The sequence below is a fragment of the Ceratotherium simum genome, chromosome 12 (assembly GCF_057802395.1).
Source record: "Ceratotherium simum simum isolate JZ-2026a chromosome 12, ASM5780239v1, whole genome shotgun sequence".
In the NCBI taxonomy this organism is placed as follows: domain Eukaryota; kingdom Metazoa; phylum Chordata; class Mammalia; order Perissodactyla; family Rhinocerotidae; genus Ceratotherium; species Ceratotherium simum.
Window position 1 is genome coordinate 31,389,550 of NC_141911.1, and position 72,089 is coordinate 31,461,638.

The following is a 72,089-nucleotide window of genomic DNA, read 5'->3' on the forward strand; positions in this document are numbered from 1 at the left end:
TTTTCTATATTTCTGGTTGAAGGGAGCAGAAGGGATGAAAAACCGGTACAATTAAATGAATACTATATTCTTTATATAATTATACCTAAATAATATCAGCTACCATCTGAGTGCCTTCTATTTGGCAGGTGTTTTACCTTTAACATTTTAAGGTACACATCACCATTTTACAGATGTGAAACCATGGCTCAGAGGAATTAAAAACTGTGTCCAAATTCAAAGAGGTGTTCCGTGGCAGAAGCATTAATCAAATCTGATAGCAAAGCCTATACATTTCCCATAACATTGCTATGATGTCCAAATACACTGTGTGGTTGGTAAGCTCTCTCAATTGTTTGCAACATTTTTTTCCAAAGTGAAAAACCTATATGGGAACTTCTAATTACTATGATTTAGGCCATTCCAAACATTTCTATGAAAAACTAAAATTAATGTGTCTGTTTTTCTTTTGGTTTGGAATCTGAGACACCCTTGTATCCCAAGGGTATTAGCACAATAGCTGACAAAATAAACACTCATTATAGTAGTCCCCCCTCATCCTTATTTCCCTTTCTGAAGTTTCAGTTAGTGTGGTCAACCACGGCCAGAAGCAGACGATCCTCCTTACTGACATATCATCAGAAGGTCAATAGTACCTTAACGCTACATCACAATGCCTACATCATTCAATTCACTTCATCTCATCACACAGGCATTTTATCATCTCACATTATCACAAGAAGAAGGGTGAGTACAGTACAATAAGATATTTTAAGGCCACAATCAAGTAACTTTTATTAAAGTATATTGTGATAATTGTTCTATTTTATTAGTAATTGTTGTTAATCTCTTACTGTGCCTAATTTATATATTAAACTTTATTATAGGTGTGTAGGTATAGGAAAAAACATAGTACATATAGGGGTCTGTACTAACTGCAGTTTCAGGCATCCACTGGGGTCTTGGAATGTATCCCCCCCCCGGATAAGTGGGGACTACTGCATATGTTTGCTGAAGGAGTGATATGAACCTGTGAGTCATGGTAATTAAACTGCAAGATCTGTGTAATTTACACAGAATGTCAGGAAAAAAAATAATGCTGGTTAAGTATAGTGTTTATGCTCATTTAAATTAGAAAATCCTAAGGCAGTAACCTGGAAAGTTAACTATTGCATATGGTCATATGGAATGAATCTTCTTTAGAGGATGAAAAAAAAATCAAATTTACTCCCCATACAACTTCTGCTAGAAACTTAAGTCAGTAGGAGAAATATCTGTAACCATTTCATATTCTATATATGCAAATCCTATGTTCCATACAGCTAAACAATAAGTTGATCAACAAAGTTAACATCTGGTATCTAAGAGCAGAAAGATTTTTGTCTCTGTCAATTATGTAAACCATCATTAGAAATTCACTATAAATGTACACTACTAAACCATTTTTTAAACAGTCAAAATGACCTGGATTCATTAATTATTCATAAGTAAAAGGGGGAAACTTCACTGGGTTCATGAACAAAATATTTCTACTGGTCCCTGAAAAGGATTTTTGTTACTATGTTTCACAAAACTAACAATTTTCTGTCTGCAATATCCTTTGCTTTGGTCCCATGAAGACACTGAGCCCAGGACTGTACGCCGAGTAAGAGAAATCGTTCTCAAAAAAACGTCAAGGTGCTTGTGAGAGCTAATTTTTTGTATATACTAATAAACAAAAATAAAACACATACATATTAGAAGCATCACATATTTAATGTCAAAGAATTTCAAGTACAAAAATTAAACAACACATGATTTCAACACTAAAAAACAGTAACACTTATTACCCAACTGTACAGTGAATATCAAAAACACAAATGAAGCATAACTGTAAAAACCTTAAATATGTTAACAGCAAAATTATAATTTATTTCTATAACAAATAATTATTAACTAAAATATTTATAGTTATTTTCAAGGACCACAATGGTAGATTGCTTTTTCTTTAGTATTGCATAAAATTTGCATCTTAATCTTTTTGCCCTTCATTTCTTTCTACATAATACTTAGACGCTTCTAGTTATATAATTGCTCTAATCTCTAATACAGATAGTGATCCTTGGTAACCAAATCTAGCGTAACCATTAGACAATGGTTAATTAAAGCAAGTGCTTTAATATTTGTGAAATGCCATTTAGCAAAGTTATTATGCAAAAATTTAACATAAACTACTGGGTTCTACTGCCCACTCAGGAATTAGAAATATTTAAAATCTCAAAAGTTTAAAAAGAATAGTAGTTTGTTATACCTCTATCAAGAGAAACCACTGAGTAACTTTTTAAACTTAGCATTTTTACAAGTTCTACAACGGTAGGTTATTCTGAATTATGGCTGTTTACTATGTTGAAATAAATATATATTTATAATTTTAAAACCAGATGTGCAAACCCGATTCTAAAATAAAACAGTATTTTAATTTGCATGCTTTACAAAGAAACGTTCATACTCATGTTTACAATATTTTCTTCAGAAGAATGAGGCCTGATTGGAGATATATAATCGCTGTCCAACATGGCTGCCGTTAGCAAGTGATATTGTTGGTGACAAGGAATAGCTTGGATAAGAATAAGGCCTTGAAGTATAAGGAAGCACGCTGGGAGTCCCAGAAGAGAGGGTAGCACTAAGAGGGGAAAGACTATTTATTGAGCTGCGACGGAAATTGTAGTCTGTAAATAAATACATGAACAATTATGCTGCACATCTTTATGGATACAGATTTAATTCAAAAAGACAAAGCATTAAAACTATAATCACAGTTTAACATAATGTTCTAACATTCAAAATCCTGACAATACTATATTGCTGGTAAAAAGATTGTGTCAGTATTCACTGCATTGGAAATCTTGAAAGTTTTATCAGTCAATATTATGCTTCTTTCATTGACACAATGCTTCAGAGATCTTACTAGAATGCATTCTTGGATATCTATTTCTTGGGTACCTATTAAAATGTTTTGTGTCTTTTTTTGATCATAGAAAAAGCAAACCTCTGATTTCTCTTGCTTCACAATGAAGCTCCTTTTCAATTTGTTTCTGATGCTAAAGGGTAGTCCATGAAGAAAAGATAAAAAACAGTGAATTCATATTTGCTTCTTTTTTTGAAACTATTAGGCATCAAAATCAAGCCAGCAGAAACATTCACCCCTGGACTGCAAAAACTAACTGTCCAATATTTCATTATTTAAATACGAATACAAACATTTATAAAACTCAACACACCAACTTAGCATTAGAGTCCTACTGGTACCATAAAACAGTAAAATGAATCATCTTTACAAAATAAACTTCAAGAAACCATTATAAACTTATAGTACCGAAAAATCCCAAAATTAAACCAAATTATTTTTTAAACCACTTACATTTAAAATATTACTATTCCACAATAAACATTCATATTAGGCACCAATAATTTCCTGCTTTGTTAATTGTAATCTTTATAGATCTGTGTGAATATTAAAGACCAAATTTGTAAATCCTGTACTTTCCAAAAACTCAACTATGTTCTTTAGTGTAGAATAAGCCAAGGGTGTGACAATGACTATAAAATGATTATTTATACAAGTTATGGTGTTTCTAGAAATGGAAGAAAAGGAATTAGGTCATCTAGTGTACAGGTAACACTTTTTCTATATTTTTCTGATACTATAAATGAAGCCTAACATGAGCATTAACTTAATGTTGTCATGGGACTTAATATTTAGCCAACACGAATGAGATCAACTGCAGGAGAATAAGCTCAAGCAACATCAGAAAGGACCTAGTTAAGAAAAAAATGGAAAACATAAAAATCAGTTAAATATAGGTTTAATTTCTAGCATTGTAAAACTGTAATTAGAACAATTTTATAACCTTTTTATTTTTATTATGGCCCCATAAGATCAATAAAAGCAGTTTGTTCCAAGAAGACATTTAAAGCATCCAGTTCAAAATATTTTCAGTATTTTGACATTGGATAAGGAATTACTTTGATACCATTTACTTTTCTAATATCCAGGGTAGGATAACTCCAGGTATCACACAACTTTTTTTTTCTCTTAAAGGATTTACTTTGCCTGAAGGGTTATGGTAGCGAATATAAATAGAAACTTTAGTGCTCCTATAATTCAAATAATTGCTTAAAAGAAAAGTTTTGATTCTCTTCTCCTAAAAATTATTACACAAGTACAGTCAATTCCTTATTAGCCACGTGTATCTATAATACAACTAGTTCTTTCAAATTTTAACAATGTGGTCATAGACAACATGATTTAGAAGAGCAGACCTTTAAATCATTACACTTCTGTAGGTGGGAAAATGCAGTTTTCAGAGAAATCACTCTCACTTTGGGTTCATATCCATTCAAGAGCAAATGCAGCCTAGTCATGAAATGTGGACAGAGCAGATTTCTTCAGGGGAAGATTTCACAAAGAAGATAGCCAGACAATTGGCTATTGGCATAGGGCTTAGGTCAGAAAATTTGCATTTCCACTAGTCCCCTACTGTAAACTTTAAATTTAAAAATAGAATACACTGTTGTATTCTCACATTTTTATTTATTTATTTTTTTGTGAGGAAGACTGGCCCTGAGCTAACATCTATTGCCAATCTTCCTCCTTTTTTTTCCCCCTTTTCTCCCCAAAGCCCCAGAGAATAGTTGTATGTCATGGTTGCACATCCCTCTAGTTGCTGTATGTGGGGAAGCCGCCTCAACATGGCCAGAGAAGCAGTGCGTCGGTGCGTGCCCAGGATCCGAACCCGGGCCTCCAGTAGCGGAGCACGCGCACTTAACTGCTAAGCCATGGGGCCGGCCCCGTATTCTCACATTTTTAAGGAGACTAAATAAATACAAAATTAAAAGCTGAGTTTGATGATTTTATTCATACAAGATAAATCAAGAGAAAAAAAATTTCTCCCAAATACTACAAAGGTTAGAAAATGAAAAGCTTCAGATGTTTATAAGAATTTACAAGCATTTCAAAAATAAATTTTATTACAATCTAAGAATCTAAATATATTCAGAAAAGCATCTGGGTGATTAGTAAATACAGTACATATCAAACTTAAGATAATTACTAGTGGGATAAACCTAGATGAATCTGTTTTCCTTAGATCTAACATACAATTTATATATCATAGACAATAAAAGTCAGAAAGCATCACTGATTTTTATGAAATAACAAATTAATAAATGAGTTAAAATTCCTAGCATATTCTTACTTGCCCACCCCTGGCTTTTCTTCCCAATGAACATCCTTAGCTCTTCAATCCTACTGTTTCTGCCTCAGACTGGGATCTGTATTCCCCTTTCCCCTTCTTAAGGCTATGATACAGAGCCAATTTCAGAATTGAAGTTTTACACTGAGAACTATTTAACTGTATTAACACTTGTTAAATTGAGGTACAATTTACATACAATAAAATGCATACATCCTATGTGTTCATTTCAATGAGTTCTATAATTGTACAAACCCATGTAACCAACAGCCAAAACAAGACATAAAACATAGCCATCAATCCAGAAGTTCCCTGTGTTCCTTTCCAGTCAATAGCCCTTCTGTTGGAGGCAACCACTTTCTGATTTCTATCACTACAGCTCAGTTTTGCCTGTTGTTGGACTTCTTATAAAATGTATTTTTTAAAGTATTTTTATGTGTACCTTCTGTCAATATGATTTCTAAGATTCATTCATGTTGTGTATATCAATAGTTGGTTCCATTTTACTGTTTAGTGTTCCATTATATGAATATACATAACTTCTTTATCCATTCACCTGTTGATAGTTATCTGTAGTGTTTTTAAATTTTGACTATTATGAAAAAGCTGTTATGAACATTCTTATACAAGTCTTTTTGTGGATACATGTTCTCATTTCTTTTGGGTAAATAACTAGGAGTGGAACTGCTGTGTCATAAGGCAGACAGATACTGCTGAACGTGCTCCAATGTGACCATTTTACATATGAGAGCTCCAGAGTCTTCCTCATCCTCACCAACACTTGGTATTGCCAGTGTTTTTAATCATAACTATTCCAGCGATGTGAAATGGTATCTCATTTGGGTTTTTTTGTTTGTTGGGTAAGGAAGACTGTCCCTGAGCTAACATCCATGCCAGTCTTCCTCTACTTTGTATATGGGACGCCACCACAGCAGAGATGGATGAGCCAGCAGTGTGCAGGTCAGCGCCCAGGATCTGAACCCGCAAACCCCTGGCTGCTGAAGCAGAGCTCGTGAACTTAACCACTGTGCTGGCCCTCTCATTTGGGTTTTAATTTGGATTTCCCTTATGACTAATAATGTGTTTAGTGCCCATTTGAACATCTTCATTAGTAAAGTATCCATTCAAGCCTTTTGCTCATTTTTATTGGTTTTATCTTTTTATCATTGATATTAATAACGTTTTTGACTAATCAAATTCTCTAATTCAAAATCATAAACCAGGAATAAGTTAAGTCCTCAGAAGTCTCTAATTCAAACCACTTCTTTTGCTGAAGAATGACACAGACAAAAGATGATTGATTAGTGACTCTTCCATACTCCCACAGTTAAATAGAGAAAGAATAAGTTAAAAATTAGGCCTTCTAATTCCTAGGAAAGTGTTATTTCCACTTTATCAAGCTTTTTCACTCTGGCAATCTTCTCAAAATTGGGCTGAGAGAAAGTGTCTCAAGAGGTTGTTGTGAGCAGGGTGACAGAAATCAAGTAGACGGTGCTCTAAGCTACCTGGCTTCTGCTTGCACCTACCCACCTCACACCTCCCATTTCAACTCACGCAGCTCTGCATTCTCTTGCTTTATATGTTAACCTTTGTAATATTTCATTTGAAGAAAAGGCCCTTTTTTAAAAAAAAAAAAAAGGCATGAGAATAACTTGCTCGAATATAATGAATTATTAGAGAAAGCATTTTGATCAAATCCTCTGCAATTTCACATTTATATCTTGAATGAATACAAACATTTTGTAGAATAACTTTAATCTATATGACTAGCAAATAGGCTTAACCTTAAGTGCCAATTCTAATCAAGCAGACATAGCTAAAAGGACCCTGGATTCCAAAGGATTCTGAAGCTGTGTCTGAATAAGTAGGAAAGTGAGTAATAACTGTTGCATCACATTGGACCCGGGAGCAAGTGCAGAGACTGGCAGCATATTCACCACCTGCTTGTCAGGCCTGCTTCTGTAGTAATTATAATTTGGTTACTACCTTTCTCTGTCCAACACAAGAGATGAACACCACCACTATGTTTCTCCGTGAAAATCTAAGTAATGGGTATATACTGGTTTACTCTATTTGCATAATTTTTTTGTGCCTAATCCACTTACACATCTTGACCAAACACCACAGATTCTCTAGCTGCTTTTCTGCTTCACATAAAGAGGGAGGAAACCCTTAATAGAGACTTTAAAGTGAGTTCATTGAAAGTGTCTTCTCATACTAACTTTGGCTATCTTTTTCTTTTAGTTTCTTTCTGACCAGACACTCCTTGAACTAATTTTCCATTAAATACTACATTCCTCAAAATGGGCTTTTTTCTTCTTTAGCTATGTGAGTTCTATCTTCACATCCATCCACCTTTTTTTTTTTGCTGAGGAAGATTCGCACTGAGCTAACATCTGTGCCAATCTTCCTCTATTTTGTATCTGGGTCACCACCACAGCATGGCCGCCGACACATGGTGTATGTCCGTGCCTGGGAACCGAACTCAGGCTGCCAAAGTGGAGCATACCAAACTTAACCACTAGGCCACAGGCTGAACCCTCCATCCCCTCTTTTCAATGCACCCTTTTTAAGTATACAATTTAGTGTTTTTTAATATAGTCACAAAGCCTGTGAAACCAACACCCCTATCCAGAACATTTTCAGCCAGTGCTCTAAACAGAAACTCTGTACCTATTAGCAGTCACTCTCCATTCCTTCTCCCCCAGCCCCAGCAACCACTAATTTTTTCTGTTTCTGTATATTTGCCTATTCTAGATTTTTCGTATAAATGGAATCATACAACTTATGTAGTCTGTTTTTAACTGGCTTCTTAGCATAATGTTTTCAAGGTTCATCCATGTTGTAGTACATATCAGAATTTCATTCCTTTTTATTATATCCATTGTATGGATCTACCACATTTTGTTTATCCATTCATCAATCAACAGACATTTAGGTTGTTTCCACCTCTTAGATATTATGGATAATGCTGCTAAGGACTAATGTGCACAAGATTTCATGTGGACATATGTTTTCAATTCTCTTGAGTAAATACCTAGGAATGGAATTGCTGGGTCATATGATAACTCTATGTTTAACTTCTTGAGGTACTGCCAACTATTTTCCAAGGCAGCTATACCATTTTACACTCCCAAACAACAATGTATGAGGGTAAAGGACCTGAGATTCTAATCTATGAAATACATTTATCATACCTTTAATACACACTTTAAGCATTATTTCGATTTCTATGGAATCTTTATTAAAATTTTTGAAAATTTATCTTCATTTCACCATTCTATTATTTCAATTTCTAACATTCAAATAGCTGTAACTGAAATAACTCAATAACTTTCTTTCACTGAACCACTGATCTTTATCAGCAAAACAAATTTTTTTGATAGCACTCTATAATCCTAGAACATAAAATATGACTAAGTTCAAAGAGATAAAAAAAAATCATCCATATTAGAATATAAATAACATAATTTATTATTTTATACTTTCCATCCTAGTACAGAAAATCAAGAGCTAATTGCAAAGTAGAGGAAAGAATTTTCAGAATTGCTAATTATTAAGCAACTTATAACCTATGAAACATTTAAAAATCATTAACTAGAAATTTTTAAGTGACACTTTTAGCTGGAACACATTAGTATTATCAAATTTACTGGCATTTTTGCCTCATTTACTTTCTCTATTAAAATTAAATTTTGACCCAAAAAAAAAAAGGTACTTTTATCCTCTACTTAATTTTTCCTATCAGGCAACTGTCAGCAAAGGGCAAGAAGTAGACATGAAGTACCAATTTTTTTTTCTAAGACTAGCTCACATAGTAGTTTAGGTCAGTATTTCTGTTTTAAGATGATTTTTAAAAGGCTTTGAGTATGCTAATGTTAGTAATGTATAGCTGGATAAGAAAGAAAGTTATTGTCTGTAACTGCTTCCTTATAAAGTTCTAGTTGGTTGGGTCTCTTTTTATTAAAGTAATGATATTTTTCAGATTCAATTTTGGGGGAAAAATCATCTGCTTTTGTTTTTAACTAAATTATTTAATTTACCATACATTTTCCCATATAATTTTTGTTTTTTTTCATGAGGAAGATCAGCCCTGAGCTAACATCCATGCCAATCCTCCTCTTTTTGCTGAGGAAGACCGGCGCTGAGCTCACATCTATTGCCAATCCTCCTCCTTTTTTTCCCCTTTTTCTCTCCAAAGCCCCAGTAGATAGTTGTATGTCATAGTTGCACATCCTTCTAGTTGCTGTATGTGGGACGCGGCCTCAGCATGGCTGGAGAAGCAGTGCCTCGGTGCGCACCCAGGATCCAAACCAGGGCCGCCAGTAGCAGAGCACGTGCACTTAACCACTAAGCCATGGGGCAGGCCCCCTCCCATATAATTTTGAATGAGTGATTTGGGTTTTAAATTCTTACTGTGAAACTTTGATAATGTTTAATAATTATGATAAACATATAATCTGTCAGATATATGTAATAAATTACAGCTATTTATTCTAAATTATCTAAAGATTATAATTCAAACCTTCAAAAACAAGAGTGTGAAATTCTAGAAAATGCAAACTCATCTATAGTGACAGCAATCAGATCAGTGGTTGCCTGGGAAAGAGGGTAGGAGGAGGAATGAATTACATTAGGAGTGATGGAAATGTTTGTTTTCTTGATTGTGGTGTCATTTCACAGATGTATACAAAAATCAAAACTGACCAAAGTGTACACTTTAAATATGTACATTTTATTGTATTTCAATTATACCTCAATAAAGTTATAAACAAAACCCAAGTGTTTCTTTGGTTTAGTTTCAGTGTTTCCCAAACTACATCCCATACAATTCAAGCACCTCGAAATAAGAATCCTTTAGCTAAAAACTTTGGAAAGATGGGTTTAACAGTTAAACAGGTTGCTACTACCATTATTCAGTATGCTAACATGCATTATGGTTTTCCAAAAGAGTATATAGTATACTTTTTCCCAAACTTCTTTGACCTTAGAAGCAGTTATTTCACTGAACAACTCTGCAAATCAGTTTGGGAAGAACTTTTAATGGGGATAATATGTAAAATAAGAAAACGTTAAAAACAAAACAGAAGTTTTGAAACACGTTAAACACAGCGATCACAAACTCAAATGCCTACAGAAGCCAAGATGTAACAAAAAAAAAAGAACTCAAAAAGCACCAAATGGAAAACAATAGGTATCTAGCTATTTGTACTGAAAGTAAGCCTAGTTGCTTTCCTTTCAAAAAACTAAAGAGACCCAACAACCCATATTTACAGCTTCCAGTTTGCTACCTTTGTATTGAGATTAATTATTTCAAATTCCTTTTAATGCTAGTTTCTAAACCATTCAAAAAGAGAGTAACAGAACAGCAGCCTATAAGAGGTTAAATTATTATCTGAGCTGCAGCAACCTAGGCTTCAGGATAGCTCAAAACTTGTAGCTCACTAGAAAAACTATCTGGGCAAAAGAGAAGATAAAAGCCTTAGAAAAGATAGAAAAGATAGAAAAGATAGCCTTAGAAAAGTTGCTATCTTTTGAATGAAACTTTTCAAGTTTCATTTCTATCAGTAAAATCAGTCCTCAGAATTCAAAATTTGACCTTTAAAAACTTGTGGGAAAAGGTAGTTCTGAGACTAGCATCACAAATCTGAATATTTATGCCAAGATTAAGATCTATGAAATAAGATCTATGAAAATAAAGTTATAAATCTCAAGCATAATATATGTATTTCTTTGTATCTGAAGTATGAGATATATTAATAACAGCTAATATTTATTGAGCACTTACTAAGTGCCAAAAATAACTATACAAGATCAGCACTATTTAATCTTTATAACAGCCCTACAAGATAAGTACTATTACTTTCTCCTCTTTAACAATGAGGAAATTGAGGCACAGAAAGGTGAAGTAACTTACTCAAGAACACAGAACTAGTACATGGATTGTTATCCAGGGAACTACAACATTCCTTTTGCCTCTACATGTAAAAAAGGAGTTTGCATAGTAATATTCTTTACTCAAACTATAAACTACCTTTAACTTTCCACTAAAATTTGTCCTCACTACCATGTTGGAAAAACTAAACAGTAAATCCTAGTACACATAACTTTTATTCTAAATTGTATCAATAATATTTTTGGTTTAATAAGTTTGAAAAGAAATTACCATTCTATTTTCAGATAAATTTGAGAAATGCTGGATAATCTACATATAACATACTCCAACTACATCTAACTTTAAAATACTGTTTACCATCTTGGTGGTTCACAATGTACACTAGCATATGAAAAGTTCTGAGAAGATCAGAAATAAGGAAACCAGTTTAACTTTTTAAAACATTGGTTAATGAGTCTATAATTAACAAAGCTGTAATAATCAAAATATTTTACAAGGTTTCATTGGACAATTTTAAATATTGCTTCTCATAACCATATGAAAAATAATTTATAACTGGCTTTCTGAAAACTAAATATATTACTTAATATTCCTAAGAGACATTTTCTTACCTGTTTATTTTCTCCAAATTCTTCTACATAGGTCCAGGCTGAAGAGACTGTGTTCCCTGTCTGTAAGCAGTGAAGACAGAAAAGAATTGAGTCTTTAGATTAATGTTATCCCTATCTTGGAAGTGCATGGAATCCTTGACACCTTTAGTTAAAAACCTTTTGATCAATAATAGGAAAATAAATTTAGAGAAAAAGAAAAAAGTGACAAATAGCTATCATTACTGAAGTTCTGAAAGATGAACAAAGAGAAAAGTATTTTGATATTTGAATGAAAATGAGTTAATACATTATCAGAAAAAATCATATCTTTCTATACAAATTAAGTTCTTATTAGTTGGCTTTTCCTAGAAGTACTACTCTACTAAAAAAATAAAGAATTGTAAAAACAAATGCGATGGCCCAATTTCTGATAAGTGTATAGCCAAAGAATCTAAGTGAATTTGAAAAATATCAATATCCTGTCCTTCTGTCTTAAAAAGAAATAGATGGCCAAAATAATACTAAGCTTAAAAAACATTTTGCTTATTTATTAGCAGCTAAACTTTTATCTACTCGAAGCCTAATTTAACCATATGTAGTACAACTTTGGATATCCATCCATTTTAGTGGTTATCTCTATATATGCCTTAAAGCTTGCTGGCAGGGATGTACACTCAACTCTATGCTAAGAAACTGTGCATAAAAGTATGACCAAATGAAAAATGTTTGATGACCCATATGAAACCATACATTTTTAAATAGGCATCTTAAAGATTATACAACTCAGTAGAAAAAAATAGTCACAACAGTTCCTGATTTTTACATGATAAAATAGCTAACTTTAATCAACCCTTCTGGTGAGAAATAGAAAATGTAGATAATTATTAAAAGCAAAAATATTTATCTGAAAGCATTGAGAATGACCAAGATAGTGAAGAATTATGGGACGACGACCTTAGAAAAGAAGGAAACCCAAAGAGGTGTGCATATCTTTTGGAGGTTCGTTTCCCCTATGAAGACTGGCCAATTCTGAAGAGGGATCTGAGAGGCAAGGGAAGATGACAAGAGACAGATCAAGCTCAGAGGATAGGAGGACAAACACTGGAGCTGAGGAGCTACTGATGAGGCATGCCTGAAACCTTGAGTAAAACTGAACTAGAAGTAGGCCAAATATAATGGAGACTAAGTTCAACTTCAAATCTTCTCAATCCCTGCCTGGATTAAGGCATTCTGGGATTTCCAGTCCCTTGGCCACCATTCTGAAGCAAAAAATAAATCCTCTCTGAATAAAGATAACAGCATGTTAGCTTTCAAATTACCTCTACATTTTTTCCTATACAATATCTGGCATTCAATCAAAAATAACCAGTCATACAAAGAGATGAAACAATGTGACCTAAAACCAACAGAACCAACAGTCAACAGTAAGAGATCAACAGGAAATTTAGATAAAAATTTTAGACCTGGATGTTAAAATAACTACGCCTAATATACTCAAGGAAATAAAAGATAAGACTGAAAATTCTGGAGGAAAAATGGAAATCATAAAAAAGAATCAAATAAAATTCTAGAACTGAGAAATAAATCCAAATGAATGGTTTTATTAGCATGTTAGACACAGATGAAAAAAGATAAGTCTGAAGAAAATATGCAGACTGAACATACAAAAGAATGGAAAATACAGAAAGAACATAATAGATATATGGGACACACTAAAGAGGTCTAACGTGTAACTGGAGTACCATTTAAAAAGGAGAGAGAAAATGGGACAAAAGCAATATTTGAGAACAGAATAACTTAGAACTTTCTAAAAGAAGTGAAAAACATTGATCCATAGATTTTAAAGTGGTGAAGTCTCAATTAAGATAAAAACTAAGAAAACTACACATAAGTCCATAATAGTAACACTTCTGAAAATCACAGATAAAGAGAAAATTTTAAAAGTAGACAGAAGGGAAAAAAGGAGCTAAATTATAGCTGACTTCTCAACAGAAATAATGGAATCCAAAAGACAGTGAGTGGAATTATAACTTCAAAAGGCTAAAGGAAAATAAGTGCTGATCTAGTAAAAATACCCTTTCAAAAGGCAGGTGAATTAAAGAATATTCAGGCAAACAAAACTGAGGTAATTTGTCATAAGCATATCCACACCAAAGGAAATACAAATGAATGTTCTTTGGGCAGAATAAAGAAACAACCCTAGTGGAAGATTGGAGATGTAGCAGGAAATGAAGAGCAAAGGAAATGATAAATATATAAATAGTAAATGAATACAAATGGATATTAACCAAAAACTATTATAATTAGGTATGTAGGGGTTAAAATATATAGGTTTAAAACATAGGGAAATAACAAGATACCATATAAATTAGAAGAAAGAAAATAAGTTCAAGTATACCAAGGTCAATGCGTTGTCTGGAATGTGATAAAAGCACTAATATTAGACTTTAATAAATTAAGAATGCATGTTGGACTCCTTAGGGTAATCACTAAAAGGACAGTAAAGACTCTATGACTAATACAGCTAGAATAAAGAGAATAAAAAGGGCAAAAAAAATTATCTAGGGCCGGCCCCATGGCTGAGTGGTTAAGCTCAGCGTGCTCTGCTTTGGCGGCCCAAGTTCAGTTCCCAGGTGCAGACCTACACTACTCATCAGCAGCCATGCTGTGGCGGCGACCCACATACAAAATAGAGGAAGGCTGGCACAGCTGTTAGCTCAGGGCAAATCTTCCTCAAGCAAAAAGAGGAAGATTGGCAACAGATGTTAGCTCAGGGGGACTCTTCCTCAGCAAAAAAAAAAAAAAGTTACCTAAAAGAAGGTGAGAAAAGGAAAATAGAACAAGGAATAGTAAGCAAATGCAAGATGAGTGACTTAATTCCAAGCATATCAATAAATACATTAAATGCAAGCTGACCAAACACTCAATGGATACACTGTCAACAAAAACAAACAGCAACAACAACAACAAAACCTAACGCTATATTGGGCTCATCTTAAGGCTAAGATACAGGAAAAATAAAAGGTAAAAAATGGAAAAAATATATAAAAGGCAAACTCTAACCAAAAGAAAGCTTGTAAGTCTATGTCAATATCAGAGAAAGTCCACTTTAAGGCAGAAAAGCATGATAGAGATAGAATGACACAGTATAATGATAAAAGGTACACTTCACCAGAAAAATATAACAATTCTAGATTTCTATGCATCTAATACATAACCTCAAAGTATATATGAAAGCAAAGAGTGACAGAACCAAAAGGAGGAAAAGATAAATCTAAAATCATGGTGGGTGATTTTCATAACCCTCTTAGTAAGTAACAGAATAAGCAGACCAAAAATCATGAAAGATAAAGAAATTTAAATATGATTAACAAACTTGACCTAATTGAGATATACATATATATATATATATCTGTATATATATTTGTTATGAGTTGAATTGTGTGCCCCAAAAAGATATGTTGAAGTCCTAATCCCTAGTACCTCAGAATGCGACCTTATTTGGAAACAGAGTCATTCCAAATGTAATTAGTTAAAATGAGGTCATACTGGAGTAGGGTGGACCCTTAATCTAATCTGACTGGTATCCTTATAAGAGTAGAGAAATACAGAGAGGAGAATACCATGTTAAGACACGGATACACATAGGGAGAAGATGACCACGTTACAATAGAGGCAGAGATTGGAGTAATGTATCTACAAGCCAATGAACTCAGGGATTGCTGGCAAACACTAGAAGCTACAAGAGGCAAGTAAATTCTCTCCTACCAGTTTCATGAGGAGCATGGCCTTGCCAACACCTTGATTTCTGACTTCTAGCCTCCAGAACCGTGGAAGAATAAATTTCTGTTGCTTAAGTCATCCAGATTGTGGTACTTTGCCACAGCAATAATAGCAAACTAATAAACTACAGTTAACAACTGCAAACACATTCTTTTTAAGCAGGCATGAAATATTTACTTTAATTGGTCATTAAAAAACAAAGGACTGAAATGATACATAACATACTTTCCGGTCATAGTAAAATAAAAAACAAAAATATAACTATATAAATCTCCATATGTTCAGAAATGTACACTCATATTCAAGATATGAAAACACAAAATATTTTGAAATAAATGATAAAAATAAAATACATCAAAATGTATGTGTTAGCTATAACCATACTTAAAAGGAAAATTTGTAGCCTGAAAATCCATATATTGTACTAAAAGAAAAGCTGAAAACTCTAAGATGGCTTTTTAAATGATAGTCCACATATTCAAAAAATATATAACACCAATCTTATACAAACACTTCCATAGTACAGTAAAAGAGAAAAAACTTCCCAACTATTTTTATGAGGAAAAGTATGGGTCAATCTCACTAATGAACACAGATGTAAAAATCCTAAAGAAAATATCAAAAACCAAATTTAGCAATACATAAAAATAATAATATACCACGACCAAATTGGGTTTATTTCAAAAAAACGAGGTTCATGTCACATTCAAACATCAACCAGTGCAATTTACCATATTAAAAAGTAAGACACAAAATGATATAATTATCTAAATAGATGCAGAAAAGCAGTTGATAAAATTCATCACACATTCGTGATAAAAACTCTTAGCAAACTATGAATAGAAGGGAATATCCTTAATATGATAATGAGCTTCTACAATAAAAGCTACAACAAACATCATACCTTAATGGAGAAATATTGAAAGTTTACAAGGATGCCTTCTATCATCATTTGTATTCAATGCTGGACAAGCGGTTCTAGCCAGTGCAATAAGGCAAGAGAAAAAAGAAAAGTATAAGGATAGAAAGGAAGAAAAAAGCTCATTATTTGCAGTTGACATGACTGTGTATGTAGAAAATTTAAATGAGTCAAACCATTAGAATCAAATAAGTAGTTTTATTCAATATATAAAAAAGTAAATCATATTTATATAAACAGGAACAATTAGAAATTGGAATTAAAAGGCACCTTTTACAATGGCATTGAAAAACACTAATTACCTACAAATAAATCTAATGAAAGTTGGAAGAAATATTTACATAGTAAACTACTGAATGTTTAGAGAAATTAAAGAAAGCCTAAATAAATGGAGAGATCTACAATGTTGATGGATCAGAAGGCCCAATACTATCAATATGTTATTTCTTAGCAAATTGATCTACAGATTCAATTCAACTCCAATCAAATTCCCAGTAGGATATTTTTTGGTATAAATGTACAAACTGATTCTAAAATTCATATGGAAATATAAGGGCTAAGAAGAGCCAAGATAATTGTGAAAAAGAAAAAAAAGTGGAAAGATATTCTCTACCAAATATTAAGATTTTTCATAAAGTTATGTAATTAAGACAATGTAGTAAAACAGATCAATAGAATAGAAAGAAAATCCAGAATAAGGCGTGTACATATGCATATGTATGTAGGTGTGCATATGTGTACACACACGCATATACATACATACTTGATTTATACTAAAAGCAGCACTGCAGAGCCACGGGAAAAGGCCAGTCTTTTCAATAAACGGTGCTAGGTAAATGATTATCCATACTTGGGGTAGGAAAAAAAAGCTTTGACACATACTTCACAACTTCACTAAATTTAAAAGATAAAAAAAGTTTCTAAAAGGTAATACAGGAGAATATTTCATGACCTTGAGGTAAGCAAAGATTTCTTAAGCAGGACACAAACAGTACTAACTTCAAAAGATTGATAAATTGAACTATACTACAATTAAGAACTTCTGTTTTTTTCAAAGTGTATCATGAAGATGGTAGAAAGGTAAGCCACACAAAGGAAAAGGTATTTGGAAACTATATATCCAACAGAGGGCTTGTATCTTAAGTAATAAAGAAAAAAACAGACAATACAATAAAGGGACAAGAGACTTAAAATGAGATTTCATCAAGAGGATATCTTAATGCCCTATAACCCTATTCAAAGATGTTCAACATCATTAGTAAACAGTGATATAAAAGTTATAATCTCAATGAGATTGCAACATATACTAACCATAATGTTAAAAATTTAAAAAGACTGATAACACACAAGTGTTGGCAGGAATGTAGAACAACTGAGGCCTATATACTGCTAGTAAAGTGTAAATTGGTATAATTACTTTGGAAAACTGTTTGGCACTATCTACTAAAGTTTTTAAAAATATGACCCACCACTTTTACTACTATGTATTCAACAGAAATGCAGGCAAATGAACACCCAAAAAAACATGTACGAGAACCTTCATAGCATCATTATTTGAAGCGCCCAAACTAAAAGAACCTCAAATTTCTATCAACAGAAACAGCAAATACATTATATCATTTCGATGGGATACTTAACATCAATGAGAGTGAATGAACAGTACTGCTACATGCAACAACATGGGCCAATCCTATAAACATAATGTTGAAAGAAGCCAGACAAAAATCTAGAAAATGTTGTATAAATTTCAAAAAACAGAAGTCAGAAGGGTGGTTTCCTTTGGGAAGGGAAAGGCTAGTACTGAGTGTAAGGAACAAAAAGGCCCTCGGGGGTGTTGATATTTTATGTATTCACCTGGTGGTTACACAGATGTGGTCCCTCTGTGGTAATTTACAAAGCCTACACTCATGATTTATGCACTTTTCTGTTTGTATGTAATGTAATAACTTAAAAAGTTAAAAAAAGGGGGAATTACAACAGCTACCATAGTGATATATATAAATGATAAGCTGATCATTTATGATAAAAAACATCACTGATTATAATAAAGTTATTATCAAAACAGGATAACATATAAAAATGATTTAGAGTAATTTAAAAACTATAATGGTGATTTTTCAGTAGAGATGCTAAATGGGATTACTATTAAATATGGAACCAGTCTTCTCTCCATAATGCCTTTACATACTACCTCCTGGAGTTTTTAGAATTAGCTTTTTGTTCATCTTTAATTTGAATGAAATCAAGTTTAACAGGAAAAAATGCTGGGACTTAAATTATCGATATAGGACAATCTCATTTTCGTGAATATATAGAAAAGATGGTGATGATCCTCAAAACAAAAGTAAAAAATATCAGTGGAATCTCAATTTAATGTCAAATACAAGGTTACTACCGGTGCTTTAGTCCAGTTTAATTTTCCATTTATTAGTGTCATTCCTTTAAAAAAGCACTGACTGGGGCCGGCCCGGTGGCGCAAGCGCTTAAGTGCGTGCGCTCTGCTGCGGCGGCCCGGGGTTCGAAGGTTCGGATCCCAGGCGCGCACCAACACACTGCTTGTCAAGCCACGCTATGGCGGTGTCCTATATAAAGCAGAGGAAGATAGGCACGGATGTTAGCTCAGGGCCAATCTTCCTCAGCAAAAAGAGGAGGATTAGCATGGATGTTAGCTCAGGACTGATCTTCCTCACAAGAAATAAAAAGAAAAAAGCACTGATTATTAATAAATATATTCTGAGAAATTATTTCACAAGGGATTATTCAGTAATCAAGACACAAGAAAGAGACTAGGGAAAAGAACAGGCATCTTGAAAAGTCAAGAATAAGAACAGGATACATTAAACTTCAAAGATGAGAGACAGGATCTTGTTTTCTATAAAACTGGAATCATTAGATGTGTGATTTTTAGTCTTCTGTTATATAGGAATAAGAGTCAAAAGAAAGATAAATTGGTAAAATTCCACTAATTAGGACACTAATTTTCATTTTATTCATTAAGAGATAACATTAGTAGATACATGAATTTTCTATAAAGATGTGATGAAAAGTTTTAAAGGTCACTTAAAACTAATTGTATAAGCACATTCTGTATCTTTCAAGAAGATTTTACTGGTTTTCAGTTCAAAGAAGAATTCCAAATAAATTTTAAAGTAACTGGTATTAAAGATGAAAAACTATTTTTCAGATTTTCAAATATTTCATACTGCTACGCCTTTTTTTGAAAACAGAAAATAAGTGAATACACAGGATTCCAGTATATTCCAAATAAGACTATTATCTTAGCATCCTGAATTTTCCGTGCTTTCCCTGCCTTTAGAAAACTAAACTAAAAGGAAGAACGCCATCTTCTCAGTCTATACCTGTGTAGAAGAATGAAGAAGAAATGCAATGCTAGTGAAAACTAAGTTTAGAAATAACATACAATAAAAATAATATTGCCAATTATTTTCCATTTGAGAAGCCTTAAATGTTATAGATGGCACTAAATATAACTGTAGTTTATGTGATGAACTTAAGAAGCTATCATAATGGTCAATAAAATTATAAAATTGTACATAATATGATCCATTATATTCTATCCTACTACAACCATAATCTCCTGTTTTTCCACTATCCAAATTTCATTTATATACATATACACACACATATATAATATATACATATTCAGTATAAAATAATCCACATGATTCAGTCTGTATGTCAAGGGTTTCTCTGTTGTGAAATACTCGTTTCAGCAGGATTTTAAAAATCGTATACCGATCTTTTCTACTTCAGTGAAATATAAATATATATCATCCTGTTAACCACCATTCATAATTTAATTATTCTATCTGTACCTACCAACTCCATAGCTTAGATATTTCTTTTCCAATCTTTTCTTCTTTCTGCTCAAAGCACGGCCAAAATTTATCTTTCCTCAGAATCTTTATCTTTTAACCTTACAGCATGTAGATTACTTTCACTTATTTGAAATGCACTACATTCTGAGTACCAAAGGAGGAGACAGTACTGACTTACATAATGCAGGACATAACAACAATAAGAGACATCATATATGTACAAAGTCCCTTGGCTTTATAATCCTGATGGATCAAAAATTTCATAATAATAAATAAACAGTAATACAAAACTTACTAAATTATTGAGTAATATTATAACGAACAAGTCATTCTCAGTTACCATGTCCAAGAAAAGCTTAATATAAGAGATTAAGTAGATGAGAGTAGGTAGAAGAATATTCCAAGCAGAGTGAGCAGCATTAGGAGGATGGCAGGTTCATATGATGATCAAAGCAAGAGGTATCTGTCTATGATTAGGTAAGATGGGGCCAAACAAGAGAGCATTCTGAACAGGAGAAGGTACAGTTCGAGGGACTTGATTATTCTACAATAGCAAGCCATTGTAGGTTCCTGAGCAAGGAAACAACGAAAAAGCATAATCAGACATAATTGGAATGATAAATTATATGGTTAAATTATGTGTTGAGATGTTTTAAATGTAATCAGAGAGCAAAATGAGCATACCAAGCAACAAGCGACCATGAAATAGATACACACAAACTTCACCTTTCTGAAATTGTCTAGCATCTGAAGGAAGAAAAAAGCACATATTATCTGCCACCCACCTCGACACATCTGCCATCAGTTGGCAATGCTTATCCTAGAGTAAACTTAAAAGTCCCAAAGCTACCTTGTAAACAAAATATGTCCACAAGATCTTTGTAGCTTAGAATAATTCATTTATGATTCTGTCAGATGTCCTGGGTCCACACTACACTGGCATGGTCTGGTATACAGGCTTGTAGGACTGGTGAAGATAAAACTGTTTCTGAAAAGGAGGTAAAGCAGGAAACAAAAGCCTGTCTCATTATATTTTACTTTTTACAAGAATAACTTGCCAATAATATTCCACAATTTCACAGTCTGTTATCAATGTTTAACATTAGACAAAGGTCAGTTTTTATTGGAATCATGTGAAGTTACAAAGAATAGCAGTTAAGAGCACAGCCTCTTAGCTAACTGGGGTTCCTGGGCAAATTATTATTAATATATATATATATTTTTTTTGGTGAGGAAGATTAGCCCTGAGCTAATATCTGTTGCAAGTCTTCCTCTTTTTGCTGAGGAAGACTGGCCCTGGGCTAACATCCATGCCCCTCTTCCTCTACTTTATATGTGGAACACCTGCCACAGCATGGCTCAATAAGCAGTGCGTAGGTCCGTGCCTGGGATCTGAACCTGTGAACCCCACCGAAGTGGAGCGTGCAAACCTAATCACTACGCCACCAGGCCGGCCCCTCTTAGGCAAATTATTTAATCTACTGAAGCCTCACTCTTTCTTCACTTGTTAAAAAAAAAAGTGCAGATATTAAAATAATATCTACCTCAAAGAACTGTCAGAAAAATGTATGCTGTAAAGGCATTTAGCATAGTACCTAACATACAGTTAAGTGCTCAATCTTAACTGTTATTATTACTAATAATGTTTATTATTACAAATGATTGGAAACTCTCGTGTCTTGGATTTGTTTTCTGAATAAATATTATTCTTCAATACTTATATGGCACATTTTAATATGCAAAAGGCACTGTTGCAGGCCCTTTACCATTTTAACTCATTTAATACATGTAACTACCCTATGAGATAAATACTGTTAACATTCCCACTTTACAGATGAAGAAACTGAAGTACAGAGAGGTTAATGTGACTTTTCCAAGTGAGTAACAAAGCTGGGATGTGAACCAGGAAATCTGGCTCCAAATATCATGCTCTTTTATTCTATGTTGTCTATATGCTACACTAAATTTAAAGTAGTGAATTTCCTTTTGCTGAAATTCTTTCTAAAATGCAATATACTATTTCCTGACCCTCTCATCTCAGATTAGGTCAGGTCATCCAATTATACCTTCTCATAACACCTGAACTTCAGAGTGTTTATCAGAACTATAACTGAGTAACTGTCTCCCTCAGTAGAACGTAAAACTCTATGAAGGCAGCAACTGTGTCTGACTCACTACAGCGATCCTCAGGACTTTTAAACAAAGCAGTGTTCAATAAGTATCTACTGGATGAACATACATATTAACAAGGATTAACAATCAGCCAGCTGCCAGTTAACAAAACGAGAAGGGAAAGCCTAAAGGGATGAATAATAAAAACAAAATCGTTATTCAGATGAGAAGAATACGGATGCCAAAAACAAACTTTCTTAAATCAAAGTTGGCAAAAGGCAAATTTTTTAGAGGGCTTACATTAGCAAAGCTAATATACTCCAAGTGTTGTTAAGGAAGATAATTCTGAGTTACAATAGTCTAGTAAAGAATCCTTCCTTCCCCCTTACATTTATTTAACATAAACAGATTTAAAATAAATGTAAAAAAATTAAAGGTTTTTTTTCTTTTTTAACTGAGGAATTCAGAGCTTTTAGTAGCTTAAAAGCTTACATGGTTCTGGGTTATATTAAATCATAATCTATCTCCCTGAAATTTCCCTCTATCAGACTTAACTCCAACCCCTGGAGCTTCATATTAAACTCAGCCTTCCATGTGCCAGTTCTTCAAATATCTGAAGAGAGCAATCATATTCCCCCAGTAAATATTAGTATATACAGACTACACAGCCCCAAATACTTCAGTTGTTCACTGTCCTTCATATTACAGAGTTTCCAAGTCCTCTCTAGTTTTCAAGGTTTAATTAAACCCTGGTGCCTAAAAGCAAACAAAACATTCCAGCTAGAGTGTAAACAAAATAAAATTATTTGGTCTAGATGTTACATAACTTTTCTATTTTGCCTTGAATTATATTAATTTGAGAAATTTCCAGAGTAGAATGACTCAAAATTCTGGTTTTGACAAAATAATTCAAGCTCTTACTCTTGGCTGGCTGGCTGCCTTTCATTCCTTGCCAGCTTATTTATTTAATTACAAAATTGTTATATAAACAGAGGAATGTAGAAAATATAGATGTACAGCTTACATAATTTAAAAAATAAAAACATGCACCCAGGTTTAGAAATAGAAAATTATCAATACCTTAGAAGTCTTTCTTGCAACCTCTCTAATTTCTCCTTCTAACCCTTAAAGTAATCATGGTCCTAATTTTTAAGTGTTAATCATTCCCTTGCTTTTCTTTATGGTTTTGCCATATATTGACACATCCTTCAATAGTATATTGTTTAGTTTTGTGTGGCTTTATTTACCTACTCGTCATTTCCCATTGCCTCAATTCCTTCAACTTAAAATTTGAATCCTTTTGTATTTTACATATTTTTAATAAGTCACCTCATTATCTTTCATGGAATGAGGCAGGGATGAAAGATGAAAGTGAATAACCCATCCACTACCAGTAATAAAGACAGAGAAAGACAGAGGGAAGATTAATATTCTACTTAGGTCAGCATGCTCCATCAATATGAGACAATGCCATCTCTCCCCAGTAAGCAACTTAGATGAGGGAAAGTTGAACATCTTTCCATCTTTTCCTCAATTGGGTTTTATAATAGGGCTTTAGAATGTATGTAAACTCCCTGAACTGATGAACCACATATCTAAAGATCATCCCAGGATAAATAAATAAATATAATTAAATAAGGCAATTATATTTGGATTAGTTTCAATTTATTCATACCTCATATCTAAATATAAATATTTGGGAGTTAACTAGAAAAATTTTTCTTGTTATAGAAAAACTCTCAAAATAGAATATCAGATTGAAAGAACTGAAAATAAAAATCATTACCTGAAAATTCAGATAAAATCTAAAGACAATGAAATAATACCCCTATTTACCAATTCAAATGAAAGAGTACCTGACATCACCAACCTACTTTCTGAGGCCTGAGAGGATTGATGAAAAAGCCTGTCCATACCCCTCCCCAAGCCATGTTCACTAATGCAGCAACTCCTTGCTTGTAGCATAAACTACAATAAATAAAAATAAATAAACAATAAATAAAAGTGTAAAGATCTTTTAAAATCAAGAAAAGTGAGATTTCAAAAAAAGCTGATGCATAAATGAGCAGATGATTGCAAAAAGAAGAGGCACAGATATCCTATGTGCATTTCAATACAAGAACTTAAAAATCTTAAGTCTACTACTAAGTAAATAATAGGGCAAAAATTTAAGAAATGAAGAAGGGAAAACAACCATGGCTATCTCATCATATTTAAAAATCCCCCTCAGAAGCTAAAAGAGTGCTTTCATAGGGTAAGTAATCCTATCTTGCTTAGTATCTCCTCTTTTCCTCTAGTTCTTAAGGTATTCTTAAGATAATACCAATGCTTTGGTATCATCACTATTTCTATACTACTTGATACACCTAAATTTCATACCAAGAAATCTTTCAAGGGATTCTTTATCACTCAAGGAAACTGGATTTGTGATCTCTCAAGGAAACATATGTAGACACATAATACATACAGGTGAGACATTTAAATTAGTAAACATTTCCCTGCTTGAATTATTTATTTTTTGCCTTTGATAAAAATTATAACTTTACAGTGCAGAATACAATTTTAAACCTGCTTTCCAAAGATTCACAATAGCTTACTTGGAACCTTATAAATTCTGCGCCGAAAATAATCCAATACTTTCATAAACCCACAATTAAAGATCTGGTGACCCTTGGAACAAAAATTAACATAGCAGTGGAAGAAACGAAAAGTCATACACATATATGGCACATATGCTGCAAATTTATTTGTTTACCCCATAATCTGGCCAGTAAACAGGCAGAACGGAACATGTATTGTGGAAGCAAATGTAACAAGAAAAAAATTAAGATCTAATGGGCTTGCAGTCTTACAACAATACACACACAAAAACAGGATTGCAAAAAAAAAAAAAAGTAAAGTATCTCTAGTAATAACTACCTTAGAAAACATAATGAAAGAAAATCAAAATGCGTAAAAAAAAAAAAAAGTGAAGTAAAGGTCACCGTAGATGTCTACCGTATAAAAGAAGCTGGAGTTATCCATCTTAGTTTACATTTTTTTATTTATTCAAGTGTCAATCCCTTGAATTAATTTGTGTATAAAAATCAAGCTATACTGTTTAAACACACAACAAAAGAGGGGTTTCAGAGTACACTTACCAAATTATCAGGCAATACAATTACAACAAATTAATGTTTTCTGATGATTGCATTCCTATATATGTTACTTTCTAACCTAAAGTTATAGATATAATTACAGTAGAAATCATTATCAGTGTGGTATACAGATTATATTTACTGAGTCAAAGCAATGCAGGAAGGCATTTAGTTAGCCAAATAAGTCATTTTCTTAAAATATACTGTTGCATATATATAAAAATCCATATACAGGCCATTTTTATGGCTCAAATATCACTTACTATGAGATAAATAATGGCCCACAAGTAACTAATATATCTTTAACAAATACTACAAATTTAAGGAACAAGAAAATCCAAGCAGTTATTAATATTCTGGTGATTTACAACTTCTAATTAGTTTAGCAGGCTAATGTTTTTTATTTTGTTTTCTTTTGTTTTGAACGCGCAGAGGGAAGTGCACATTCTTGGAGGTAATGCACTATCAGGTCTTGGATAGAGGATCTATTACCCTAGGATAGAGGATGAATTGCTCTAGGATAGATGATACATCTGAAATTAACTAATAAGAGTAGATACTACATTCAATCTTAACCAAAAGGCCTGGAAGCAATTGACAATAATTTTAAAGTGGTTAAAAGTGCAGATGATCACTTGAATAAATTCATTAAAGTAAAACCATTTTCCTATCTCCATTTACTACTAATCCATTCATTAAATTATATTGTTATAGCATAAGCAATTATTGTTCACTAGATATTAAAAAGGAAGCAGAAATAAAGGCATGATAGGCTTAAGACGAAGTACACCTTCTCACACAGTTTTTACTGATTCTAAACCCAAAAAAAATAAGTAAGCCATAGAGAAGAGAAAATCTATATACCATTGAAATTCCTTTTAAAGCCACATTAAAAAATATATTTAGGCGACACCATGTGGCAAAATTATGAATTGCTGCTGACATCTAAGAATGGAACCTATATGCAAAATTTATTGTGGCATTCGATAGAAGTGGGGAAATTTACAAACTATTATTTTTTTAAATATTAAATGACAAAATCAGATGTTAAATTTACAAATTAATAAAGCAGTACTATTGTTAAAACTAATGTATCAGAACAAGTATTTTAGGAAGGTATCAACCAAAGATACCAAGAAATTATAAGATAAAGGATCAAGCATGATAAAATAAATGCATAAAATAAATGAAATCACATGATCACATCAGCCAGTTAATAACTATGAAACAAATACTGGTCACATGATATGTTTTAACACACATCATTATTTTCCTAGAATCTCTGTTACAAAAAGAAAACTAATTTCCAAACTTTTAAGTAATTAACTTGTTTTATAAAATCTTGGTTTTGATTATAATTAATTGACAAATTCAGGTAAGGAAATAATCAAAAAACAATTACTTGTCATCGTGCAAATAAAATACGTGACTGACTGAATCCATTTTTTTATCCAGTTGTTCTGCTGTGAAACAGACAGATATAAGCTTCGAATTGTATAAAAGAAAGGATATTAAACTGGTAATTCTTGCAAAAGCAACTCTTGGTTTTAAACTATTTGAACTCAAATATGTATCTTGGTAGACATAAAAAATATGTCAAGTATTACTTTTGGTCATTCCTAAGATTTCTGACCATATTTTAAACAAAACCATAATTTGGGGGATAAAGGAGTCCTTAGAGCTCACCAAGTAAAACCATGATATTTTAGAGGTGAAGGCATGGAGGTCCACAAAGAGTAAATGATTCACTTGTCATTCCAAGGTCACAATTCACTGGTGGCTGAGACTACAGATTCTTGTACTTTTACTTGATTATAAGCTGTTTCTCTCACAGTACTAACTCCATAAAAATGATGGTCCATTAATACAAATGTTAGTAAGATAAGAATTATGAGTAATACCAGATGATGGTCTTCCAGAAAAAAATAGTAAGTTTCAAAAGGAATAGAAATACATTTTCATGAGCACTGGGCCCTAAGGGTCAAAGACACATAGTTGAGTTAATGGAATTTTCATCTCACCACTTGGTCATATGAAAACAAATGTATAAAATGTTAATGCTGATCCTACTTCTTATTTAACTAGGTGAATTTTAAAGCAAATTCAGCAAATTATTTTTGTTCTTTAAAATATCAGTTTGAAATATCATCAAAGTTAGATCTGCAATTAAAACTGGAAAGGAAAGAATAACTTTCTAAAAGTTATTATTTTTCTTCTAATTATTTATAATAATAAATTTCATTATAATACAACCATTATATTATAGTTACCCAAAGTGTCTCCTAAAATTATTTCTTAAATTTAGAAAAAAAACTGGAGATGGTTTCTCTTTGTTACAAAGCAGTTTATTGGCAATTTTTTTAGACTGAAATTTTATTTTTGCATTTCTGCCCATCAACCTGGAAATGATAGCTCATAAGAAAAAAAGCATCAATTATTTTTCTCATTAAAAAGTTTCAGAATAGTATACCTTCATCCTGCAGTGTCTTCTATTTCATAACTTTCAACCAACTTACAGTGATAACAAAAACCAAAACCTAATAATTTAAATGATATTCAAGCGATAGCAAACACAATGGCCATCATGCTTAGAATATATATATGCTAAATATTTTGCCACTCAAAGACCAGAAAAAATTAGAGTCTAATGATGTATGTCATTACAAAGTCAAATATGAGAAATAATATGCAACTCAGCCACAAAATGAATATTGAAAAAAGAAAGTACAGAAGATAATTAAAAAGATAAACATTCACACATTTTAAAATGATCCACACAAATCAGGATGGATTCATCTAGAAAAAGATTACTTGCTCAGAGGAAAAGCAAGTACAATTAACACAGTTGTACTAAAAAGAGACTTGCAAAGTTTTAAAAAGCAGGACTGATGAAATTTCAAATAACTCAAGTCCACAGCTTTTCAATTTCTAATTCTTAAAATCTGACTGAAATCACCAAAGCCAACACTATATAGAACTGTTTGCCATTAACCAACCACCATGCTATTTTTCTACTAGGTGTTTGCTCATGTTGTGCCCCTCTCTGCCCACACACTCTAGACTTACAACCCAGATCAGGCAGAGGTGTGCCTTCTTTTGTACTCCCAAAATAACCTATGCATAGAGTTTGTCTCTGCCTTCTTCAGTAGACTGTAACTCCTTAAGAGCAAAAACAATGTTCTATTTATCGTTAGCTCCCAATTGCTTAGGAAAGTACACTTAGCACAGGAAAGGCATTCAAAAAAGATTCAAAGTGCTCAAGAAAGAACATTTTAATTAAACTTCATCTGTCATGACCAAAATAACAGTACACAAGTCAGAAGAAATTAAACCGATGGCACAAGCTGGTTTGTGACAGAGGTTCTTCACCCGTTTTAAAGCTTTAGGTGGTCACACAAGTGAAAAACTACCACTTGCATCAGTATTACACAAACATAGAAATGAGAAAAGAAATGCCTTGCCTACAATTATTTGTTAATAAATTATTTAACAAGGTGAATTATCAACACACACTGAGGCTACCTCCCTCCTTCCAGTAAATATTCTCCAGGACTTTCTTCTTCAAAACTATAACTCTTAGGACTTTCCTCTGTCTCCTTGATTTTGCTTATTTCACTGCCAGGTGGTGAAGAATCCTCCAGAGGAAAGCAGTGGCAATATTGGAAGGCACGGATTCAAAACAGAGGCAAAGTTTTAGGAAAAGCAGGATTATTCACACTGATCATCTGATCCATTATTAAACAAGTACAAAATTATGAAATAGAAAAGGCTTACTTAAAAAGATGTGATATTGAATGACCCAAGATGTCTCCACACATCAAATATTTAGTGTAGACTCTATCTCCTAGCCCCCAAGTCTGTATTCTACCCATTAAACCCACTGAGAATCCGTCTTATTACAGGTTTCTAAATACAACCAGGTGATACACTTCTTATCCTACTGGTTGGGTGATAGTTCCCAATGAGGTTAGGGAAGTTATTCTATGACATTATGAAAGTAAACATAGTCTCTAACTTTGAAGTAAAAAAAATGAGGGTTCAATTTTGGCATTAACCCCAGCTTTCAGCTTTTCTTCTGATAGGGGTATTTTGCTTAAAATAGAGCTCACTTTAAATGGGACCAAAACACCCCAAAATATTTTAAAAATTGATTTTAAGGTACTGTATACCAAGAACTTCTGGGATTCTGGTAATAGGACTAAATGGTCACCAGAAGTAAATTCTCTGATTTCTAGTACTCATTTAGATGCCTGTTATCCCTTAAAAAAACTTCTATTTTCCTATTAACACCAATGATAGTCATTTAACTAAATAAGGTCAAATTTTTTCCTCTCTTATTTTCCAAATTTCAAAAATGGGCAAGATAATCCCAAAACAATAGAGCCAAAAGATTATTTAATACTTAATGAACTACACTAGAGGGACTCTGGGAACCAACCTCTCAAGACACCTCAGAAAAATTCAATGCTTGAAACATGTAAATATTTAGCAGGATATCAATAACACACTAGTGCTTCCCCTCTAAGAACACACCACTACCACCAACTGATCTCGACCCTGAACCATCCAATGAAACACCACAACTTTTATCTAAAGGAAATTGCACCTAAAAAGGCAACAACTCTTTAGAGCCCAGAGGCTCCAATGTTAACAGAAGGAAAAAGCAAGCCAGAACATTGCTACAACAATATTCAATTTATTCTTAACCTGCCATGTGGCAACATGCAACTTCCTGGTTGTCTATGGCTCCTGCCCCTACTTAATGATCTCTGAAGGCCTGACACTTGTTTTCTGATCAAAGATTCCTAGACCCCTGATCCCTAACTCATCCACTTCCCTGAATTCTCTCTCTTTCTCCTCAGTTGTCTCTAACTCAACCTTCACTCATATTTCTAGTCAATCACAGTAAGGATTTTTGTGTTACTGTCTATAATAAGGCCTAAGGCTTTGTATACTACATCCAAACAGGCCCTAGTGTTTAACTGAAATTTTTGGCTTATATTTGGATCTTAGCTCCTCTCTCTGATGGTGAATAGAAACTGAGAAAACATATAAAACATGAACTGCTCAATTTTTTATTATAAGCACCTTTGATGTAAGGTTGATAAAATCTGAAATAGAGACTAAAGCAGACTGCCTGTGCCCTCTAAAAATTTCATTTACTGAAATGAATTTTATTCCTAATTAACATAATCAAGTGGAGAACACTGTACCTGAACAGGGGTTTTCTTTGGGAACTACAGGTCAGTATGCATTAACCATGGCCCAAAGACTCAAGTAAAAAACATCTTAATAATTGAATTAAAAGCTGATGAAAAACCTCTGGTTCCACATAACATCTGATCTTCTTTATGGGATAACAAGATAGTCAAACCATGTCTAAACAGAAAAACTGACATAAAATAAACAAAGAAGACTATGCTTTAAGAATCTTGGAAATTTAAGTTAAATTTGTAAAAGAAATAAGTGGGGATAGAAAAAAAAAAATGTTTCAGCATTATCACATTAGATCAGACACAAGTACCCTGGGAAAATCTTGCTCAGCAACTAATTACCTATATATATTTCACTCCAAAAGAATAACTTGACCCATTTTTCTCTCAGAACCCTAATTTGAATAGTTTGCTACACACCTAATTTTATTTTTAACTTATATTATCTTTATTAAAAGAAAAATGGAAGGCTTCTATTTTGTGCATTAATGGAAACCCTATCTAAGAATTTATTAACTTAGATGATTATAAAACTGCCAAATATTTCCAAACTAATAATTGAGGACACTACTGAAAAGTTTCTTTGAGGGGAACCCTACCTTTAGCCCCAAAATTCTGACCAGCTCTCCAAATCAGAATCTCCTAAAAATATTCATAATACCATGATGGATAAGCAAGTCTACACAATGTATAAAAATTCCTCTCCCTTTTGTCAATGTTTTTCCTTTTTGACTGTCTTCTCTTAACAAATTTGAGAATATCAATTTTAAATAGATATAAGCTTCAGTAGTATGGTTATGCAACCATATAACAAATCAATTTTAAGCTAAGAGTTTGACAAATATAATCAAGAAACAATTACAATCCTTAACAAGAGACCTTTCTTCTTTACTGTTGATTTTCAAGAACCTACTATTCTTCTAATAAATATTTTGGGCACAAAGTAATCACCAACTGAAATCTATAACTGCATTAAAAAATAGAAAAATGGGGGGGGCAGGGAGAGGGCTAACATAATAGTAAAAAACAGGCAGCAGGAAAACATCAGAATGATAGTACATCTCTTCCTTCACAATGACAAATATTTAGTTACCATACGGCCCAAAGCCTTTCTTAATTATCCCTCAAATCCTTTAGAGAAACTTACTTTTTTTTAAAGCATGAAATTAAAGAAGAGAATGGTCATAAACATCTCTGAATGATGCTTTTTGTCTTTCATGAGTAATAATAACAAATTTCCAGATTGGTGAGCATAAGGCTGTGTCTACACACGACCCATCTGAAATGCCTCTGATTTTACCAACTCTGTATCCCTGACCCCAAAAAAGATTATCATCTAGACTTCACCAAAGATGCAGGGACATTTTCATAAATTGGTTTAAGTAACAAATCTTGTAACACATATAGAAATTATTATTCCAAATGAGGATTAGTCATTACAAAAACAATAAATTAATGAAACAGGATCATGAACTCTAAAGTAAATCAAAATCAAATTTTCCCCTAAGTAACATTTAAAAAGCTTAATATAGGAAGATTATACAAGAGAAAAATCTCAACCAAATTTACCATGAATTCATAAAATTGAGGTTAAATGTATGTTAAATATTTACACTAATGTTGAGTTCAAAATAATTTATATATAATCTATAATAATATTTCCTAATTTCATATTCTACAGTATTATCTAAAGTATTTTTAAACTTACCCAAATGAAGTAATGTAAACTGGGCTGCCAGTTCCTTTGCATCTTCTAATGTAGTACAGAGTTTGTCTGGCATGAAGTAACTCTGGGATCCATTTGCAATAGCAGGAATAACGATTTTATACACCAAGAGTACTTTCCCATCTTGACTTGTTGTTGAATATAAATAATATTCTGGTGGTGCCCAATTATTTTTGTTGCAGTAATAATCCAAATGCATTACTGCAGAATTGAAATGACTGGATTTTAAAGAGTACATACTAATTGGAGTAAGCTTTGTTCCAGGAAAAAATGGATAAGTGCATCTTTCAATTTCAGGGGGGCTTGGGCTATGCTGACCATTGAGACGAGCTGGAAGAGTTGGGGGCTTGCCTACAGTTTTTGGATGGCTCTCTTCTTTGTTAGCAAACACAATCAGGTTTTCAGAATTGGGGCTAATCTGACCGTTAAGATGCTGTCTCCAAGTGTTTTCTTTATTTACTGGTTTTGCCAGTGTTACCTCAATACTTGCTCCATCAATGCATTTTCCATTCATAACAGACATAGCAGCCACTGCATCTTCTCGGTTGAAAAAGTGAACAAAAGCATAATCTCTAAGTTTCTTTACTCGTTCAACTGCACCAGGTTTGAATTTATTGAATTCTGCTTTAATTGTTTCCTCTGTAGTTGAGATCATTAAATTTCTTACATAGAGAACTTTAACTCTCTGCATGGTTTCCTCATCAACCTCTTTCTCTGGGTCAGCCCAATCTACCTGAATGGTATGGCCCCACAGTTGGAATGTTCCTGTAAAAAAGAATAAATTCATCTGAAGATAATTAAAGCAAATAAAAGTCAAAAACTGTTAAGAACACTGTTTCTGCAAAGAAGCAGAAACTCAAATACATATCAATATATTTGGTTAAGCAATAGCTTCCTACTCATACGAAAGTTTTTACTAAGGTAAACCTAGCCAGAACTTATGGTAGAGTTAATTTTAAGAGTCAACAGAACAAATATACTTCAAAGATAGACTTTTATTAGAAGAATTAGGTACTATCCTTTGGATTTTTCAAACTATGATTAACAGCTCAGAAAAAGTATATACATTCAGTAAATCAGTAAATTAATATAAATAATGACTCATTTTATAGGAACTACTTCTTGTCTTTCAGAATCATTTGATTTATGTTACTTCCTTACTCAAACAATCTTTATTCCTCTTTAAAGGCATTACATATATTCATATCTTGATCTATGAGATACTGTCATTCTTCCATATTTATAACAAGTTTAGTATGAAAAAATAACCTTTAAAAGGATAAGTTTACCTGGAATTAGTTTCCTCCTAGCCATAGCAGCAGCTCTGTGAGATTCATATTCAACAAATGCAAAACCTCGATTTTTGGTCTTATCAGTTGCACTTGGATAAACAATGACATCTACAACTCCTTCTGTAACTTTCTTCATTTCATCCAAAATTTCTTCTTTCTTCTTTTCCTTGGGAATAGCTCCAATAAATAATCTGCAATTATCCAAGCTTACACACACACCAATAAACTTCCCTGGTCGAATCTCATAATTATTAAGAATTCTGATGGCTAACTGGGCTTCTTCTTTTGTAGTGTACATCACAAAAGCATAGCCTCGATTTTCACCACTAAACTCCATCATAAGTCGAAATTCATATATCTTCCCAGCTCTTTCAAATACAGGAACTAACTCATCTTCATACATATCACGAGGTATTTTTCCTACAAAAACTTCACAGCCTCTAGGTGGAGGTGGACCTTCCCAACCTGAAAGACAAAAATAGACAGATAAATTCTAATAAGATATTCATATTCACAATTTAATCACTCATTCATTCCACAAATTTACTGTGAGCCTCCTATGTGCCATGCACTATTCTAGGCGTTGTGGATACAACACTGAACAAAATAGAAGCCTCTTCTCTCATGAAGCTTTTATTCAAAAGAAAACAGAGACAATGGGTGATAAGTGCTATGAAGAAAAATAAAGCCACAGAAGGGTGATATCTTTGGTAGAGTAGTCAGGTCAATCTTCTCTGAGCACATGAAGTTTAAGCAGAGACCTGAATGAAACGAGGGAATGAGCCTTGAGGATGCATCAAGAAGAAAAACAAGTGCTTTATGTGTTAAAACAACACAGAGCACACAGGACGACACGGCTAACGTGCACTTGAGGGAGGAGTAAAGAGGTAGGTGATGTGGCCACCAATGTAGCTAGAGGCCAAGATTTTATTTTAAGCCTGACAGAAAGTTAACTGGAGGGTTTTGAGCAAAGAAATTGCACTGGCTATTGGTAGAAAGACAAAACATTTTCTCTATTTACCTGTGTGCATCTGGCTTGCATCTAGTATAAAAGCTACTCCTCTACTCACTGCTCTTTCCAATTCCTCCCAAAACCACCTTCCCTTTAACAGCTAGAGTACCCTTTTCCCCACTGATCCAATCCTGACTTCTTTCTAAACCCAACCCAACTTCTTTCTCAACTGCTTCTTAAACCAAAGGCAGAGTTTAAAAAAATGTGAGGGTAAGACATGTGTAACATATATAATCTACCTCTTTTCCCTCATGACAGTAAAAATTACTGCTAAGCTCTTAAAGCAGTTACAAGGAAAGAGCTATTGTTTGGGATACCTGTGGAGATGTACACCTAACGGAATTAACCACATTAAAGATTCCGTTTTTCTGAACATAAACAAATCCACACCCAGGGACCAGCCCAGTGGGGTAGTGGTTAAGTTTGCATGCTCCACGTCAGCGGCCTGGGGTTCATAGGTTCAGATCCCTCAAACCTACACACCACTAGTCAAACCATGCTGTGGTGGCGTCCCACATACAAAATAGAGGAAGACTGGCACACATGTTAGCTCAGGGACAATCTTTCTCACCAAAAAAAAAAAAGAAGAACAACAAATCCACACCTGGAGGAGGACCACCAAATTTCCTTTGCCCATTTTCTTGAACCATGTTGTAACCAGTCTTTTCCATCAAAGCAAGTAACGCTGCTTCATTCTGAGTACCAGTTCGGACTTTACCGCATCCATTTGCTCCATCTATATTTTCTTCATTCATGGTTGCACTTCCTAAAACAAAGTTTAAAAACAGTGTTTATCACATGGAGCACCAGGAATCTATGAAGCATTTCTTTGGGTTGCAAGAAACCAAAGATAGTTGTGGGCACTACATTTGGTAATTACTGTTGTCCTGCCCCCAAAATTCGTCTCTACAGTGGAAGCCAGAAACTTCTTTTAATGTCACTGATGAATTAATAAGCAGTACCTTTAGAAGCCCTATGCTACAAGAAATGGAAGTGAAAGTGAAAAAGAGAAAGGAACAACAGAAAAAGAGTGGGAAAACAGAAGCGAAAGGGAGTTGGAGAAGAAAACAGAAAGCAGGAGTAACAAAATAAATATACTACCATCAATGAATATACATGATCACCGCCAATCTATACAGCACAAGGTTTACATTATTTTATCATACAGGCCAACTGGATTTTTCTGTCCCTTATACTTGTCAGATACATGTAACCTGATGCCAATACTGCTCATGCTGTCAGCAATCCTCAAGAGCTCTACCAGTTACCAGAAATTAAATAGATGCCTGGAATAAGTAAACAGAGCTTCAAATTAGCCCCTGTTCCTATCAACTGGAGAAGTTACTAGAGAGAGCAGGAATCAAAACCACTTGTTCTCTGAGCAGAAACAGGAGCTACTGTGATTTCCAACTAGCATCAGCTTAAGAAACTCACATCAATGGTTGGGCAGGAGCTTGGGAAGAGCTGAGATCTATGTTGACTACTGTATATAAAAATGTGTTTTTTTTTTTTAAATGAACTTATTTACTATATCCCCAGGCTGACAGAAAAATCACACTGATCCTAAAGTTCAATACTGTGATTTATTCTGTTTCTTAATTTTATGTCTCATTTGATGTTACCACAAACAAATACAAAAATTAAAATCCACAGTATGGGAAATGTACTGGGAAAGCTATTCTGGGTTTCAATACAACTTTCCTAATTATAAATGGAAACCAAGTCATTGTAGCACAGCATTTTACAAAGTATGAAAATTTCAACCACAGCACCTCAATTTCAGACTTAGCTCTGCCACTTCCTAGCCCTGCAAGCTTGGGCAACTTATTCAGTTTCCTTACACCTAGTCTTTTCATTTGTAAAAGAGGAGTACCAATACAAGTTATCACAAGGTTGCTGTCAGGATTAAACGAGGCAATGCACGCAAAAGGCTTGTTGAAATTACATAAGGCCAAATCAAGGTTAGTTTTGATAAATACTAGAGAATAGCGCATCTTAATTGTTCATGCACCTGTATTGTTGACAAAGGCTGCACATTTTTTGTTTTGGTTGTTCTTTTTTTTCCAGAAACACTTTTCATTTTCTCAAAGGTGGAGGAGTGGGTGTGACGTGGCAGATACATACCTAGGGAAGAGGGGATAGAGGATAGGAGTGGAGAGGACATCACCAAAGAATCACTGCTCTAGAGTAAGCGGAAGTGTTCCTGCACTTATCCTCACTAGTACCTAGTACAGCACAGTGGCTCAGCAGCCAGACTGCCTAGATTCAAATCCCTTCTTTTCACTTACTAGCTACATAATTTTAAGTAAGTTATTTAGCGCCTCTGTACCTGAATTTCCTCATCTGTAAAATGTAAATAACAACACTGCCTATATTGCAGTTTTTATAAATATTAAATCAGTTACCTATTATTAAAAAAAAAAAAAAAAACCCTCCAGGACACATTTTTTGGCCTTGAACACAAATACTAATTTTTATGTATATATTGGAACCTTCAAATCATTAAATATCTGCAAATAACTATAGCTTAGAATCTAGACATTCAATTTATCTTTAGGTAATTGATTTCAGAACAAAACTGTGACACCAGATAGAGGCTGAGAATAACAATTATAAGAGATTCAGTTTATTTTGTAGGCTTATTATAAACGCCAGGGAATTTCTATACATTATCTATTTCTAGTCTCTCAACTACTGGAAGGGAGTCAAAACCTTGCTAAAAGAAAATCATTTCCACAGATGAAAAAACCGAGGCTAAGAAAGATAAATTATCCAAGATCACAGAGCCACGAAGTGGCATAGACAGAATTCAAACCTAGGTCTGCTTGATCTCAAACATCTCCTCCTGCCAACAAAATGATTTTGACATACTTTTTGCCACAATGTCATCTTAAAAAGTCCCTCAAGGAACAAAGAAGCCCCCCAAATTAACTTTTATGCAACTAAAATATTCAGAAATTATAAATTGATATATTAAAATTAGGTGAACTCTAAAGTACTTCCCCAGTTTTAAAATATCTGAATTTCTCTGAGTGATGATGAATATAGCTACAAATCCATATCATATACACCACATACAATCTTTTTATAATCTTTAAAGCTCCTTCCAAGCTGTTACAGTGCATCCAATGAAGTAATTCTGAAGAAAACAAGGCAAGAAAGTAGTTCACACATGCAGTTTCTGCCATGGATCTCATTTCCTTAAACTCAGTAGCCCAGTTTTCTTTATTAAGCTAAGATTCATTTATCAAACTGCCTAATGAACGTAAGTATTGAGAATGGGATGCTCAATAGGCATCTTGAACTCAACACATCCAAAACTGAATGTCATTTTATCTTCCAAACCTGTTCCTTCCTATTTTAACCTCTCTCCATCAATTCATCCATTCAAACAATAAATGGCACCACAACCATACTCACTCTCCTCCAAACTGTCACAACCAGAAACTTGGAAGTTAACCCAGAGTCCTTCCTTTGACTCATAGCTAATTAGTCACAAAGACCTGCTTAGTTTACCTTCTAATATCTCTGGAAGTCAGTCTTTCCCTGTCTACCCCTACAGCCTGTTCTCAATTATTTCTTACTTGAATTAGTACTAGGTTCCTAACTGTTGTTCCAGGTTTTAGTCTTGGCCCTTCGAACAAATCTCTACAAAGCTGTCAAAGTGATATAAAATATATCTGATTATCTTAAACTTCTACTACAAATCAAAACTAAAGGGAAAAATGAGTAAGTTTATTTTTTATTCTTTAGAATCAAGGCCCTTCTAAAAAATAAACAAAAAAGCCTCAAAAGAAAATATTACCTGATTATTTTTGCTACATAAATATTAACTATTTTGGAAGGCAAAAAAATGCCACAAAATTAAGACAGAAAATTACAAACGGGAAAATGTCTGCAACAAACAGAATAAAAGGCTAATTTCTTTAAATTATTAAGAGTGGCATGATGTCATAATTAAGAGCAAACTCAGGTACCTAAATGACTGCTTAAATGTGAATCCTGGTTCTCCCCCCTTACCAGCTGTGACTTTGGGCAAATTTGGCCTCAGTTTACTTGTCTCTAAAAAGTGGAAAGCAATAGTTTCTACCACACGGTTGTTGCCAGGATTAAGAATAAAGGGCTTAAAATAGTATTTTGCATATCAGCACTATAAATGTATTTACTATATAATTTATAATAAAACAATATATAATTAATATTAATTTCTAATAAAAGAATAGTATTCTCTAATGAATTGATTAATAAAACAGTAAGAAAAACACAAATTGAAGACCAAGGACTGTAAACTCAAATTCATTCATTTGTTAAACAAAGGTTTATTAGGCACCAACTGTGTACCAGGCACTATTCTTCACATCTAGGATACACCCGTAAATAAAAGACCAAAAATTTCTCCCTCGCATAGCTTATACTCCAGGCAGGAAAATAAATGATAATAAAAGTAATAAGTAAATAATATATGTTAAAAGGTAATAGTGGGGGCAAAAAGAACAGGAATTGGGCACATGGGTGGGGAGAAGGCTGGCAGGAGAAGACTGTGCAATTTTAAACAGGATAACCAGTATAGGCCTCACTGAGACGGGGACATTTGAGCAAAGAATTAAGGAACCTAGCCATGCAGTTACTGTGGAAGAGCATTCCACATAAATGGAAAAATGACGACAAAGGCCCAAAGGTAGAAGTGTGCATGGAACATACAAGGTACAGCAAGGGGACCAGTATGGTAAAGCCAGGGGGAGAACAGTAGAAGATGAAGTCAGCAAGGCAACAAGCTGCCACATCACACAGACCTTGAAAGTCAGGTAATGAAGGACTTGAGCTTTTAAATGAGTTAAATGAGAAGCCACTGTAGATTTTGAGCACAGGAGTAATATGATCTTTCATTTTAAAAGGATTATCTTGTATCGTATGGAGAAGCCAGTAAAAGAGCAAAGGTGGAAGCAGGGAGACCAATTACAAGACCAAGACTAAAATTCAGGTGAGAGATGATGGTAGCATGGACCAGAGAGGTTGAGGCGGAGGGGAAAAGTAGTAGTCTCTGATATGAGATATATTTTGAAGGTATATCCAATAGAACTTTCTGACAGCTCAGATACGGATTGTGAGATAAACAGAAAAGTCAAGGATAACACCAAAGTTTTGGCCTGAGCAAAACTTTCTGCTTCTCCCTGAGAAGCACAGAGGTGAAGAAGGCTGAGATAGAACAGTTTTTCAGGGTAAGATCAGAGGTCAGTTTTGGATATGTTAAGTATGAGTATCCGCTAAACGACCAACTCAAATGCCTACAAGGCTCTGGCAAGAAATGTTTAATGAGTGGAAAGGCCAAGTATAAGCCTCTAAGAAGTGTTATGGACTTGCTTAACTAGAAAGCCCACGCATCTGAAAAGGGCAGCAGCTACTCAACTCTAGCAAACTGTTACAATAAGGAAATTCAGTTTTCCCAGTTATGCAAAATTTTCCAACCTATCAAGAAAAGCCAAAAACTGCAGATTTTTAGGTGAAATCTCTCAATTTTTAAAATTTGAGAGCCAAAGAGCCACATTTACATACTAAAACTGCAAAGCTACATAATATATGTCATTTCCATTTACATGTGCAGATACTCACAAGCATAAAAATGGCACCACTAAAAAGTAATCTGGTGAGAAATTATATTCAAACTCAGTCCAGGGTATATTTTAGCTCCAAATCCCAATTCAAAAACTTAATGAGTCAAATTCTCACAACTCAGTTCAATTCTCTCCACATTTATTGAATGTTTTCTATGTCCAAGTCACTTGACTGGATTTTCAGTTATACTGATGACCCTAAGGGGTAGAACTGCAACCATGGGTGGATAGTGCCAGGGACAGAGTATGCCTCAATATAACCTACTAAGCAAAGAGAAGTGCACAAAGTTGGAGAGGCTGCCACAGAAGGTAGCTGCCGGCCAAATGGAAGTATTCAAACATGGGCTGGACATGCTGTAGAGATTCAAGCAAAGGGTGCATTGCTGGAACATATGGCTTTTAATATCCCTTCCAAAATTTAGTACAAAGACAGTTAAAGCACAGACCCTGCCTTAAAAAGACTTACAATCCAGGAAATAGTAATGCCATTGTCATCCAGTTAGGTGTCTTCTATGTTTTAAGCCTGCATTTTAGAGAGTAATAGCTCTACAAGAGGTTCATGGTTCCTTGAAAATAGAGTATTGCATGGCGGAAAAAAAAAACAAACTGGAAATTAATTCAATTATAAAAACAATAACAAACACTGTACAGACCAAACAAAACACCTACAGACTTTCTATGGTTTAAACTCTGGGCTGCATGAGGGCAGAAATCCCACCTGCCTTCAACACTTTCCCTATTATCCACCATAGGGCTTGGTAAACAGTAGGTACTCAATAATTATTTGTTGGATGAAGAGCCTAAGAGAAAACTGAGAAAAATCCTTAACAGGACTTCATATAATGTTGGCAGGTATCCATTAAATTGGAATTATCTTTTTAGAGGGAAATTTGGCAATATTTATCAAAATCTAATATGTACATTTACTTAGTAATTCAATTCTGAAGAAATTAACCTACAGATATAGTTATACAATTATACAAAGATATATGCACAAGCACGTTCACTGAAATAATGTATATAAAAGCAAACATCTAGAAAATATCTAGTTGTCTACCAATAGAGAACTGATTCAAAAAGTATGGTATAACTACACAATGAAATGTTATACAGCTGTTAAAGAATGGCATAGATCTGTACATGCTGATATGGAAAAATATTCAAGAAATATATGAGAAAAAGTAAGTTCGAGAACAATACATTTACTATAATACCAACAGTGTGTTTTGTTTAAAGATATACATTCACAGATGTTTATATGTATAGGCATACAAAAATTCTGGAAAAATTCACAAGGAACTTTAACAGTCATTATCATTGGTAAGTAGGAATAAGGAGTCAAGGGACCTTAACTTCTCACTTTTCTGTGAATATCAAGAGCATGTGCTACTTGTACTAAAAGCAAAAAGCCCTTTCAGGGGTTTCCTGCTATTCCTTAAAGATAAAATCCAAGCTCTTTAAAAAGTCATAAAGGCCCTTTGATAATCTGGCCCAGCCTACCTCTCCAACTTCATTTCTTACCATATGTGAACAACAATACTTATCTATTTGCAATTTCTCAAATGTGCCATGTTCTCATATACCAGCTTTTGCGTAGGTTGTTCCCACGGGCCTTCCTTTCTTTGCCTTTCCCACTCCTAAAATTTTCAAGGAAAACCCTCCCTTCTCAATGTACATTAGGTATTCCTTTGTTTGTACTACTATCACAGAACCCACCTCAGAGTGCTGGACTGTCAATCCCCTCCACCTCCTCTTTCCCAGCCCCGCCAGGTATCAAGTAGGGTCTAGTCTTTTATTTTCAAATTTCTCCTGGGCATATGATAAATGTTCAATGAATGAGAAAGGGACGGAGGGACACTGTGATTTAACTAAAAATAACAGACCTGGGTGAGAAAAGACCTGAGTCTGGTTCCTAGTCAAGAGACCTTTGACAAATCACTTTACAACTTTTACCTTTACTTTCCTAATCTGTGAAATTGCATTTTATGTTTATTTCTGTATTCATTTATTTAGCACATTATATACCCTGCATGATGACAGGCACTTTATAAGCATTACTTCATTTAGTACTTATAATAACCCTGTGAGATAAGTATGAATCTTTTCCATTTTAAAAATAAGCTGAGACTGAGATAAAGTCACAATGCTAGTAAATTGGTAGATTAGATTCAAATCAGAGACCTGTCTGCCTAAATATTGGGCTTCTAAACCCCTACTTTATGTTACTTTCATTTTAGATATTTAATACTCTGAGGTCTCCAAAATGTGATGTGATTTGCCTGAAGTCACATAACTTAAAAATTGCAACACCAGTACCTGAATCCAAATTTTTTTCACAATAGCCTTTTTTAAACAAAATTACAACTAATCAATTATTCATGCCTTCTTTGAAAAACTATAGTATAATTTAAAAAAATAACAATAGCACTATGTATTAACTTAGAGGGAAAAAGATCCATCAACAAACACTTTTTGGAAAACCTCTAATAAAATAAAATAATTCACATTTATTAGAGACCTTAAAAATCATCTAACTCAACTACCCACCTGATGTTTGCATCTTCTTTATAATATTGCTGCAAAGCAGTCATCCACCTTATTGTGGAATTCTTACAAGAAACTCACTACCCTCTAGAGTAGGTTAACTTTGGTTAAATCTTTAAGAAAGTTCTTCCTTATAATGGTTCATACTCTCTTTCCTTGTAACTTTCATATATAGACCCTGATTTTATCCTTCTAGCCAAACTGAACATGCCTCTTTCATATAACTGCATTTGAAAAGCCATTCTCCTCTTCTGCAAGCTAAACATTACCAGTTCCTTTAACTCAATATTTCCTAACATGATGTTCCTTAGAAAATTATTCCAGGAGCTATTAACAGGCCTCAAAAATGTGTTCCATGACTAAACACATCTGAGAACCACTATACCTCCCCTCTCTTAAGAGTATCACAATAAACATCAGCATATTTAAGGTCATGAAAAGTTTCAGTTAAAAACAAACCTTTTAGCTTGGTTTAATTCGGTGTTTCTCAAACACTTCAGCATGATACCCTAATTTTCCTTGGTATCTTTATTAACTTTCTACAGAACCATTTAGAAAATGCTGCATTAACTGCTTCTTACATGATACAGTTTCATGCTCCCTCACTATGTCTCTTTTTCCTTTGAAAGCACGGTAGCCAAAACTGAAAAGTCTACTGACACAGAGAAAGACTACATTTTCTACACAGCTGCATGATACTAATGGTTCAAATTAAGCACACTGTCAACAAAAAAAACAAATCTGCCCTAGCCTATATCGAGTAGCCAGATTTCAGAATCATACTGAACTTCATCTTATTAGATTCAATCCACCAGTTCTTCCTACCCTCTCCTCTGATCTTTCACCCACTTATGTCCCATCCATGAAATGGCCTAACTTATCCCCCTTTTCCAAGACATAACTTTCATATTTGCAAGCTTAATTAAGAGCTATCCTTCCAAATATAATCAAAAAACATCTTAAAACTGCCCTAGTCTGACCAGTGAATTGTAATAGGATTCCAAATAGTCTTAATATAGTCAACTTCTTAAGTTGTCTTAAGAACTTATTGTCTTAAACAGTCAACATTCTGTTGTCCTTGTAATGAGATAGAATATTCACTCATTAATACTATTTGGGCCCTGCTAATTCATTTTAAAAATGTATTTACATTTGAAGAACAGATGCATGTGATTTAATTCTTAAGAAACTTTTTTTTTTAAATAATAAAGCTACATGGTAAAGACCCATCTCCAGAGAAGGTAAAAAGCTGTTCAGCTTTTCCTCAATTCCTCCTTCCATGTTCATTTCATCACAGCAGGTATTGTCTCAATTTGCTTTACATCACTTTTAGATTCTTTTAATTTAATGGCCTCACATTAAATTATTAATGGCAGAATTAGGAAATAGGAAAGAAGTCTGATCAAGGGAAAAGTCTTAAGTCTATACTATCAGCTGTGTAGCTTACATTATACCTCAGGAAAGTATTTATTTATGTGACATCAAATCCAATAAATAAATGTATTATTAATAGATTTGATACAAGAGATAAGGTACTCTTTGATAATGAGAACCATTAATGAGATAAAGATTAACCAAAGCAATTTTCAGGCTTCCATCTTTTAAAAAAATGTAATGTTTTTCTACCATCATTCTTTTAAAATTAAAAGCATTTTAAATGATATAATTACCTTTCTCCATTTATTTTTACTCTAGGTTTTGCCCTTATACCATCACTGACGATTTTATAGTAAGAAAATATCAGAATTGCAAGTCTACCTTAGACCACTTCCAATTTTATACATAGGAAAACCAAGAGCAAATAAGGTAAGAGACTTGCTTAAGGTCATAAAACTAGCAATTGAAAAGACCTGGGACTCAAACCCAAAGAGATTTATAAACTCTGGCTCTCTTCCATAATTTAGTCCACAGGGACCTTAACATCCCACAGGACACATCAGACTGGCCCATTTCACTAATACACTGATACAATGTGGAGTATAGGAAAGTGTGAGATTTATATTTTTTAAACACGCCTCAGGAAAAAGGATGAGGAAAAAACTAAGATTCCAGTTTTAGTACATTACCTTTCATATGCTATTTACTGCCTATAAAAGCAATAGATAAACATGGCTTCTGCTTCCATTTTATCCAAAATGTAGAACTGAATTTAATTAATAAATAGGACCTTTTTCTTACTGTAATTCATAGCTTGCTCTAAATGGCTAATTTCTGCAACCCAAACCATCCCTGCAATTACCTTACAGACATATATTTTGGGTTAATCCATATACCTAAAGTTGTATTTTTAAAGATACACCAGTCCCCACATTAAAGACTCTTCTTACTAGAGAATGACTAGAAACATATGCTAAATTTAGTACACTTCAAGAAATATCAAAATATTACAAAAACTTGAAATTACAGCAGTATAAAACAAACTGGAGAGTCACCAATCTCATACTCTCTCTAGAGAAGAATGTGTCCTTATCTTAAAGTCTCCAAAACAAAAGTAACATATACACATCTCATTCACAATTAAGAAAGTTTAAAAATATCTAACTTGAACACCATACTTAATTTAACCAAAATACATTTCTAAAAGAGAATTCAAGAACCTCAACTAGAGAATTACAAATCAAATCTAAAACAAGCATACAATATCTTTATAGTCATTCTAAAACATTCCAGAACGAATCTGAGAATTACCAAAATTCCAAGGAGGCAGAGCAGTCCTATACGCTATGACAAAGCTGACATACCAACTGAAGCTTCCAGGCTCAATTAGTCCTCTGCCACTTTCAGCTGTGGATTCACATTCCAAAGTGTTCTATAAACTTTTTTCCTTACCCTGCCGACCCAAGGAATCTGAGTAAAGGAAGGAGGGTCCTGAGCAAGAGAATGACATAAATCGTTCATGCAAAAAAAAAGGTGGGAAGAGTAGATTAGAATTTTAAAAGTACCATATACAAACTCTAGCTTTCATAGGTAAATCTTTTTTCCTAAAGTTTAGACTTTCAAAGATTCCTCTCCAGCTCAGTTTCAAAAGTAAAAGAAGAAAAAAAGAAAAAAGCTGACTAAGCTATAAAGTAGAAGACCAAGATAGCATAGCTAATCACAGGATAGACACTCAAGTAGCAATTTGAATCAAGCCTTCACCTTTAAATGCTAACTATATGTTCATTGAGTGTAACCATCTTAATAAGCTAACAAAAATATAAATTTTCAAATTTGTACTGCCCTTTCAAAATAATATATGAAAAAAATGACAAGCACAATTTTAGCAAAATATAAATGAAAATTAATCATTTATCTAAAGGAGTTTGTGTCAGCTGTGTTCAAACTACTTAAATTGAAACTATCTTCTGAATTACTGGAAAAATTTATGAAGTTCTGAAAATGAACATTTTATTAGTTTTACTACACTTTTTAAAAACTAAACAGTGAAAACACATTAATTTTTAAGGTATCAGAATACTTTATAGAAAGCACATTAGATCTTTATAGCATTCCTTAAATGACATGTATTAAAGTCCTGATTTGTTAGTTCAGTTGTTATCCAGTATAGTGCACTGAGACATGGTTGCCAGGGTAACGGAGGTTTTTTTACTGGTAACTCATTTTAATGACAGCACTACAGCGACATGGTTGGAAAATGAGACGGATTAATCAAAAGTATATGGATATGTAAGTCTAACATTATTTCAAAATAAAAGAGTATAGATGGGTCAGTTCAATTCCATTTTAAATTATTTTTATTAAAGAATGAGAGCTCATTTTTTTCCTAGAAGGTAAAATATATAATGCATAAGAAGTTTTATTTTAGTATTAGGTATTTCACAACCTCTAGTAATACTGTGGAGGGAAAGTTCAATTTAGAGACTTAAAACTTGAACTATTTAAAAAAATAATTGTAAGTAAATTTTTTTAAATATTGCTTTGAACACAAAAGTGTAACACATTCTTAGAACTTAGGATAAAGATATCTAAAACAGAACCAAAATTCTTGTACACTACCACAAAATAGTACACTATTCCTTACATAAGGTCTTCTATAACCTGTCATGTGAAATCTGTGACAATCTGAACATAAAGATCACATTTTCTTCCCTCATTTTCTTGCTTCACCAACCGTCAGGTAGTAAAATAAAATGGGAAACAACACTCAGCATTTATATGCAAATCTGGACAGATTTTACACCAATTATTTGATTTCTAGTCACAAACCCTCCTTAAACCCACATGTCTAAGTTTCCTAACAACAAAAATGCCACCATTAAAAACATGAGGCTTAATTTCAGTCCACAAATTAGGCTTATTCTTGTTGTTGATAATTCTTACTCCATAATATATCCAGTAATATGCATGATTATATTTCAACTGTTCACATGTATTATACGTTGGCAATTATGTTCAAGTCCAATACTCCACCCTCTTAAGTGAAAATCAGCAACTAAAGCAGTGCCTTAAGCAGAAAGTAAGGCATTGCTAATATTTAGTAATTGCAGCACTAATAGTCCTTCTTATGTCTATAACAGCACATAGTTGCACACAAAATAATTTTATTTATTTATTTTTCTGAGGAAGATTGGCCCTCAGCTAACATCGTGCCCATCTTCCTCCACTTTATATGGGACGCCGCCACAGCATGGCTCAAGCAGTGTGGCGGTGCGTGCCTGGGGTCTGAACCAGCCAACCACTGGGCCACCGCAGCAGAGCGCGCACACTTAACCGCTTGCACCACCAGGCCCAACCCCAAAATAATTTTAAAATAGAATGTTTTAAATGTGTACCCTGGAAAGGAGTCTATCATTAGAGCCCATAAGGAGCTTTAATTCTGAAAGGCTCCAAATGGAAGTTTGGCCAACTCAACTATACACTGTAGTGATTCTTAAACGAAAATATCTTCCTTTATTTAAAAAAAGCAAAATTCTACCGACAGATGAATATGTTATTTATATGTTAGTCTTCTTATACAGGTAATACATCCTGCTTCCTGGTTCTAACACCATCCTCAAACACAAAGTGGGACGGATTTGTAAGAGAAGCCACGTCTTAGAAAGCTCCTGCTGATACTCCCTCTACGATATTGGCCTACTTTAGAATCACCTTATATTATAAAGGCTATAACGTTATTTATCAAGACTGTAAAGAGAGCTTAAAGAAACTTCAACATTAGCTAAATTAAATACACATATGAGGAAACCGGTGCCCAAATACATCAAGGGGCTTCACAAGGATCTCAGTTAATATCGACGCCAGGATTAAATCTGAGGTCTCCTGACCCCAGGTTCAGCGGTCTTTCCAGCACCCCAAAGAAAATGTTTTAAAAGTTAGTAATTAAAACTAGCTGATGTTAGGAAACAAAGATAGGACCCTCGCGTGTATTACCATCCACGGCTGCCCGCCCCGTGTCGCGGGTGCGAGGGTTCAGTTATCTTTCCCGCACACCCGCAGCCTTCCGCCGTTCAAACCGGACACGCGAGAGAGCACTTGGGAAGAAACAAGCGAGTCAAAAGCAGAGGACAGAGGAAACTTCGAGGCTCATCCTATTAGAACTCAATGCAAACCACGACGTGATTGCCAAATCTCACCCGGCAGTGGGGACGCCCGGACGCCGTCCCAAAACCTTTGGAGCGGACGCGCGGGCGCGACAACGGCCGGCCGAGAGGGACGGCGGGCGGCCTTCAGCTGTGGCGGTCGCCGGAGGAAGAGGGTTAGGGGGAGAACATGGAGGGCAGCAGGTGGGAAGCGTCCGGAAGGCGGCGGGGGAGAGCGGAAACGAGGCGGAGAGAGGGCAGGGCGCCCCGGGGCGGAAGGAGCCACCGAGGGGCCCCGACGAGACGGGGAGGTGGGGACAGACGGCGGGACCACGCGGCGCGAAGGGGGCGGCAGGAGCTGTCCGGTCGAAAGATGCCCCGTGGGGCTGGGCAGCCGCGCCTGTGACACCTGCCCGCCCGCAGCTCGACGGGGCTGGGGAAGGAGGAGCGCGAACCCGCGGACACCGCCTCCAGCGGGCGTGGGTCCTCGCTGCGGATTTGGCGTGAGAGTGAGTCGACGAGGCTTTTCGCGGCCAGGAGGCAGGGTCTCCAACCGTTACCAGCGGTTTGGCAGTGACCCCGCTGCCCCCAACCCCTTCTCACCCCTTCGGGTCTTCAAATGTTGGTCCTAAATCCCTGGGACCAACGACCACAAACCGCCGCCACCGTTTCGGGCACCAGTCCGTCGGAGCGGGGCCGCCGCAGGGGGGAGGGGAGCGCACGGGGAACAGCTCGCGCCGTCCTCGCGCCTGGGCTCGACTCCCAGCGGGCGCCGCGCGCGGTGGCCTAGCAGCCCCACGAGGAGTGGCGCCTCGACCAATCAGTGACCGGCCGCGGGGAGGAGCGAGAGGGGAGTGGGCGGGATCAACGTTTAAAACTGAAGGAGGCTCTTGGGAGGGGAGTAAAAGTACTTGGAGTGACTGACACTTTAGCCAATTGGGGCGAGAGAGCGGTTTTAGGGGGTGGGTGGACCGGGAGCGATACCAAAACGAAATCCTGCGTGTTTTGTTAAGGGGTGTAAACACAAGGGCTGTGGTTTGAACTTCCGTACTTCTCTTACTTGGGGAAAATGTAGATGCGTTGTAAGGATCTTTCTCTCGTTTAACGGAGTTTTCAACTCTTAACTGCTAGTTTGACCCCGTATACTAACTATGGACCCTTCTTTAATAAGGACTTGGGAGGTGGAGGGTGGGAAGGTATATGGCTAAGAAATGGATTTGCAAATAGGACTAGACAAATAAAGGTTAAATGGTTTAAATGCCTAGGAGAATGGGCTGAATCGAGAGACCTAATAATAGGCCTGACTTGACCACTAATCAGTTTGAGGAGAGATTTGGCGGTGTTGGAGCTGAAGAACCGGGTTCTATGCTTGTGTAAAACAAATTTTCACGGAAACGGCTGTGTGGCATTTTGCATACATACGCTGAGTTTTGCTTTCTATAAAAATAGAGCTTGGGTTGAAATGGCAGACAAAGAAAGAAAAAAAATAGCTTTCGGAACCAGCTTTGTAGATTCATAGACCCGTAGAATATTGGAACTGGAAAGAACCTAGATCGTGTAGTTTCTCCCTTAACAAACCGGAAACTTGACGTCGTGAATAATCTACCTAACGCAGGTCCCCTACTTCCCAACCTCAGGGCTCTGCTTTCTTCCATACTAACTCGTGATATCAGTTCGTTGTCTCCATATGTTCAAGGTACTAATGAATGTCTTAAATTTTCTTTATTAATAAATCAACTCTGGGTGCCAGCCCCCGTGGCATAGCGGTTAAGTTGGTGTGCAGCTGCTGGAAGCCTGGATTCGGATCCTGGTCGCCGACCGACGCACCGTTTGTCAGGCCATGCTGTGGTGGCATCCCACTTAAAGTGGAGGAAGATGGGCATGAATGTTAGCTCAGGGCCAGTCTTCCTCAGCAAAAAGAGGAGGATTGGCATGGATGTTAGCTCAGGGCTGATCTTCCTCACAAAAAAATAAATAAATCAACTCTGTGTGTGTATACATAAATATATATAACATATATATATACACACACACACTCCAACAGTGGGGAATTAGCAAGGACTTTGGAGTCAGACAGATCTGTGCTCAAATCCCCATGTCACCATTTTGTGGTGTGACACCTTGAGCAAATTGCTTAATTTCTCTGAGCTCCAGTTTAAAATGGGGGTTGTGGGAATTAAATAATAAATAGTAATGTTAACAAATGCTGAGCCCTTTTGTGTGCCAGAAACAATTCTAAGGTATTTTCATGTATTAGTTCACATAATTCTCACAGTAACTTTGTCAAAGGTATTAGCCCATGGAACCCCATGTTATAGATTGGGAAACCGAGGCACAGAGAGCTTAAGTATTTTGCTCAAGGTCATACAGCAAGTAAGTTGCCCAGTTTAGCTCTACACCCTGCAGACATAACCACTATGCTATACTGTCTCAAAATGTGTCCAGAAGCAAGTGGCATAATACCCAATGCACAGTGGAAGCTCAACAAAGATTCTTTCCTAAACTCTCTGCCCTTCAGTCAGTTAATGAATACCAATCTCATTTATATAGGCTGCATACGTGCAAAATAAAGCAACTAGAAAATTTAGACTGATAGAATGTACATCTGGTAACCCCCCTTTTCCTTGGGGGATATGTTCTGAGACCCCCCAGTAGATGCCTGAAACCACAGATAGTAAAAAACTCTATATCTACTTAATTTATAAATTAGGCACAGTAAGAGATTAACAATGATAACAAATAATAAAATAGAACGATTATAATAATAGACTGTAATAAAAGTCATGTGAATGTGGTCTCTCTCTCTCAAAATATCTTATTGTACTGTACTCACCCTTCTTCTTCTTGTGATGCTGTGAGATGATACAATGGCTATGGCATGAGATGAAGTAAGGTGAATAACGTAAGCATTGTGACCTGGCGTTAGGCTACTATTGACCTTTTGACCATACTTCAGAAAGAGGATCATCTGCTTCCAGACAGAGGTTGACCCTGGGTAACTGAAACCTTGGAAAGTGAAACCACAGATAAGAGGGGATGACGGTACATACTTGGTATTTTTGACATGTCAATTCTCTACCTCTATCATATTGATTACTATTAGTGGCTGCTCTTTTATTTCTCCGGAAAAAGATTCCCCACATTTCTTTATTTTCGTGTTGGTGCTGTCTCAATTCTCAGTAATTAATTCTAAATACACGTGTTTAAGATTAAACTAGCTGAAATTGTGTTAGACGTGTTAGTCTGAAAAATTCAAACAACTAAACAATTTCTAGGAGTTGCTGTAGGATTCTTAACACATCACTAAGTGGAGATGTTATCTTGTGAGGTGCGAAAGATAGTTCGTGGAAGTAGTCTGAAGGGCTGTTTTACATTTCTAGGTTTTTTCCTACCCCAAGTAGAAAGAAAACCAGATAGACAAAGGCTTCTCAATAGGCATTAGAGTCGGGCCATAGACCCTTGCTTTAGATGAAGGCAGTGTTATGTAAAGACCCTTCCAGTATTTACATTGTATGTCCTTTTGGTCAGATTCCCTCTAAATCTTTTTTATCCAAAGTCTATTAATAGGTGTATTTTTCAAATGCTATGAAAACTATGTTCTCTGCGTGTAAAATTAAAGGAATGGCCTTTAACTTTATTTCTTAAGGCTCTTAGAACAGAAGATCTAAAACATCTTTACCAGCTAGAATTCTTTTTCAGGAATGTATCCCAAATTAGTGTTTGCTATAAATTTATTTGCAAGTTTATGGGAAAAGGTGGTCCAAATTAATAGGAAGAATGAAGTTAAGTGATATAGAGATGTTTTTGGCTAAAAAGAAGCCAAAAGTGGAAAATACTTGTTAGTAAGGGAGAGTTAGCTCCCTTCTGGGGAGCTCTGCAAACACCAGGAAGATAAATAATACTGACCTTGGGACGTAGGAAGAAAATGTTGTCAATAAAAATTGGAAGGGATATATAGTTTGGATACCATGTAAATGTGTTTTTTCCCATATGAAATGCCAGCTTTTTGGAATAAAGTTATCTTCACATACCTTCTGTAAAATATAAATCCCCAAAAGGAAAGAAAAGCAATAAGTCCATGTAAATGTTTAAAATCCAATTTAGTCGTAATAAAAGAAACAAAAGGTGAATAGTTTCATATAAAAGAGGATTGTGCGGTATTCTGGTTTGTTTTCAATGTGTTGGAGCTTCCTCCCTCCATGTCTGGCAGTGATGACACAGATCCATCCACGGAAAACATGATAACTACTTGCATGTGTATAGAATTAGTGGTCTACAGGACACAGCTTGGGACCTAAGGACCCTCCTTTAATCTGGTGACTCTCCAATCTAAATGATATCTCAAAACTCTTTCAGAAGTATGGGAGTAGGGATGCCTGTTTCATGCTTATAGTAAATATGTTTATTCCAATTCACAGACCCTGGTTTGATGCTTTCTGCCTGACATATTAATTTGAACTTTTCGTGACTCTGGGATATGAGTGTCAGCACCAAGATTATAAGGTAGGATAGGTGCTTTTTCCAGTTGTGGTGCTAAGTTACCCTGAACCATCTTTACATCCAGTCATTGTACCTCCCCTGATTAACAACCTATCTTTCCAAGACAACAAATCAGAAATAGAGATCTTTGTACATAATTTAATTGTCTACACAGGCACCAAACCCATATATAAGGTCTCAGTTAACATAGGTGCTAAGTAAAGGAAGTAGTAATCAAGTGAACCGTTGCTGATTGATATTAGTCATTAGTTAACATCAAGATCCAGTCATCCAATTTTTTTTTTCTTTAAATCAACTACAACATTAGAAATAGTGTTAGGCAATGCCAGGAAATTAATCTTTCTCCTCTGAGGGATATAGACTTAACTGACATGAGGAAACTAACATTTGTAAAAAATAACTTTCTAACAGTGAAGATTAAAAATTTAAACACTTGGTTGGAGAGAGTGTGATGAACTCTTTCCTGTCTCATCTCACTGGAGGAGTTCAGTAGTGTGCCTCCTCGGGTAACAAGTTACAGTGGAACCAGAGCTGACAGACCCCTCAGCAATCATTAGGCTGGGAGAGCCGAAATGACTCACCCAGATCACAGACCCAGTTATTGCCCATCCTGGATCTCCAACTCCTCTCTTCTGACTTTCAGTCTTCTGTACTGGCTCTCACAGAAACGTTTAAATTGTACTTTTAACTTCGACAGTGGTTTTTAAAAAGTCGTCAGAAATATATCCAGTGAAGAAAATTATTTTGGCTGAGGACAGCAGGGTCAGCTTTGGTTCAGGGACATTAGTACACCTGGCCATAAAGGATGTGTGAGGCAAAGCAGTTTCTTAGGTATGACATATCTTTCTTTGCACTCCATGGGTGGTGCCCTCCCTAGAGGACCCAGCTCTGACTATCCAACTCGATTTGTCATAGCAGAGGAAGCAGAGGGAGACTCCCTCTCTGTGACTAGGAGAGCATTTTGCCTTTTCTCAGATGCAGGGAATAAGGAGTCCATGGAAATCTAAGAGGGAAGTAGAATGCCGTTACAATCCAGAATGCAGTCTGTGTTTTAAATTAAAGCATCAGATATTTCTAATAAATCATTATATCTGTTTTAATATGCATTCATCTACTTATATGTACAATCTCTAGGGCATCCCTAAAATCACTGGCCTTTTATGTTTTGCCAGCTTTTATTCCATTCCAATTCTCATTCTTAATAATCGAGATACGTTTCCATCTCAACTCTGTCTTAGCACCATTGAATTACTAAGCCCTTGTGACTAAAAAAAAAAAAACAGGAATCTTGTTCTGTTAGAATAATGTATTTAAATGTAAACTGTCAAAACAACTGCCATCTGTAATTTGGATTTCATCAGGATTGCCCTGTGTATATGAGGCAGGCTAACCAGACTGAATGAGAACTACTTCTCCGGTTCAGTCCAGGAGCCCTGTGTAACCCAAATAGAGGGCTTTAATTCTATGAAGAAATAGGAGATGGAAGTCTGTAGCACGTGTTTAGAGGACCAGGGAGTGGGTGAGTAATTAGTTGGAGGTATAAGAGGGAAGAAGGGAGTGGTCAGTAGAATGAGTATAAGATATAAATTCAGGATGATTGCTTTGTTTTAAGAACATATATTAATAGCATGAAATCATACTGCAATTTTACACAGGTTTGTTGTTTCTTCCTACTTATTTCCTAGCTGTGACAAATAGTTAAATATATTTTCTAGTTTATATTTGTAGAAAAGCCTGTTTTTATATACATCTTATGTGCAGAACGGTGTAAAGGGGAAAAAAGCACTTATAGAGTCAGAAAAGCTATAAGCAAATTTCAGCTCTTCTTTTTCTTAGTTGTACATAGCAGCCTGGGTCAACTAATGTAACCTCTTTAAGCTATAGTTTTCACAGTTGGAAAACGGACGTAATACCAACTCTCTCACAGGAGGATAGTGTGACATGAGATAGCACGTGAAGACTCTAAGCCCTCTAGTGGCCACTGCCTATGTGGATGAGACTTTTGATGTCATCTGTTGAATTGTATGTTATCTGTTTGTTTATGATAATTTTAGAAATTTAAAAATAGACATGTAAAAAATTAAGTGCAACAGACTTTCTCACAACTCTAAACTGACTATTTAACATTTGGTCACATATGCCTTAATTCTTTTTTTTAATTAAAAAAAAACCATATGGGGCCGGCCTGGTGGCGCAAGCAGTTAAATGTGCGTGCTCTGCTGCGGCGGCCCAGGGTTCGCCGGTTCGGATCCCAGGCGCGCATCGATGCAGTGCTTGTCAAACCATGCTGTGGCAGTGTCCCATATAAAGTAGAGGAAGATGGGCACGGATGTTAGCCCAGGGCCAGTCTTCCTCAGCAAAAAGAGGAGGATTAACAGATGTTAGCTCAGGGCCGATCTTCCTCACAAAAAAAAACAAAACCATATACACATACATGCATATGATAAAATTAGAATCCCCTTTGGCCTCCCATTTGTTCCCTCTGCCCGTGGATTGTTAATTGGTTCATTTAGTCAACATACATTTATGAGTGCCTGCTATGTGTCAGGCACAATGCTAATTGCTAGAGTGGGGATTCATGGTGAACAAGACAGACAAAAATCCTTGCCTTTGCTTTACTCCAGCTATACTGACTTCCTGACTGTTCCTGACTATACCAGGCAAACTTCTGCCTCAGGGCCATTACTCTTGGGATTCCATGATCCTGGAATGTGCTTCCTGTACATACTCAAGGGGCGGGCTATTTCATCTTCTTTAGGCCTTGTTCAAATTTCACTTTCTCAGTAAGACCTTCCAACGTCATATTATGTAAACTATATCCTTCTTCCACATCGCACATACAAGCTGTATCTATCTCTGCTTTATTTTTCTCCACAGTGCTTCTCACCATCCAACTCTCCATATTTTATTGATCTTGCTATTATCTGTCTCCCCTACTAAAATATAGGATCCAAGAAAGCAGAGATTTTTGTCTATTTTATTTCTTGCTCTGTCTCCAGTGCCTAGCACAATGCCCTTAATAATTGTCAAATGAACGAAGGAAGGAATCAACGATTAAAAATTAGAGGCAGCTTATTTTCCTCTCAAACCTGAATGCTTGACGTGACCTAATGAAAGGAAAGTATAATTCCTATGTGATTTCCTAAATTACAAGTATGTAAAAAGACATTATCTCCATCTCCCTGCTTCTATAGAAAAATTCAAGTATGCACTTGTTTTCAAAATATGTGTGGAATGACTTTCATAATGTCAGGGTTTAGAGAACTTATACCTGAAGTATTTTGAAACTGATGGGAATATGACTCCAAAAATTAGCTTTTGGACAATTTATGCTGCTCTGTTTATTTATCCTTGATTTGAAAATGTAATGAAGTTTAAATTCCTGCAGAATCCAAAGGAAATTTTCCAGCCAGCCTTCTCTTTAGCCTCTGGAAGTTTACTTAGCTGGCAAAGTAGAAGACTCCATTCTTTCACTAACCCCAGGCATCACTGAACAAGTAGTTCAAGGGCATGAGCCACATAGTTCAACAAACATCTGTCTAATACCTACTGATTTCTAAGCACATTCGGAAGACTAATGAGTTGTATTTCAAAACATTTTTTTAGTAGGAGTGATAAGGTGGAGATACATCGGGCTTTGGAATGAAACAATTCAAATACTGGCAGTATAAATTTGGACACAAATTATTTAGCCTCCCAAAGTCTCCATTTTTAAATCAATTACATGTATAACAATATTGCCTGCCTTGTATGTTTGTTGTCTTGATCAAATAAGATACTGTATCAGTCAGGATAGGCTAGGTCATGCTGCAATAATTAAACGATTCCACAAATCTCAGCTTAAAATAAGAAAGGTTTATTTCTCTCTTGAGCTACAGTAGTTGTGGCTCTGCTCCTACGCAGTCATTCCTCAGCTCTTTACTCAGGAACCCAGACTGACGGAGAATGCAAGCTATTACATTGCCTGTTGCCATGGCAGAAGGAAAGGAGATTTCTGGACCATTTCACATGAGCAATTACATGCCAGATTCTAAACTGACACATGTCCTTTCCAATCACATGTCATTAGCTGAAACTGGTCACAAGGTGCCACCAACAAAGGGGTCTAGGAGGTATAATCCTAGGTACCCAGAATGCGGGTACCTGCATTTTTGCTGATCGCTGTCAATGACTACCATTGATATTAAATGTAAAATGTCTAGTATAGCATCCTCCTCATATTCATCCCTTTCCTCTCTCCAGGCTACTCCCTGTATGCCTTCTTGTTTATAAAGTAGAGATACCTATATTTCAAAAACATTATCCTTAAATTCCCAAACTGTGTCCAGTACAATGTTTGAGCCAGAAAATGCTCCATGAAAAAATAGTTAGGTGAGCAAATTAATTTGAGAAACATCATATACTATATCCCTTCTTAGAAATTCTCTGTGCACTGTAGTGCACTGTAGCTAATTAAAAGTTCAGAGATGTCCTGTGGTAAAGATACCTGTTTAATTCTGTTTAACCCAAGGTTTAACAAACTTATTTAATCATCCAACAGGTCTGTATAATGCCTGTTAATAATCTGACAAACACCCATTAAACACTTGTTGGAAAATGCTGCTCCAATGAACATAAGACTAGCTTCACTGAATTTCTAGATGACAACGAAAAAGTTCTTAGCATTTAAAAACAAAATATCTTACTCTGAAATTTATTACAGATTTCCTAGTATATTTAGTTGTTTAAAAATAGTTCTCTATCAGGGGCTGGCCCGACGGCCTAGTGGTTAAGTTCGTCACGCTCTACTTCAGTGACCCAGGTTCAGTTCCCAAGTGCAGACCTACACACTCATCGGCAGCCATGCTGTGGTGGTGACCTACATACAAAATAGAGGAAGATTGGCACAGATGTTAGCTCAGCGTGAATCTTCCTCAGCAAAAGAAAAAAAAAAAGAATCTCTATCAATACATAAGTAAAAGAATGTTAATTACTTTATTCAACAAATATTTATTGAGAATTTAATTCTACCACCAGTACTACTAAAACAAATATGTGTTACTATTCACATTTATTGAATACCACCTATGTGCCAAGTTGATATTGGACCCTAGAGATATATACTGAACGAGCTAGACAAGATCCTTGCCTTGATGGTGGTCATGGTCTAAAAGGGGAATATCAATCAGTAGTGTTTTAAAACTTTGCATGGGTTAATTTCTTTAATTCTCATAACAACCCTTAAAGTTGACACTTTTATTGGCCTCATTTTACAGATGAGAAAAACAGAGGTTGCACAGCTAGTAAAATGTCTAAAACTCAAGGATCGATTAAATAAATTGTAAAACATCCATACAGTGGAGTGCTTTGTAGTCATTAAAAATTCTGTTATGGAAGAATATTCTTGATATGGAAAACACTCCTTGCTATGATTTTGATGGCAAGAGTCCCACTTTTGTTAAAAGTAAAATATTTTTATATAATATTAACAGAAGGATTACAGGAGATATTTTATTTTGCTACAGTGAGCATGTAATATAATTCTTTTGTGAAAAGAAAAAAGATAATGTATTTTTTAAGAGAAAAAAAATCAGATAACTTCCCTTTCTTTCAATGCTTGTGGCTGCAGCCATGAGTATGCCCAGCATTCAGAAGAGGCTTACCTCCAGTGTCCTTCACTGTGGGAAGAAGAAGGTCTAGTCGGACCCCAGAGAGACTAGTGAAATAGCCAATGCCAGCTCCAGTGTGCAGATCAGAAGCTGATCAAAGATGGGCTGGTCATCCATGAGCCTGTGACTGTCCATTCCCACGCTTGATGTGGGGAAAAGGGCAGACACATGGGCATAGGTAAACAAAAGGGTACTCAAATGTCTGAGAAAGTAACTTGGATGAGAACTCTGCACCCACTGTCCAGAAGACACCGCCCATCAGAGATTGATGCCACCTGCATCACAGCCTGTACCTGCAAGTGAAGGGGAGCGTGTCCAAGAGCAGGCGGATTCTCAAGGAACACATCACAAGCTGAAGACAGACGGAGACTGCAAGAAGCTCCTGGCTGACCAGGCTGAGACTCTCAGGGCAGAGCCCTAGGAAGCACGCAAGTGCCCTGAGGAGCCGCTCCAGGTCAAGGAAGATTTAATCGAGGCTCCTCAAGGAGGAAGAGACCAAGAAATAAAGCTTCCCTTCTTTTGTCTGTACATAGTGGCCTAGACAATTATATAAATAAATCACTCAATAAAACAAGCTTTCATCTGCCATAAAAAAAGAGATACTAGTACTAAACCAAAGAAATATATGTTTTATTTAGTTTTAATAAGGAATATGTTACTTGGTTATGCACCATTTATCTTGTCTGAATGCACTGTCCTGGTATATGTAAGTGTACAGTTAAAAAAAAAGAAATCTAGATACCACTTACTCTGAGAACTAGAATCACCATGGATGGGTCAGTTTCTTACCTACGAGGTGTACACTGTCACCTCAGGTTAACGTGAGGTCAGCTAGAGTGTTGTGTTGCCCTTAGTAAAGATTTAATAGTAGATTTCTCTTTACAGTAGACACTTACCTCACTAATTCAGATCAAAGGAGGGAAAGGAGCTTTTATCTTCATTTAAGAAAAATTCAAATGTTTTGTATGTCCAGACTGACAATAAATATTTATTATTTTAAACAAGAACTTGAGCAATAAAATACTGACTGAATTCTTTTGAGGACAGATTTAGTGAATACGTGAGTGATTTACATCAGCATATTTGCAAGTAAATGGGTGTGAGTAAATGGCTGCGTTAGAAGTATTTGGGATTCTTAAAATGACTATCTCAAGTAATTTAAGTATTCTCTCGTAATCTTGGGTACACTACTAATTTTCTTAAATTCTTGCAGAATTAAGCCTCAACCCATCCCTGTCAGCAGTGTCACAGAATACAATTTATTGAGCAAATTGTTCAGGAGATTAATTGCTGAGTTAATGAGGTTTTAGGTATATTGGTATTTAATTTAAAGCCACTATATTATCTATAATAATGGCAAGGGAATAAACAAATTGAGTGTGTGGCCAGTTGTTAACTCAACTTGTGCATGATGAAATTAAGAATAAAGGAAGTAGGATTTAACACCACAGGAGAAGCTAAAGGATGGAGTTCTTTTATTTTTTCCCTTTTCCAGCTTCTATGATAGATTGATTATTTTTCTGCTAATATGAAAACTATATATTCTATATGCCTAACTCACTAAGACCTATACTTATCAACGTTGGTATTTTCTCCCTAAGACAAGGACTTGAGAACTCTCTCAGGTCCCTTTATCTTCACCTGCTCCTGCAGCCAAACTACACACACGTTTCATTACTGTTACGTGGAATTTGAGTTTTGGATTATCATATACACACATACTTTTTTTTCTTATAAATTATTTAATAAATTATTTACTCACCTCTTATTCCCATATGCGTCATTGTGGCTGCCTAGATTTATTTCTGTTTTTCTTAGAATATTTCTTCCAATAGTCTTTTCAAAGTTGGCCTTTGAATACAAACTTTCTGAGCTTCGAATGCCTGACACCATCGTTTTTGCTCCGTCATATGTAAATAATAGTTTTGCTGCATATAAAATTCTACTTTCCTAGATCTTTTACTTCAACACCTTGAAATAGTACTTCATTGTCTTCTCGAATCTAGTGTTATTATGGAGAAGTCAGACGTCAATCTAATCTTGTTCTTTTGAAAGTTTTCTATTCTTTCTTTCTGAAAGCATTTATAATTTCTTTGTCTTTGATCTTAAGTTTTATAATGTCCAGGTATAGATTTTTTTCTCTTTTATTTTGTTTAGTTCCCTACAAGCTCCTTCAATCAGAGATATTTCATCTTTCTTTCATTTTGGAATATTCTCAGTCTTCAAACATTTTTTTCTTTCCACTTGATTGTCTTTCTCTTTGAGGACTCCTATTAGTTGAATGATAACATGTGTACTTCTCTCCTACATCTCCTACACATTATTCTTTTATATACCCTGTCTTTTAGTAATGATAATAGCTTATTTTATGAAGCATTTGCTATGTGCCAAAGACTCTTCTGTGCACTTTGCATATATTAACTCATTTAATCCTCATTACAACCCAATAGGGTAGATACTATTACTATACCCATTTTACAGATGAGAAAATGGTTATAGAAAGTTAAGTGACTTACTCAGCATTATTCAGCTACTAAATGGCAGAGCTGAGATTTGAACCCAGACATCTGGATCCAGAGTTCACACTTTTAATCACTATGCCATGTGGCTGCCCTTTATCTATTCCTGATGCTGCTGGTAGAGTTCTTTCAGCTCCTAGTTAATTTATTGGTTGTGTCTAGTCTGCTATTTATCTCTCCTATTGTTTTTATTTTAAATTCTGTTTTTCATACTCAGCTATTTCTTCCTGATTTTTCTTTATAACTACTAGTTCTTGCTTCATGTTACCATTCACCTCCCTTCTTTATTACAGAATATGAATTATGCTTATTTTAAATTTGTAATCTAGTTCATTAATTTAACTTCATCTACTATAGCTCGTTTAGTTCTTTTGTAGCTGTCACGCTCCTCAGTTACCTAACATTCCTTGTGAGCTCATGGTCACATCCACAATCTTCATCAGTATATGAACTGGGGGTGGAAGACAAAGCCCAATCCCTCCGTTGTACCCTTCCTAGTGAGTTTAAGGAGTAGGCAGCCGGGCATAAGCCAAAGAGTCTTCTTATGTTTTGGTTATATGCTGCCAGTGCTTATGGAGTGAAGGAGGAGGAAGGGATAACTCCAGGACCTGCCTCTGTTGTTATCATCTCTTACCACACCCAGCACCAACCACCCTGATGTAACCCTCCCACTGGGGCCTCTGGCTGGTGCATGCCAAAGGTATTTTTTTTTAATATGTTAGTTATCTGGGCAACAGAAGAAATTTAGGAAGACAGAAAAGAAAGACCATTTTCTCCTTAAACCCAGAGCCAAGTCCAAAGAATGAGGATTTTGAACTATGAGATGAGATGGTCTATAGAGATAAGCAAAGGATTAAACGGGAAATTTACAATACATAGTGATATATCCCATGTTTAAGCACATAAACCACAGCCTGAATAATATCACCATTAATACTGTCAGGCATGAGATTATGAGAGACAACACAGAGCCACCCTCAGCCCTCTGGTGGTAAGGAAGGTCTGTGCCCCTCGTCCACATCCATGGCAAATAAAGGCACAGCGTGCCCTTGCACTCAAGTGCTCAGTGTCTACTTGTTGAAGAGGAGAAGGTAAAAAGGAAAAAATAATGGCTGGTTAGATGCTTGAATGTAAATCTGCTGAGGAACTAGAAACAAGAGATCTTTCTTACTTTGGCTGCCTGTCTATAGAAAAAAACAAAACCCTGGGAGAGAGTGAAATTGCACTCGTTCTTTAGAATTTATTGAGCACTATACTAGACACGTAGAAACACTTTAAAAGAGCTTGTAGTTTAATCGGAGAGCAGGACAAGCCAGCTGTCAATAAGGCAAACACATCAATTTCAAAACTGTCACATGGGATGTTTCAGGGTCGTCTTAGCCTCTTGAGCTTGGCCCCAGCCCCAGCCTCCATTTTAGAATCACAGATGAAGCAAGCTGCTGGGCCTGCATCCACCAGTTCACACCTACTCGGGAGAGTGGGTGTGGAGTTTGTTTTTGTTTCCTCTTACTGCTACAAACGTTCCATCTGGTACTTAACAGGTGCCCGGTGGGGCCACGTGAAGCTGAGAAGCCTGTTCTTATGAGACTAGGTCAATCCCACGGCCTTCCGACAGGTGCCATCCTAAGCCATTTGCCCTGCCTGTCTCCCACTTTGCCTTCTGACACATGTCCCATCTCCTAGGCTAATTTCCTCTGTAGGGCCTCACCTTCAGACCCGACCGTGACCTCTGTTTTGGCTTCTCAATGGCTGCCATCAGCAGGTATTCCAGGGCTTGATTCATAAGTGGTAGAGACTGGAGGAAAAAAGTTTAGAACTATAGGAGGATATTCAGTCCTGTCTGTTCTCGGAAAATGGCTGACAGATTTCTGCTGAATCAACAATATTACATGTCACACATGTAAATAATGTCCTTTGATCTGTAAGCCAGGTCTGTCATTGTTTGTGAGTCTACTACTCACAATAGGCCTGGAAATTTTGTTTGAGAAGCATTTGCACCATTCCCCGTTGGTGGAGAGCCAGGATGGTCCATTTGCCACCCTTGTGTCGCAGCTTTTCAGTATTTTCCCAGTTGAGTTCCAGGGCTATAATTTGGAATGTGAATTTCATTGCCCAGAAATGACTCCTGCATACCGAGAAGGTAAGTCCCAAATACCAAGACACCCAACTTAGGGAACTATGTGTGAATCTGTGTGTATACCAACAAACAGATGGTAGAGGGACACACATATTGTTATTATTACAGGCTTTTGTTTTGTCTTTTTTTTATTGAGGTAACATTGGTTTATAACATTATATATATTTCAGGTGTACATTGCATTTTGACTTCTGTGTAGACTGCATCATTTTCACCACCAAAAGTCTAGTTTCCATTTGTCACCGTGCACATGTGCCCCTTTACCCCTTTCACCCTCCCTCTGCCCCTCACCCCCCTTCACCTCTGGTAACTACCAATCTGTTCTCCATATCTCTGTGTTTGTTTGTTGTTGTTGTTTTTATTTTCCACATATGAGTGAAATTGTATGGTATTTGGCTTTCTCCATATGACTTATTTCGCTTAGCATCATACCTTCAGGTTCCGTCCATGTTGTTGCAAATGGCATGATTTTGTATTTTTTATGCCTGAGTAGTATTCCATTGTGTATATATATACCACATCTTCTTTATCCATTCATCCATTGATGGGCACTGAGGTTGTTTCCAAGTCTTGGCTACTGTGAATAATGCTGCAGTGAACATAGGGGTGCATGTATCTTTTCAAATTAGTGTTTTCCTGTTCTTTGGATAAACCCAGAAGTGGAATAGCTGGATCATATGGTATTTCTATTTTTAATTTTTTGAGAAATCTCCATACTGTTTTCCATAGTGGCTGCACCAGTTTGCATTACCACCAGCAGTGTATGAGGGTTCTTTTTTCTCAACATCCTCTCCAACACTTGTTATTTCTTATCTTTTTAATAATAGCCATTGTGACAGGTGTGAGGTGATATCCTAAGGCTTTTGTTTTATCTTAACATCTGTCTTGGCATTGCTTCATGAAAGGACACTGCTTTGTAAACAGTTCACTATGGAACATAGAGTGGTCATCATGGTGTCAGCTCATATACTCCATATTGGCCTCATCAGAGGACTGCTGAGCATGAACAGTACCTGGTGTAACTGGGTGCAGTTTGCATGGATACCTTAACAAAACTAAAACCATCAACACTGTTGACATCAACACTGTCAGTAAAAATTACTCTCCCATTTAAACTAAAACTGATAGCCATCTTCAAAGGAAAATCAGTTACAACTAGTTCCCTTAGAGCAGATCACCGTGGCTTGGAGCACATGATTGTGCAACTTGGCAACCACTGATTGGCCCAGGGATGTCACCTGATCTGAAGGAACCTGACTTAAAGGATATAAGAGGGACCGATGGCCCATGAGGTGGCCCATGACCACCAATACTGCATAGTAACTGCTCAGCCTAATTAGATCCTTTGGCAATTTTAAATGAGAGACAGAGACCCAGTAGAGTGAAGCAGAAGTTAAAGAAACAAAATAAAGGTGTAAGGAAAGCCATGAGGCAACAGAAGCAATGATACAGTGAGGGTTGGTAGCAGTAGGTAGACAGCCGTAGAAGTAGCAGTTATAAGCTCAGTGGAAAGAAATATGTGGGACAGAATCTAGAGTCAAGAACAGGATAGCACTAGGGTTGTCACTGGGACATGAGAGCAGTGGTGAGCTGAACGAGGAGAAGTGACCATTCACCTGTTGAGGTGATTCCTGTGCTTCCCACTTTTCCATCTATTCTTTTTTTTTTTTAATTTTTTGTTTATTGCAGTAACATTGGTTTATAACATTGTATAAATTTCAGGTGTACATCATTATACTTCTATTTCTGCATGGATTACATCATGTTCTCATGTTCACCATCCAAATACTAATTACAACCCATCACCACACACATGTGCCGAATTAGCCCTTTCGCCCTCCGCCCTCCCTCCTTCCCCTCTGGTAACCACCAATCCAATCTCTGTCTCTATGTGTTTGTTTATTGTTGTTATTATCCACTACTTAATGAAGGAAATCATATGGTATTTGACCTTCTCCCTCTGACTTATTTCACTTGACGCTCCCTGGTGGTCTAGTGGTCAGGACTCGGCGCTCTCTCCATCTATTCTTAAATAAACCTCCATCCATAAAACTTATGTTTCTTTTCCTTACAACCTAACTCCACCCCTATTCATCATATGTTTCACAGAACTGCATGCTCATAAGACTCACCTGAGACACTTGGAAAGTTTATGTAATGGTTTCTTTCTACCTCAGACTTTTATAGTGTAAAATCCTCTGTGATCTTGCCTCTTGTCTCTAGCACCACCTCAGTCAGAGTTGTTCTTCCTCAGAGGAATGGCGAGTTCTTTGTAACAGTACTGGGCACCTTTCTCTCAAAGCAACAACATAAACACAGGTAATTGTTTTTAATGACTAGCAGTAAACCCGCTGTGATATGGCTTCTCATGAGTCTGTACCTTTGTATTTTACTGCTCCAGGTGCCTGCAATGGCCTGGAAAAGAGAAGTCTCTTTCACTTTAAATATTTGTATTCTTTACAACTCAATTAAGGTACCAATGAAAAACTTTTTGACATCCTTTTCCTTTACTGGCCCCCAGCAGACAAGTATAAGTGTTGTCTTTCTGCTCTTCTGACACTTGTACAAGCTTATCATTGTTTGAAATCTATTTACTTGCCCCTCTTTCTCATTAGATTGAGTAACTGCAGAACTAAGATTCTAACTAGTTCATTCTTGTGTGGCCCTGCTTGGAATCGCAGAAGGTCTGCAAGAAATTAATACATTCATTGGAGGAAAGCTTGTCCAATTCATGGGAGACCTCAGGGAGCCAATGTGGTATAGTGGAAAGAACGCTGGAGTCAAGTTCTGGGTCTGGCTCTGATTATTTGCATAGTCACAAAGTATCTCAATTTCTGTGCCTGATTTTCCACACCTGAAATGTGGTTAGATGTTTAAGGGTTCAGCCCAGTAACCTCTGTGGTCCTTTGCAATGCTGTGAATGCATTTCAAGACTGGCCCTGGGCCTTGCTCCTACTCTCACCTCATCCCCACTCCACCAATAGAGTAAAGGTGCAGGCTGCCTTGGTCACATTACACATCTGGTTATAGAGTTCATGCCCATGGCTCTAATTATTTGTTGTTGCTTGATTTTGTGGAATGGAGAAGGGATTTGTTACTTTATATTACACAGAACCCGTTTCTACATAATCAAGGTAGGCTTCAAGATGTAGATGACATAGATCATATCAGTTTAAAGGCAGATCCACATAAAGTTTTGATTTCAAATATATAAACTATGTTCAGTAAAGGAAGCTTTTAGAGGCAAAATTCTTCAGGCTACCATGCTCAAAAAAATGTGTGTGATCTACTTTTATGTATTTCAAATTCAAAGACAAGAGAGGACAGTATGTAAAATTGATTTTATTTACCATGCATGTATACCAAATATAAAACTAGTTGAGCTCACAGATTTAGGTTAGGTAAAACTCTCTAAAGAGATCATATAAAACAAAAGATTGGCAACCATCATTTCTTATATGCTTCTCATCTATAACAAAAGTCTTTTGCTATTGGCATAACTTTGATATCACTGGAAAACATTTTTGATATTTTACAGTATGAAATAGAAAATGCAAAAATAAGAACTATATCTATATTCTGAAAAAAAATTTTTTAAACAACAAATCCATACTTCTTTGCTTGTCCTTGGGAATAAATATACCTCGCAGAACATAGATCTGTTCTGCTGGAAAGGAAGCATGACTCCTCCCTGACACCCTACCAAAAGTTACTCATGAGTCAAATAGAAGGATTTGGCTAAAGTCTGTTGACACTTCCTTGACATGTTTGCTCTCTACCCTCACAATTACAGGTCCTAATCTGAGAGACTGAGGACCACAGCCAGTCTCCTAATAGATCCCCTTGTCCTGTCTTACCCATTTTCCCATCCTCCCTCCATACTTCTGGGAGTTACCTTTCTGAACCCCAAATCTCCATTGCTTGTTCATAAAGCCCAAACCTCTTGGTCTACACTTGCACCACCTGATCACTGCTTTCCTTTTCCAACATCTCTCCTCATCATCCTCACTCTGCTCTAGCCTGGAACCACTTACATTTGCCTGAATGCCCCAGGCAGTTTCATGCTTTCAGTCCCTGAATAGTAGAGTACCTCACACTTACGTGTCAGGCATGTTGTTTCCATACATTTGCTCATGCTGTTCCCAATGTGTAGAATGTCCTGCCCAAGTCTGTCCCCCTGGAAAACATCTCATTTTTCCAATTCTCAGTGCACAGTCCCTATAATTTTGGCCTTATCAGTTAAAATCAACCACTTGTTGGGGCCAGCCCTGTGGCTTAGCGGTTAAGTGCGCGTGCTCCGCTAGTGGCGGCCCGGGTTCGGATCCCGGGCGCGCACCGCCGCACAGCTTCTCCGGCCATGCTGAGGCGGCATCCCACATACAGCAACTAGAAGGATGTGCAGCTATGACATACAACTATCTACTGGGGCTTTGGGGGAAAAAAGGAGGAGGATTGGCAATAGATGTTAGCTCAGAGCCGGTCTTCCTCAGCAAAAGGAGGAGGATTGGCATGGATGTTAGCTCAGGGCTGATCTTCCTCACAAAAAAAAAAAAAAAAATCAACCACTTCTTTTTCTGTGCCTTAAATCAGCTCTATTGCAGGAAGTCTTAATACTTCTATGTCTATGAAGCCATAAACTTTGAGGAAGAGCTCCATGTCTCACTCATCTTTTCATCCCTAATACATGCATAGTACCTGACACTTGCATTATTTCATCTTAGCCCCAGCTACTCCTATTTGGCCTTCATCTGAGTACGGCAAAAAACAAAATAAGCAACAAAAAGCTGCATCAGACACTATCATTTCACAAATTAGAATAGAAATTTAGAAATATAAGGGACTTGAAGGATTACAAGGATGAATCTCAACTAATGAAGCCCAGAGAAATTCATTCGAGATACATTAATAGCTCAGGATTTTTTCCATAACCATAATCAGGAATATATGCTCCTTTTTCTACCTTGTTAAGCAACTAATCAAACTGAGCACAACAAAACAAAAACTCTCCTTTTTTCCTAAGAAGTTCAACAAATTCTAGTGTTGTGGAACATTTAATTGAAAAAACCTTCCTTCTAGTTTCCTCTTCCCATAAGTAGTGGAACACATCAGTGTGATAAGATCACCTCTTACTATTCAGCTTAATGGTAGAATTGCCTCCTTCAGATAGATTTCTGACCCTTCAGGAAGGTTTAATTTCTTCTTCCCCTCTATTCTCACAGCACTGTATACATTCTAATAAATGTAGTTGAAAAATAGTATTAATTCTAGACCATGAAATTACAACAGGTCAGTGCCTGGCATATAATAAGCACTCAAACAAATGATGAACTGAATCTCACTTTAAGGATACAAAGTGAGTCAAGACTAATTATGTTTATTCCAACCTTAAGTACTTCCCTGGGCATTTAATGAGGGATCATTATCTTTGAACACAGATTTAACATCAGACAGAGGTTTCTACTACCTGCAATACTAAAGTCTGCAAAAAAGGTGTTAATTATTTATGAGGACACCATATTTTTAAGAAATGACTTTATTTAAACAGTTGCTACAAGGGCGATATATAGTAAGTGAAAAACCACTAATACAATGGATTTCTCATAGTGGTTACTTTTATGTATACATACTTAAAATAATTTTAAGTGGTTGGAATAGGCCCATAGAACACCTTTATTCTGTAGTGTGTCCATTTCATGTTTTTATTATTTGAAACATTTAAATGATTAAACATAAAGTTTAATTATTATTAAACTCCAATTGAATTTGTTGGGTAAATTAGTGGTGACGAAACATCAGTTATAATTAAAATCTGCTCTTAAATTTGTTCTGATTGGATCACTAAGTGACTGACCCTCCCCTCCCCATACCATTTGTTATGTGGCTCATTATTTTGTGATTCTTGATAGTTTATAAAGCAATTTTAACTTGAAATGCAAGTCTAGCTTGTGGCTTAATTTTTAGAATTTGGTAATTTTGGAAAAGTACTCGAATGCTTGCTCTAACATGGCTACATCTCAAGTCTGATATTAAAACAGCCTGAGTCTAATCAATTTACATGCCTGGCGGTACTAAGACACTTAAAAATTATTTCTAACAGTCATTTCCTTTCGTCCTACTTGATTGGGTTTTATATACTGCCATGGCCCCCTTCTTAAGCATGTAAGCTATACTTAGTAATGAAATGGAGAAACCTGACTAGCATACAAATCTGAGGGCTTTTGCAAATTACATAGTACATTAGTAAGTGCTTTAAAAGATAAACCATCCAATGACATATATGCCAGTTACACCACAAATGCAAGGGCATAAGAATATGGATTAAACTTGCTTTTACATTCACCTCTACAGATGCTCTATAATGACCTCGCTGGTAGGATAAAGCAATCAAGAAAAAATAAATTTTCTCTCATCAGTTTGAGAGTATGTGGATATCTGCATATTTAATTGGCACATACACACTCCAAGTGCCCAAATTACTTCAATCCTATATCCATTTACCTCTCAGAGTGGTTCAAAGTAACCACATGACACATAAAAGGAAAAAAAAAAAATGAATGTCAGGCTTCCTATTAAGTAAAGCCAAATCAAATTGTTCAACTGATGCTATAGTAGCTATTTCTACAGGGAAACACAAATTTCTATAATTCTGTTCAATTACTTTATCATTAAACCTTAACTTTGCCAATATGGTTTCAAGTAATGAAAGTATTCTTGACTTATTGGGAATTATATATAATACATGAAAAAAACAGATTGTGAATTTTTGGGGGCCAATCATCAAACATGTTTTCATCTGAATGAAGGAAATTCTTTCAGTTTAATATAAGTTTTTTCAATGAAACAGGATAAGTTTACAGTAAAGTTAGTGACCTCATTCAATAAGACTTCCAATTTTCAAATTCAGGCCTAACAGAGAAGAGCAATGATTACAGGAGAAAAAAGTAACACAAATAATCTCCTGTGGCCATCATCTCAGGGGCTGGTTTTCTTGTAATGATAAATTCTATCACAACTTGCCATGTTTCCAAGATTTTCACAGTGCTTTCAAACGGAATTGCCTAAGAAGATTCAGAAAGCCTTTGTTCTTGGGCTTACACAGTAAGCACTTTGCGTGATTCTTAATCACATTTTTATCCGGAACACAGCATTACAGGTCACATTCTTCTTGATGATGCTTACACTGGTTTGTGCTCTATAAACATATTTACACACAGAATACACACATTGACGTGGGGGTATGAAGTTAGCCAACCATCCATAAGCAGAATGGAATAAAAATTGCAGGAAGGGTAGCATATGACGCCAAGCCCAGATAGACTATAGATGCCAATCCCAACACTGCTGAAGCAAGAACACTTCTCTGATCACGAATAATTATCTTCACAGTCTCACAAAACTGGAAAATAAAATTTAAGAATATTAGAAAAAGTAGCTAAACCTAAGAAGAATCACATATGCCAAACAGTAAAGCACAATTTTCCCAGCTATTTTCTGTCTACCAGAGGAACTAGAATTTCTCTTATGACTTATGAAAGAATTTAAGATGTTCGTAGTTCAGTTTCTTGATTCCATATCCCACAGTAGCTAAAACGACATTTTAGGCAATTTAATAATGGCAGTTGCCTTTGTACACCCAGAACTTTTATGGAAAACTACAGAGAATGTAATCACATAAAAGTTATTCAGGATTAAAAGTTAAAAACAACATTAAACTGCTTATCAATAACAATAACATATTCTAAAAGTACACGAGCAAAGAGATCTCTAATCTCAAGTAAATGGAATTTAGCCTATTATTATTGGTGAATTCAATTCCTACAAGTCATCATTCTAAAATTTGGTGATACCAGTGATAACTTTCTTATATGTCTCAAAATCTAAAGGCATAGAAAATCTAATATTGTTGTCATATCTTATTCCCTGCCTAATTAAATTAAACAAATTCACAATCAATTATGCAATACAAAATTGGCTGTTGAAAAGATAAATTAAATATGATCCCTAACCCTGAAGAGTGTATTCTTCTAATACGTGTAATTTTTTTTTCTTAGAAAACTAATTTTACTCAGCAGTGATGGCCTATGTTTGCATCCTGGATCACCCACCTATTAGCTGTGTGACCTCAAGTAAATCACTGAGCCTGTCTAGACTACTCTCTTCTCTTCCATGGGAATACTGAGGCTGTCGTGAGGATCGAATGAAATCTTTTATGCAAAAGGACTTTGCATTCTTCTACACACTGTAAATGTAAAGTATTACAAAGATTATTACTGCTACACCTGCTGACAATTATCTCTACTTCATCATTGTCAGGGCCAGAATTTAGCAATTAACTGCTCCATTCTAGATGAGTTTTGCTACTTATACTAATTTTAAATTCATTTTCTAGACATGACATTGTACGTATATGCTTTTAGGGTCTCCTACAGTGGCTTATATAGCACTGGACAGCTAGGTTTTCAAATCCTTAATGGATAGAATGCACAAGTCCAATATATTTTAACACACTCTCTTGACTATAAGGTTGTCTCTATCCATACTTTTATACAATATCCAAACAAATACAAAACTTCCTGTTAGTTATCCAGATGTTGGTCTTTTTATATATCATACATATAATTTGTATCTTTTTACTAAACTAACAAGACATTGAGTAACAAACACACAGTCTTAAAGTGGTGAGGATCAAACTAAATGAAGTTTTCAGGACAATGAGACAAGCTGCTCGGCAATAATGGGAAGATATACATTTAGGTAAAAGAGTAAGTTGTCTTGATACAGTTATGCTTCTTTTATCCTTTTCTCAATAATTTTTAATTAAGGCAAACAGAGAAATCATTGTGGACTGTCTTTCCTCCCAAAGCAGATTTTCTCAAGG

General features: G+C 35.6%; 2 protein-coding genes and 1 pseudogene across 4 annotated transcripts in view; 1 reads left to right on the plus strand and 2 right to left on the minus strand.

Moving 5' to 3' along the window:
* Positions 1–2,156: 2,156 nt before the first annotated feature.
* RBM46 (RNA binding motif protein 46) lies at positions 2,157–49,075 on the minus strand. Of its 2 annotated transcripts, XM_087437236.1 has the most exons (6): positions 49,011–49,075; positions 35,337–35,498; positions 33,718–34,185; positions 32,411–33,193; positions 11,721–11,780; positions 3,241–3,777 (listed from the first exon to the last, which is right to left on the minus strand). In XM_087437236.1, exons 2-5 carry the CDS (start codon positions 35,485–35,487, stop codon positions 11,725–11,727), a joined length of 1,458 nt encoding a protein of 485 aa, XP_087293362.1. In that variant the 5' UTR covers positions 35,488–35,498; positions 49,011–49,075; the 3' UTR covers positions 3,241–3,777; positions 11,721–11,724. The 2 variants fall into 2 exon arrangements, with proteins under 2 accessions (XP_014635662.1, XP_087293362.1); XM_014780176.2 differs by lacking the exons at positions 3,241–3,777; positions 11,721–11,780 and adding an exon at positions 2,157–2,687.
* A 9,442-nt stretch (positions 49,076–58,517) lies between these two features.
* On the plus strand, positions 58,518–59,061 carry LOC101409120 (large ribosomal subunit protein eL19 pseudogene; annotated as a pseudogene).
* Positions 59,062–66,533: 7,472 nt separating this feature from the next.
* The window catches only part of LRAT (lecithin retinol acyltransferase), a 10,344-nt gene continuing 4,788 nt past the window's right edge, over positions 66,534–72,089 (minus strand). For both annotated transcript variants that reach the window (XM_087437503.1, XM_004421116.3), the window contains exon 3: positions 66,534–70,607. In XM_087437503.1, the coding sequence (XP_087293629.1) occupies positions 70,455–70,607 (153 nt within the window). In that variant the 3' untranslated portion in view covers positions 66,534–70,454. The remainder of the gene's footprint in view (positions 70,608–72,089) is intronic.

Excerpts from the sequence above, each read along its gene's own strand:
- RBM46 (XM_014780176.2), bottom strand. The coding sequence starts at position 35,487 with ATGAATGAAGAAAATATAGATGGAGCAAATGGATGCGGTAAAGTCCGA. Across the intron at positions 34,186-35,336 it reads ATTTGGTGGTCCTCCTCCAG|GTTGGGAAGGTCCACCTCCA; the intron begins GTGTGGATTTGT and ends TTTGTCTTTCAG. Across the intron at positions 33,194-33,717 it reads TAGGAGGAAACTAATTCCAG|GAACATTCCAACTGTGGGGC; the intron begins GTAAACTTATCC and ends TCTTTTTTACAG.